The 72,089-nt window shown below is 39.5% G+C and overlaps 1 protein-coding gene across 1 annotated transcript; it reads right to left on the bottom strand.

The window, feature by feature from the left end:
* Positions 1 to 37,102: 37,102 nt before the first annotated feature.
* Positions 37,103 to 50,571, bottom strand: TM4SF18 (transmembrane 4 L six family member 18; the record flags this gene model as incomplete). The annotated part of the gene is made up of 5 exons (XM_079921253.1): positions 37,103 to 37,360; positions 38,118 to 38,298; positions 41,982 to 42,124; positions 47,601 to 47,690; positions 50,395 to 50,571. 5 exons carry the CDS (start codon positions 50,569 to 50,571, stop codon positions 37,346 to 37,348), a joined length of 606 nt encoding a protein of 201 aa, XP_079777379.1. The 3' UTR covers positions 37,103 to 37,345.
* Between the last annotated feature and the right edge of the window lie 21,518 nt (positions 50,572 to 72,089).

The raw sequence follows: 72,089 nt of genomic DNA, 5'->3' as shown, positions 1-72,089 counted from the left end.
TAAGGAACTGATGAAAATCTCGGTAACAAAGACACTATTTTCATACTGAAGTTGCTAATAAAATTTATTGGAGAAAGGGGAGATGGGAATGAGAGGAAATAAAATGTCACTTGAATGTGAAAATAAAATTATTAGAATCGTGATTTAGTTTCTTTCCAGAGCTGTGGAAACAGTATATAGTTCCACCAAAGTACGTGCATTGCACCCTCTCACCTCACTGTTATTGATACTATCACTGGGAAAAAAAAAAAAACTTTGCCAAATTGATGGCTTTCTCATTCAAAAAGTATCTTACTGTTGTTTAAATGCAATTTTAAGTGATTTGATTATGAGCAAGTTTAGATATCTTTATAGGTTCAATAGTCATTTGTATTTCATCTTCTATGAATTATCTGTTCAAATCCTCATGCATATATTGTAGGAATCTAGAAATTACATTTAATTCTAAAGTATCTTTTATCAGATCAGATATAGTTACCTAAATTTGGTAAAGAAAATAAAGCTAGATTATCTTGGTCCTGTCAAAACAGTAGTCTTTGAATGAATGAGTGGTGTGTCACATCATGTAAATGTCCAGTGGATCAGATATCCTTATATAAACACTGAGTTTATTTAAATATCATCACTTCTAATTAATTTGGCGTACCTTTTCACTCGATTACAGTGTAAGTGCTTCCCATTCCAGCCCCAATGTGAACACTGATAAGACAATGAAATAACCAGATTCCAACATCTCTTGGATACATTTTTACAGTTTGATAGATCCCAGGAGGAAGGTTGTAAACATCAGTGGTACTCTCCCGAATCCTCAACAAAAAGACAAAGCACAATTAAATAGCTTATAAGAGGTATCAGTCATTTACACACCTTACTGTTTGCGGTAACTCCTCATTTCTATGTACTTCATCAGATGACGATTAGAATGCATTAGGTATCACTGCACCTCTCCTCCGAATACAACTGAGAGTTTGGAGAAGGAAGTCCCAGAACTTCTTAGTGACAGGCCACAGGGAAAACATCTCGCTCTAACAGGATGCCTGTGTCCGTATCGGTGTTAGGTACCTTGTCAGCGTCTCACACAGAATGCTCTAGATTTCAGAGAACATCGGTTTCACAAATCCCAAAGGTTTTAACTGAAATATTTCTAACTAGGGATGTTGGTGATATGAAGATGATCATTTCTCTAGATGTAGCTATCAGGAAAACTCATGGTTACAGGAAGAAGTGGAGCTACCTCTGCATTCTGGGGTTGGGCCTGAGGGCTGAGGGCTTTAGTGGCCAATTTCTATCTCATCTGTGGGCTACTTTGATTTTGATAAATAAAGCCCAGGGCCTGGCTAGGTTAGATTAGAAAGAGAGTAAGAGGGAGATGAATTTCTCTGTATAATAATATGGGAGGTATTTGGAGGATGGGGGATGTGTTGGAGAGTGCAGCTCAAGATGGGGTCTAGAATAATGTGAGGAGAGGAGAGAAGCCAAGAGAATGTGGAGAGGAAGAATACAGAGAAAGAAGTCTTGAGGGTGAGAATAAAAAGCAGGAGAGCCAGAGGTTCTCAGCCATGCATAGCGGAGGGATAATTAAAGACAAGGGCATTTAATGTCAAATGGTAACAACAAATGGTGATGCTTTCACTGTGTAATAATAATAATAAAAACCCTCTTATTTACCCCCCAAATTTCACTTGAAGTCTATGACCCACAATGGCCTTGATTTTGCGCTTGGTTAGGTGAGTCCTAAGAAATGGGGGTGTGTTCCAATTTGGAGCTGCACAGAGACATGAGGAGATACCAGCCACAGGAGGTGAGAAGCCAGAAAACTGAGCAGAAACAGGAAATGAGAGTTGGAGATGGCTAGAAGAAACTTAGGCTCTCAAGACTCCCTGGAGATATTAGAAGGAAGGGGGAAGGCTGAGCCTTCTCCCACTTGAGTCATTGCTATTTAGGGAAATTAATTTTGCATCTAAAGTGACAATGATATGCATGACATAGATATTTCTAAGATGTCAGAAAATTTGGAGAACAATATGAAACAATTTTAACTAAGAACTGACAATGTCCAAGGTATTAGTAAATGTACCATATGTACCTGGAGCCCTGGCACCGAAGGAAACCACAGCCTTAGGGAATAGGAAGTGACTGGCTGGCTTGTCCCAAGACCCAGTTAGTAACCCCAGGGGGCTGCTCTGCTGTCCCTAGATGTTCCAGGGAATACAGACCAGCAGCTGCATCATTGCTGGAGTACTTAAGTTTAACCTCAAGGGGAGGGGAAGACTATTTGAGTCCATCTGTGATGGGTTTGGAGTGAGTGGCTAGAGTTGACAGCTGATGGTACCAGGTTCCATGGTACAAGTAGGATAAATCTTTTTTTTAAATAAATTTAATTATTTATTTATTTGTCTGTGTTGGGTCTTCGTTGCAGTGTGCAGGCTTCTCGTTGCGGTGGCTTCTCCTGTTGCGGAGAGCAGGCTCTAGGCATGCGGGTTTCAGTAGTTGTGGCACGTGGGCTCAGTAGCTGCGCCTCGTGGGCTCTAGAGCACAGGCTCAGTAGTTGTGGGGCACAGGCTTAGTTGCTCCACGGCATGTGGGATCTTCCCGGACCAGGGTTTGAACCTGTGTCCCCTGCATTAGCAGGCAGATTCTTAACCACTGCGCCACCAGGGAAGTCCCAAATAGGATCATTCTTAAGGGAAGCAACTTTCTGAAGAGGCTAAGAGTGAGGGGCTCTGGAGTCAGAGCCAGAGGTTCAAATCCTACGTTTAACACTTCCTGCTTGTTGGAAAGTTCTTTACCTTGTTAATCCTCCATTTCTCTATAAAATGGTGATAAAATAGTACCTCTTTCATAGGAAAGTTGTGTGGGTTCAATGAGAAAGCCATGCAAAATACTAAGCATAGCATCTGGCACATAAGGACTTAATAAAGGTTAGCTATAATCATCATTATAGAAATGTTACCATAAAGTCCACTTAATTTGACGCCTTATAATATTATCATTTATGTAGATGTAGCCCCTGAAAGATAACTTTGGTTTCTTTTCATCTCCACACAACACTTGGCGTGGTTCTAGGAATATCGTAGGCTTTTTTTTTTTTTTTTTTTTTTTTTTGCGGTACGCGGGCCTCTCACTGTTGTGGCCTCTCCCGTTGCGGAACACAGGCTCCGGACGCGCAGGCCCAGTGGCCATGGCCCACAGGCCCAGCCACTCCGCGGCATGTGGGATCCTCCCGGACTGGGGCACGAACCCGTGTCCCCTGCATCGGCAGGTGGACTCTCAACCACCGTGCCACCAGGGAAGCCCTAACTTTAGGTTTTGTTTGTAAATTGGAACAACCATTATGGAAAACAGTATGGAGGTTCCTCAAAAAGCTAAAAATAGAACTACCATATGATCCAGCAATTCCACTCATGGATATATATCCAAAGAAAGTGAAAATACTAATTTGAAAATATACATGGACCCTAAAGTTCATAGCAACATTATTTATAATAGCCAAGATAAGGAAGCAACCTAAATGTCCTTCAACAGATGAATAGATAAAGAAGATGTTATACACACACACACACACACACACACAATGGAATACTACTCGCTATAACAAAGAATGAAATTTTGCCATTTGCAACCACATGGATGGACCTGGAGGTTATTATGTTTAGTAAAATAGACAGAGAAAGACATATACTATAATATCACTTATATGTGAAATCTAAAAAATAAAGCAAACTAGTAAATATAACAAAAAAGAAACAAACTCATGGATATAGAGAACAAAATAGTGGTTACCAGTGAGGAGAGAGAAGTGGGGAGGGGCAAAATAAGAGCAGGGGATTAAGAGGTACAAACTACTATGTATAAGATAAATAAGCTATAATGATATATTGTATTGTACAGTACAGGGAATAAAGCCAGTATTTTATAACAACTATAAATGGAGTATAATCTATAAAAATTTTGAGTCACTATGTTGTGACTGAAACTAATATAATATTGTAAAATTAACTCAAAAATTTTGAGTCACTATGTTGTGACCTGAAACTAATATAATATTGTAAATCAACTGTACTTCAATTAAAAAAAAATATGGCATGGCATATAGTAGGTATTCCACAAAACCAACAAACAAACAAAAACAGGAAAAAAAAGAGCAAACATTAGCCTCACAGTCCTGCATGGAATCTTTGGGACTTTTCTTTCTCCCAAAGCAGTTACCTGGCTGTGTTGGAGCAACAGTGGAATAGTTTGTTTTCACCCCATGAGCATGAATAGAATACGGCCTTGAGGCATTGTTTTTAAAGACAGCATAGAGTTTCTCGCCAGGGCTAAGAAATATTATGGGACCTAGGAAATAGAAAAAGGAAAATGTGTGGATAGTTGTTATTTATTTTAAATTATGAGTCATCTGTCCCCTTAAGTATATACACAGTGACTTATTCTTTTCCTTAACATGCAGCCAAATGAAACGAAAACACATTTAACAAATGGGCCATTGCTGGTTTATGACACATGGTTTTTGCCTTTAAGTCATCTAGAATTTTATAAGCTCCAGTTCTAGAAAACTTACTTCGATGAGCATCAGTTAATGCCTATGAAAACACTCAATTTAGAAGTGGAACACTTTATTTTCTTTCTTGACCAACCTCATCATTTAAGCCTTTTATTCTTTTCCCCTTTAAGCCTAGTGGAGGATTGGGAGAAGCTGCAAGGCATCTTTATTGACCCAGGGCAATTATCTCTCTCACAAAGTAAAGACCGTTCATTTTACTCTCTCTCCCTTTCAACCCAAGCCAAGAACTGGAGGTATATAATTTGTTATAAAACTTCTTTCTATCTGGAGGCAGGTTGAATCTGTGGCTCTAAAAATTCTGAAACAGAGATGAACTAAGCAGAAAGAACTCTCCTTAAACTTGTGCTATAATTACTAAAATCAGAGCCTTGAAGAGACTTCGTGGACATTAGATGCTAGTGAAGTAAAGCGACTCTTTGCCTCCCGTGGCAATTCTACCTTCTCAAACACTATGCTTGTTTTTCCTTTGCTAAAAAGGGTGTTTTTTTTGTATAAATAATAAAGGAATCTAGAGGGTCCTATTTGGTTATTTATCTTAGTACATTTGGCCAGAATCCTAGAGAAAACAAAATAAAGATAAGAGCCCACTCAAAAGCACTGGGAACTGGATAGAATAGATCTCCCTCCAGGGGTTGCAAAGCCCAAGAGGTTGATGAGGAGCCAAGAAAAGTAAAAGTTTCTCCCCGTCAGCACGAACATCCATCTTCTCAGGGCTACAGTCAGTGATGAGAGATAAAATCTCTAAAACTGTAAACTGGCGAATATTCTTTTGATGGTACAGAATATGTATAAATGGCGTTTATAACCCCACAAGCTATAAAATAATTTTACCAAGGAGTCCGAGGTGATTTGCTTTTTCCTTCTGTGTTTGGAAGGAAGCATCTGTGCATTCAAAGTAAATTAGTTTTTTGTAAATTCCTCCAGTTCTGTTTGGGCCTTGTTCAAAATAGAGCTGGGATTCACTGTACAGAGAAAGTAGATACACAAAGAACATTTAAATTTACAGTGATCATGTGAAAAGAAAGCAAGAACCTACATGCATCTGTTTTAAAGTACTTGTAATTTATTTATAAAAACAATGCATACTCATTGTAGAAAATTTGGAAAATAAAGAAAAATATGACAAAGAAAGTTAAAATCTTCATAATCCCACCATCTCTATATAACCACTGTCAACATTTTCCATGGATATTTTTTCAGTCTTTTGTCTATACATGTGTATACAAGTGTCTGTCTGTATACTACCTACTAGTTTATCTACACATCTTCTTTTGGAATAAAATTTTAAAAACACTTGTCTGATTTTTTTTTAAGCCAGGTAGTAACCAACATTGCTTTTAAAACAACTGTGCTGAGATGCTATAGTATTGAGATGAGAGATGTCATTCTTGACTTTTTAATTCTATTATAATAACACAAAATGGAGTCCCCTGAGAAAAAGTGTTCCCTAGTAAGGAGTGATGGCTTGCAATGCTGAGACATCATCAAATTTCATAGTCAGGAGAATCATGCAAGCCAAAAGAATCTATTAATTCATACTTATTTTAGTCAATATAAAATGAGAGTTGAATCTAATTTTTGCTCTATGCCTAGATAGCCTTTTCACAATTAATACAAAATTTCCACTACATAGATTGAATTTACTGATGAGCTTAAAATGTAAGAAGAGAAAATATTCGCCTGATATAACATTCTTAGTTTTCTTAAATTTTCTGCGAGTAAATTAGAAAAAAAGTACTACGGGAAACATTATTTTTTGGTGGTTATAGAACTTGATATTTTCTGACATAAAACTTTCATTCAATAGACCAAAAGAATGAAAACGCCTGTAATCTTCAAACTGGTAAATATATTTAGCAGATGGGCCATCAGAAAAACTTTTTGTGCGCTTTTAAATGCCAATGTCACAGTAATGTATTTTAGTCTTAGTTTTTGGTTATTAAAGTTGGTAATATATCCTTAGGTGTTATTGAGTAAAAAATATTTATATAAAATTATTTAAGGATGTCATAAGAAATTATTAATTATACCCTCAGATCTTAGCAGGAAAGTACCAATTACACATGAGGAATATTTTTGAATTTTTGTAAAATTGCTCTTGCTATTGTACAAAAATTATTTTATAATTATGAGATAGTTAACAACACAGCTGATAACACCATCCACTGTGCTGTTAAATATCTCATAATTATAAAATAAATCCCTTTTAAAATTTAGCTCTAAGAAAAAGATAAGCAGTATGTTTTTCTTGGCAGTTGCTTCCAAGGCTTTTAGAGAAAAACTTTGTGTAGCAATGATCCTTAGGCTGAATATTTTCCAATAATTGTTATAATTATTTTCCTACCTTTATGTTATCGGTATCTTTTTATTATAGATACCTAAATCTTTTCAGGAGTAGTTAGGTTATGAAAAAGTCCAATTATCTTTATTTAACTATAAATATTTTAATTGCTGAATCATTACCTTCCAGCTGCTGCTAAATTATTTCCAGTGAAGAAATCTCTACCAGATGGAGCAGAGTTCCAAAAAATTTCATCAGCAGCAATATAATAACGTAAAACTTGTGTCCCAATAACATCTGTCGAAGGATTTTGGCAACTCCTTACATTGAAGAAGGTCTGCATACCCTCTGAAAAACAGTAAACCCAAGTAGAGAATGTTATGAAAATATTAAAACATTTTTCTTAGTCCATATGTATTTTAAAAATTGTAGCCAACAACATTGCAACTTCCCCTTCCTTTGAGAAATTTGAGGTATTTTCTTTATGGAATCTGTGTAAAAACCTGAAATGTATGAAGCAAGTATAAAACTCAGGAGGCCAAGATGAATGTTAGAGGAACATATATTAGTGGAGAATAATAACAAGCATTGGAACAGCTCCTACATGACTACGGCACCTGCCTACCAAGAGGAATTCGAGAGTCTGTTTAGCCAAAAGTATTTTCCCTTATGGGTCTGAAATTGTTACCATTAATTACTAATGAGTTAGTTGGTTTATTAGATTAACTAGTTGGCAGGCAGGAAGAAAATCAAGGCAGGTACATTTCCATGAGGGCATCAGTCCTGTGTTTTGATTTTAGAGTGACATTGATGGGAGAGTAAATTAACACAGACGTTTTAGAAGGCAATTAGGCAGCATTTGTTAAAATTAAAAACCCTTCCATTAAAAAATTTCACTTCTTCATAGTTAAGCAAGACACATATTTGCACGTACATAAAAAGATAGACATAAAAAGGGGTTAGCTATAACAGTTAGTGAACCAAGAAGGTGAGAGCTATTTAAATATCTATCAGTAGGCAAATGGTTAAATAAATTAGGCTATGTCTCAAATATGGAAAACTATACAACTGCTTAAAAGAGTAAGTTAGAGGTATAGGGAATATCATGGAAAAGATTTCAAGACATATGGATGAGTGAAGAAAGCAAGCAGCAGAATAAAGAAAAACCTATTATATAAAAATAATAGCCTATTTTTTAAAGTTATATAATTACATAAAACTTATATGCAGTGTGATCTACTTATGTAGAACAAAACACAAAACAACAGCTGTGCATTTTTTATTTCTACATGTTCATATATATTGTATGAAAATGCATGGTAAACAGGTTTACAGGTATTCACGCAAACTTGCTTACAGGGATTATTCTCTGGAGAGGGAACTGGGGTGGTAGTGGGGTAGGGTTAGACTAACGGTCTATTCTTAAACCATTTCTCTAAAGGTGAACACAAAATCTGATTCTTCTTTTTCTTTTTTTGATAATTTTGGTAGTGTAAATACTCCCCCTTGGCCAATTTGAAGCTACCACAAGTTTATCAGCTGGCTTTTTTAATTCTCAACTCTCTGGAGGTCCTATGAGGTGGCTCCCAGATACCATATTAGACTTTCACTCTTTCTGTCTGCTGCCGCCACCAAATTCTCCCTCCCTCCTTCGCTGCCCCCTGCCCTGGCTCCTTCCTCTTTCTTTTCTTCCTTTCTTTCCAACAAGTCTATTCATGTATTCTTGTAATTCCTAAAAACAAAACAAAACAAAAAACCAAAACCAAACAAACAAAAACACCCAAAACTGTAGGTCACAGGAAGAGAAGAAACACAGGGGAAGGCTATGGGGTCCATCAGCCAAACAACTTTCAGAAGCTTTCGCAACTGAGCCTAGGCTGACCCTATATTTTTCTGCAGAGTTGAGGAGGAAAGACCTGATTTAAAGGCAAGATCTGTAAACGAGGTAAATAGGAGGAGTGGGGCTGAGTGTACCTTTTAACCTTTAAAACGTATGTTAAAACAATATTCCTTTCTAAGTGAGAACCTTTTTATCATTAAACTCTGTCGAGTTATTATAGCTGTGTGTGGGTCTCCTTTTTCTCACAACTCTGGGAGGGACACAGCACTTAGGAAATCCCAATAAATACTTGTTGTTTAGTTGTTTAAATAATTAATTGAAGTATGATGCTAACCAACGTATGGGACTTAGAAAAAAGAAAGGTTTTTCTCAGAGAAGTAAACCCCATTTTTTTTTTTTTTTTTTTTTTTTTTTGTGGTACGCGGGCCTCTCACCGTTGTGGCCTCTCCCGTTGCGGAGCACAGGCTCCGGACGCGCAGGCTCAGCAGCCATGGCTCACGGGCCCAGCCCCTCCGCGGCATGTGGGATCTTCCCGGACCGGGGCATGTACCCGTGTCCCCTGCATCGGCAGGCGGACTCTCAACCACTGCGCCACCAGGGAAGCCCAGTAAACCCCATTTTTGTACAAAAAAAAAAAAAAGAAAAAAATTCTTCAGTTCTAGTAACAATCATGTTTACTGATTGAGAAATAAAACAAAACATTTACATGATTATATGTAGAATTTAGTCATATTTAAGAATAGAGAAGATCAATAACTTCATAACAGGCCTTCCTATCATTAAATGTGAAGTGTGATTGAACAGGGAAATAAACTAAAATAAGTAGGTTTACTGGGTACTGGATTAGAATTACTTTGTCCTACATAATTCCTGGCTCTCATAGGGTTTTGGGTAAGTGTTTTAACCTCTTGGAACTTGTTTTCTCAATTTAAAAAAAAGGTGTGGGCTTCCCTGGTGGTTGTTTAAAGATACAGATCTCTGGGCTTCCCTGGTGGCACAGTGGTTGAGAGTCTGCCTGCCGATGCAGGGGACACGGGTTCGTGCCCCAGTCCAGGAAGATCCCACATGCCGCAGAGCGGCTGGGCCCCTGAGCCACGGCCACTGAGCCTGCACGTCCGGAGCCTGTGCTCCGCAGCGGGAGAGGCCACGGCAGTGAGAGGCCCGCGTACCGCAAAAAAAATAAAATAAATAAATAAAAAATAATTTTAAAAAGGTGTAATAATACATGCTCTGTCTGACACTCAGGGTTTTCTTGTAAGGTTTACCAGCTAATGAATATAAACTTCTTTTTTATAAAAACAACAACAAAAATAGTCCCTATATACCTAAAAGTGTTTATTACCATAAAGTTAAAGGTGTCAGAGATGTGGGTTCTAATCCTAACTGTGTCACTGACTTTCCAAAAGGCCATCTTATAACCTCCCCAATGGCAGTTTCCCCCATTTGAAAGATGATGCATTTGTAATGGGTCGTAACCCTGGGAGTCCCCTGACCCTGTATTATGTAAAAGGAATAAATCCCTACCATGTATCTGACAGCCCAGCATCCACTCTCCAGCACCCTTGGCCACTAAGAAGGCATCTTGCATTGAGGCAGGGAAGACAGTAACGGTGTCTTTTCTGTGATTCCGAGAGATCAGAGTTTGTCCATGGGTAAAGATGGAGTGTGTGTCCAACACACCTCCCATGCCGATAAAATACTACTTGACCCTGTCCTCTGCACACATGGTGAGATTGGGCAGACTCCCATACATGTATCCATTTATTGCTGAAAACGGATGTAAATTAACCTATCAGGCATGTTAGATCAAGGCCACATGGTATACATTCTATGCATTTTCTCATCACATAAGCCTGGCAGTATCATCATTGTTCTCATGCATAATCTACGACAGGACTTGATTTGTTTTCCCAAAAAAGAGGCCATAAGCATTGTTTCTGATTAAAGCTGAGGAGCACACAAATTTAGAGGCAAGAGGAGGAAAAGTAAGCTAAAAAGTGGGAAACAGTGAAAAGGGGAAAAGAATAGAAAGAAGCTAAGTCCATGGAAGAAGAAAACAAGGACAAAGGTGACTGAGATAACAGGAGCATCTTTTCTGAAAGGTTCTACATAGAAACACATTTCCATAAGATATCTGGTCAGTTATGTCTTTGTTCTTCTATAATATTTTATTACCTTAAAATTACATCTTTGCTCTGCTGTCACCACCTAATTTTGATCAATATCAGATGTTAGAAACAAATGCATCTGTTTAACTTTACTTGCTATGAGACTTTGGAAACCGAGAGAATTTACTAGATGACTTGCCTATCAACCAGCATACCTGGGGTAAAAAACTGGGAAATAAAAACTCATTTAAACCAACTCAAACATAGGGAAATAGAATCATAGAAGTTAGAATTATAGGATATAATGAATGAGAAAGTTCTTTATAATCTTACAGCACATGAGATTTCTCTCCCAGAAGCTAGAAACTCTAGTATTAACTTGGCCAGATTCAGTATATATATTAATATTGTCATTCATATACCAGCTACGGTTTTCCAGTTATAGAAAACATCAGAACGTAAGACTCGTGGATATTTTTTTCCATGTCTCTATCCAGGGTTCCTGAAACAAAACAGCAAAACTTCCTCTTTGCAGAAATTCTTTTTGCTATGAAATAAACTGGTGATTCTAACTGATTCCACTCAAAATGTAAAAGGAAAATCTTGCACCTCCACAGACAGAAACCTAAGGAACTGAGCATGCAAGGAACAGGCAGACAGCCTCTCATCTCCCTGTTTCCTCCCATGCTGTGGTTTCAACACTTCTCTGTAGAAGGGTGACAGAGTTTTGTGTGAAGGTGACTAAGGTGACGATTACTGGGTTTGACTACCATCTAGTGTCCAACCTGCACTCCTGGACTTGAATGGAGGCATTGGACTCAAGATTGCCATCTAGAGCTCAGAGTTCCAGTGGCAACGTTACTTTCTTGACTGGAGAATCAAGGTCAAGCCAGGCAAAGAGAGGTCATTTGATAGCAAAATTCCACTGGAAGAGTGAGGGATACCCCACGTATCCCAGTTGGTTCTATTGCTACAATGAGATTTTTACAATGTAACCTCTTTTACAAGTCAGAATTGGTCCAAGAAGTCCTGAAGCCACATCTTTTGAGTTTCTACATGGGAGTGGTACATCCGTGTCATGCAGTTACTGTCATTGGGACAAGGCCCCTGAGTTTCTTCTGCAAACCACCAGTAAGTATACCCTGCCCCTGGTTCTAGCCGGTCATCTTCCTTTTGTGGGCCTGTAGTGTTATCAGGATAGAGAGCGCCTAGAAAACAACCTGCAGTGTGGTCACAGTAACCACCAGACGACACTGTTTTGCATGTGACCCACGCTTTCTCCATTAAGTCATGAATGGATGTTAATTTGTATTTTTAGAATAAAGTGTGCATCTCCACCTTCCTTTCTCCTGCCTCCTGTCTCCCTAGATCCCCCTTCCTTGGTTTCTACCTGAATGGCCAGCTTGGCCAGTTTCCAGACTAAATTGGAATGAGTCAGGCAGCATATTAACAGACTAGCATCACCTTTATTGATAGATTCCACAAATATTTACTGTGCACCTACTATGTGTTAGATCTTGGCTACAGAGAGCTAGGATCCTGAGTTGCCCTCCGTATTTTCTATGCTGCAAATCAGACTTTGGGACCCAGGGCCTCAAGAGCTTCCATGTCATCTACAAGCTGCCCACAGGCATCGGGAAGTGGCCTTCTGCATAGCTGATATTATACTGAGCTACTACCTTAGTCTGAAGCTGGCGTCTTGCTCTCTTTTTTTGCTTCCTCTCCCAGAATCTGGCTTCAGATCTCCACCTCCGGAAGCTGGAATCTGATAATTATAGGTAACATTCCTTCATTCAACAGAAGACTTTGAAGCGTGACCAACCTATCATTTATCATCTTTTGAGACGACCTTGCTCCATGTTGAACACAAAACCCTATTTGGTAGCTTTCTCTTCCCTTCCTTTTTCCAACACCATCAGGCAGCTGTGAGTGTGAATGTTTAGGGGAGAAGATACTTACTGTCTGGAAAATAGTGACTTCACCTGACAGTGGTGTTTTCCAAGACGCTAATCCTCATTCGCTAGGAAATGGAAATGAGATGAAGGCGGAACAATATTTCTGCCAACCTAACATTTAGCTCATGAGTGTCTCCTATCCATCCCCCAATTAGTTATTTATTTACATACGAGAAAAGTGTGTTTTCTTTTCCAGAAATTGCACTGGGTGCAGGGGGGAGGGTCCACTCATTTCAAATGAGAAATTACAGAACAATCTGGGATATAAAAATTAAAGACACCTGAAGTAAAAGTCTACATTCACCCCAAACTACTCCTAGTTCACGATTAACTTGCTTTTCCTGAGGTTTTGGTCTCATGCTCTTCACAAGCAAAAGCTCAGGAATCTAAGGAAAGGGGACCCACTTACCTTCGTTTTCTTTAGTGCAGTTGATTCCGTGAGGATGGAAACTATAGTTTCTTGAAGCAAAATTTTTCACATGTACACAAATGACGTCTCCAGTCTCTGCTTTCATGATTGGACCTAAAAATCCCAACCAGGATGGTTTTTCAATGATCGTTTGAAAGGTATCATCCATGTACTCAAAATACAAAGCCTTTTTATAAACAGGTCCTATCCTATCTTGGCTTTGTTTCAGATATGTTTGGGACTGAAACTCTCTGTAAACAAACAAACAAACAAGAACTTGAACAATGTTTGACTTGAAAGAAAACAGTGTTAAATCTACTGAAACTAGAAGTAAGAAGCGTTACAGCCTAATTTTATAGGGCAAACCCAGACACTGGTGAAAATCTAGAAGGAGTCAAAAACAGGGTAGTAGGCAAGGAGAAGTTTGGAAGTTCTGGTGAAGAGATCAAATGCAAATATAGCAAGTAATATACATGGTATTTCGGTTTAAATCACTTACCAAATTCTTTGTACTGAACCACGAAAGGTTTCTAACCCTACCCTGAGGTTATTTTAGCTCTCAAGCATCAGATCAATTCCTACAAGTTAAGATTGTTTACACATTTCAATGATTTGTGGATTTGTTGGTAGAATTGGGGGCAATTTGGCACACAAGCAGAGTAAATCAGAACCCGACTCATAACCTCTAGATTCCCTCGTCCCAATGATCTGAACAGAGAAATCAAGAAGAGAGCTGCAATTTTACAATCTCTGCCATAGACTCCATATGAGAAGGAAAAGTGTTGTTTTACATCTTAAGCACCACTCAAACAAAATCGATGATAAATACAGAATTAGAGATAATCCCTGAAGTATGCATCATGAGGGCAAGAGTGGCAATAATCCCAGGAAGGAGCAATTTCTGATTTATATTAATAGCTGTCTTCCATGTCATGCTTATACTAAAAATTCAAAGGAAGCGGTTCTAATAGCAAATGTGCCCTGAAACGGTCAATCATGGAAAATTCTTTAGCAGCATTTTATCAGTGAATAATAATTATCAACGTTTGCTTCTGATAGCAGCTTTTTCACTGTGAAGGTATTACTTACTGATCTTCTGAAATAGGCATTACATTGAGCATATATTTACCAGTAGGAGCATCATTCCAAGTAGTTTCTCTAATGCCTATGTAGTAGTGCCTCTTTATTGTCCAACCTGGAGAACTAATAAAAACCAGAAAGGTCAGTGGTAAAAGGATCTTCATTTTCAAACCTTGCTCCTGGATAGGCTAACTGAGTGATGTTTGTCTTCCTTTATTTGTGTTTGTTTACATAGATCAGGGTTGCAAAAGAGCTCATCAAACACTTCATCTACATATATGTCATTTCCATTCCAAATGCACTTAGTTTTCATTAGTCAGGCCAGGTGAAATGTTGCACAACACATAGAGAATACTGGTTCTTGACACGGTGTACGATGCCAATTAAGACCTTGTTGAATTACCGGGTAGATGGGCTACCCAGATCATTCATCAACCCCTAACGATTCTTATCTATTTCTGGATTATAGGAATCACCTCTAGTCTAGTCTAGTCTACAGACAGCCCCCGCTTTCTCAATTCATTATGTTACCGAATCAGGTTTATTTGCCCGATGGGCACCAAGTCAAATGCTGAGACACCAAGGTTTGCATCAAAGAAAAGGTTTCTTCGTGAAGCAGTCAAGCAAGAAGAGAGAAGAACAAGTTTCAAATCTGCCTCCTCAAAGGCGAGGGGCTTGGGATATTTAAGGGATAAAGAAACAGGGTGGTCTGAGACTTGGGGGAAGGTGATTGGAGGTAGGAAAAAGGTGAAGTAACTGTCGTTCTGCGCAGGTAAAAATGAGCTTCGTGTTTCTTCATGGGACACGTGTTCAGAAAATTGTGGCATTAGTATGTTCTGAGGGTGGAGTTTTTGGCCCTCTGATGTCAAAAGGTCACCTATCAGACACTTGAGCAGGCCCAGGTGAGGGTGGTCTCAACAGGTTTGAACTGGATGAGAGGTGACTCCTTGTTCCTGAAAAACAACTTGGGCGCACACCTTAAGGCTCGTATGCCAGAGGTACTATTTATGGGGGGTGGTGAAGTGAGTCTTGTGGTACCTTGTCTAAGCTACGTAAAGCTTGGTGGGTATGCAATTTTGCAAGAACAAGGTGAAGACAGATTACAATTTTCTAATACCTAGACAAGCTAGTTATTGTCTAATGGATCTAACTAATAACTCTCCTCAGTTTCAAGCAGCTGTATCAAAGCTGGCAATGAACCACATACTAGTTTGCATTGTTTAAATTTTTATGTGGTATTTTCTCTACCCCGAATAGATTATAACTCCAATAGATTAGGGACCACTTCTTTTTGTTCTGTATATCTCCCAGAGATGTCGAGAAATAAATGTTAAATTTTAGGGAGACAAATAACTAGAGTGCCTTGGCCAGGATTACAAAAGTGAGGAAAAGAGTAGGAGTCTTTATTTGCCATCGATCTGTGGATCGTCATCTATTGGGATATCTATTACTATGAGGTGTTGTTTGAGACTTGACAATTTGAAAGCCACAGTGGTTTCAACAGTCAGAGTGCCGCTCTGATTTAGGTCTAGAAACCCACACTTAGAAATACTAAGGCAGCAAATATGGCATGTATTGTTCTGCAGCTTGGTTTTTATTCCTGAACTACAAGTCTTAGAGACCTTTATATATCACTACCTAGATGTCTACATCTTTCATTTTAATTGCGGCATATTTTTTTCTATCATGAATGTACTTCATTTATTTTTTAAAACACAAAAGATCAAAGTATATTTTTTTCTGGGAGTTCATACAGATAAATATGCATACTTAAGGACATAAACTAAATACAGTTCTGAGAGGAAGAGAGAGGATTATCATATTTAAAATGTTTTTTTATGAGGAGAGCACATTTCCATTTACTTGATTTAAAAAATCAACAAAATATTTGTAATTTGTTTTCTTTTTTTGCATTAAAAAAAATGAGGCTATAAATATTTTCCTTATAAGCAACAGTTGCTAAATTCTACACAGGTCAAAACATGCAGGCTGGGGCTTCCCTGGTGACGCAATGGTTGAGAGTCCACCTGCCGATGCAGGGGACATGGGTTCGTGCCCTGGTCCGGGAAGATCCCACATGCCGTGGAGCGGCTGGGCCCGTGAGCCATGGCCGCTGAGCCTGTGCGTCTGGAGCCTGTGCTCCGCAATGGCAGAGGCCACAACAGTGAGAGGCCCGCGTACTGCAAAACAAACAAACAAACAAAAAAAAACATGCAGGCTGTCATATCACAACGTTTTTCACATTTGTGAATCCTTCGGAGGGTTGTAAGAGGAAGCTGGGGAAGCCGCCCACTGCTTCGGCAGATTTTTATGTCACCAGCAGATGTTGGGAGAAATTCAGAAAAGCTAGGCCTAGAGGGACCATGGTGGGTGGAGCAATCACCCACAAGAGAGCCATGAGGAAGGGATTCACATCTCTCACCCTTTGGGAAGCAGTTGAAAGGAGTGGGGAGAAGATGCATGTCAGGCATGATGCGTTTCACGAGAGAGGAGTTAGGGATGGGCTCTCTGACCTAAGTGAGGAGATCCAATCGGGCTGGAATTGTTGGATGCTACAGTCTCCCACATTTCGCTCTGGGTATGTAAGAACCTTATAACCTTCCCTGTCACTGTGACCTAGACCAGCTGCTGTAGAAGGATCCACCCATCAGGCAGAGGGACAGGATGCCTTAAATGGGTTTTCAGATGTCCCTTTATTGAAATTCTATAACTTCCTTCCTCTTTCTTTTAGGAACATTAATTTTACTTTGGAATGTAGACAATAGAAGAGCCATTCAGCTGGGATACTTTTCCCTCAGTAAGTACCCCAATAAGTTCAAAGAAGTCTAATGTATTCACTTCAAACAGATCTACCTCCAATTCTCACTCTGCCATTTACTAGGTGTGTGATTTGGGACGAGTTGCATAATCATTCTAAACTCCAGTCCCTTCCTACCTGTAACATGAAGGTAATAATAATGAAACCTCAGGGCTCCTGTGAGGACCTCTTCCAGCCTGACACAATGTAGGCATTCAAAGTTAGCATCCTCCCCTGAGACAATGAAAATGATGTTAGTAAATGTTCATTGTTCTTTTCTTTTCTTCTGAACAAATGACTAGGACTGGCTTCTGTTTTGGGGGGAGTGAGGGGGGCACTTTATCTTAGGTAATGTTGTATTTTATGGCTCATCCATAGGTAAATTATGTTTGCAGTCCTGTCCTTCCCTTCCTGCACAGCCCTCAGTAGATCAGTCTTTTGGTACAGCAGCATTTGAAGTTGGTCACCATTATTTGACTATATTCTTGGTTGGTAGCCCAAGAACATAAGGCAACTGATTTAGATACGCTTCGCTGAATCGGGTCCCAAGGTATGAGCTCAAATACCTTGGAGAGAAATTTGAATGCTTTCCTGGTTTTTCCATTCCATAACTGAAAATAAGTTTAAGGAATAAATTGAGCACATAAAAATATGCCTAAGGACCGAATGATAATAGAACTTTCTTTGTAAAAAGCTTTACAATATATAAAATACCTTACAAAACAAAAATATTACCCAAAGTCATCTTCAAAACACTCTCCCCTAGCTCCCACCCCTCATACTTGTTTAACAGATGAGGTATCTACAACTCAGAAGGTCAGGTAAGTTGCTGTAGGATGTAAACTTCCCAGTTATGAAGCCAGGAGTCAAATATAAATCATTGGATTCCAACTCAAATGTCTCTTTCATGTGATCTTACTAATTGGCTCCCATAATTGAAGAGTGTATACTTCTATATTATCAACAAATGTTAAGTTTTACTCAGAATGTATAATTCGAACCATATCTTCCAATAAGGCAAACCAATGCGATATAAATGGTGTGGGGACAAGATGGGGAGTTCAAAGACAAGGGGAAGATGCCATCAATTTTTACACCCATTTCTATTATTTCTGTTACTTCTACCAATAACCACCACTTGTTGAAATGTCCATCAGACTTTCCTTAGCCGCTTTCTAAACACTAGGTCTAATTGTGTCAGCCAATCCCGAAAGGGAAGTTTATTCAGCTCTTTTTCTAGAGGAAGAAACTGGAACTAGAGGGTTTTAAACAACTTGCTAAAGCAAGTAGGTATTATTGCTAGAATTTAAACACAGGCCTTAAAGGCTGGTGGATGCTCTTACTACTAAATGCTCTGCCATGTAATCTAGGCTACTCTGTGGAAAACTATTTAACCTCTTTGAACTCCTCTGGGTTAGAGGAGGTTAAATAAATAGAGCAACTAGTAGCTGGGACAGATGAGTGCAGATAAAGCCCTCTGTCCTTTTCAGGTTAAGACTATATAAATTACAAGCTTTCACAGTATGGGCTGGACTCCATGAAGGACCAGATGCCCACAAAACAAGGCATAGAAGGGCATAGAGGGAAGATATTGAGGACCGATGAGAAAGAGAAAAGCAACCCCTGACATCCAGAGCTGGCCTGGCACCCAAAGGTAGCCCTGGTGTTCTCCTGTTGGACATAAACAATTTCTAGAACACCAATATCAGACAACACCGCTGTGACCAGGATAGATCAAGACAAAAACAAGACCACTCCATAACAATGTCTGAACACACACGAAGAACATGAACATTGTCCAAACCCTTAGAATAACCAAACATTCCCGTATCCTGGCCATACTGATGGCTGCTTCTTTACCTATTACACCTTTAGCTTTAACCCTCCTACCTTACAGAAAAGATTTATGAAGACATCCAATCATACAATTACCCCTACTTCCTCACTGCGTTCAATCCAGAGCAAAGCCCTACTTCCTTACGCACCCCCATAAATCACCTAACGTTAGTCCTAATCCTTAACAAGTCCTTTCTAGCACACTTTTTCTGAGATACTCCAGGTTCTCCATGGTGTGGGTTCTCTCACCTTGCAACGAGGAATAAACACAACTTATTCAACTACAGATGCATTGACACTTGTTTTCCCTAGAAAAAGAAACCTATTTCATGGCTTAAAATACTAACGTCATGACAAAAATTCAGAAATTTATGTCTCCAGCCTGGACCTCTCTGCTTAACTCGAGACTCCAGTACATATGGTTGTCTCTTCCACATCTTCATTTCATTGCTAATACAGTATATCTGAAACATCTATGTGCAGATAAATCTCCAGAAAGATCTGTGGATCTTTTAAAGTACAAGTTCTGATTTTGTAGTTCTGGGGTGGGTCCTGAAAGTCTGCATTTCTGCACTGGCTCTCTGATAATGACAATGCTGCAGGTGCATAACCATGCCTGGAGTAGCAAGAATCCAACAGACACCTCAAAATCAACATGCCCAAATAACTCCTAAGAATTCTAGCTTTAACTCCAACTTGTAAAGAGCTTGGAAGCCATTACTGCCATTCTTATAACAAGAAACACTGGACAAGCCAGAATTCAACAACTTGTTTTGAACCCATCAGAGAATGGAATTTGTAGGGCAAACTGCTATCCTCACATCTGGAGAGTCAGGTGAATCTAGAAGACATCTGCTTACCGGGAGCAGAAGCCCCTGGAGTGTAATGTTAGGTACACTTGAAAGGTAATTTTAATGAACTGCTGGAGGCTGAGTATGGACTATCATGAGAGTGAGAAACTCCAGGAGGCCATAGCCTCAGGACCAGGCTGGGGGGTGGAGGATGGGCCATACTTTCATAGGTTTTATCTCCAGGAACCCCACGAGGTTCTCAAGGTGAAGATCTGAGAAAGATCCCCACATGGCTCTGGAAGGGGAAGGAGAAAAATAAAACCAGTGAAATAGGCCCAGAGACTTCTCCATAGCAAAGGCTTATTCTCCAGAGGGAAGACTTGATCAGAGGCTTTTCCCAGAGGCATAAGAGAAGGGTATGTCTCTCATTCCAGCCCTCTATAGCCTTCCTGTTCATCTAAGGGAGAGAAAGGTGCTATACCAGAAGAAACACCTGTGAAGGTCACAGGAGAGAAACAGAGGCTGACTGAGATTTAGGGACTTCCCTAGCAGTCCAGTGGTTAAAACTCCACGCTCCCAGTGCAGGGGGTGCTGGTTCAATCCCTGGTTGGTGAACTAAGATCCCACATGCTGTGTGGCGCAGCCAAGAAATTAAAAAAAAAAAAGAAAAAGACTATTGGAAGATTATAGAATGTTCTTCCTCTTTCATACCTTACCACTGTGCTCCAGTATAAAAAAAGCAGATTACAATTGAAAGAGCCACAAGACATGGTGTGTCCCTAAGAAGACATACTTAAGGTGGCCCAAAGTCAAGAGGGGAGACCAAAAAAAGAAAAAAAGGAGGCACTAGAAAAGTTTGAAGCCTCTGGCACCTAGAGCTACAGCAAACATTAAAAAACATTAAACCAAGCTCAGCTCCTAGCTGGATTATCATAAATCCTTATACAAAAGGCCTATTTACCTCAGTAGCCATAACCCAATACCACATCTTCCTCTTTAAACAAAAAATGACAAGCCATGACAAAAAGCAAGAAAAAAGTCTGAAGGGACAGAGCAGACTCAAATATGACAAAAATGTTGGAATTGTCAGACAGGGAATTTAAGATAACTATGATAAATATGTTAAGGGCTATGAAAAACATAAACAACATGCAAAAACAGATAAGTAATGTAAGTAGAGAAATAAAAATTCTAAGGAAGAATCAAAGGAAAATGCTAGAAATCAAAAACATTGTAACAGAAATGAAGAATGCTTTTGATGCTTTATTAGACTGGACACAGCCAAGGAGAGAATCAGTGAACTTAAAGATTAGTCAATAGAAACTTCCAAAACTGAAATGCAAAGAGGAAAAAAGAGTGAAAACAAACAAAGAAACAAACAAAAAACACATTATGTTGTACACCTGGAATTAATATAGTGTTATATGTCAATTATACCTCAATAAGACACACACATACAGACACACAAACAAAACAGAATATCCAAGAATTGTAGGAAAGTTTCAAAAGATGTAACATAGAGAAAATTGGAATGCCAGAAGGAGAAGAAAGAAATGGAGTAAAATAGATGTTTGAAGTCATAATGGTCAAGAACTTTCCACAATTAATGACAGACACAAACTACAGATCCAAGAGGAAGCTCAGAGAACACCAAAGACCAGAATAAATACCAAAGGAAAAAAAATACCAACACCAAAAATCCTATACCTAAACATATACTCAGACTGCAGAAAACCAAAGATAAAGAGAAAATCTTGGAAGAAGCCAGAAAGGGGAAATATCTTACCTATAGAGAAACAAGGATAAGAATTATGAAAACGAACTGATCTTGCTCATTCCCCCAAAAGCCATTCCAGTCATTTCCTTCTTCACCTCAGTTAGTGACACCTTCAGTATTCCAACATCCCAGACCAAAAATCTAGGATTCATTCATAGCTTCTTTCTTTCTCACATTTCACATCCTGTCTGTCACCTGTGCAAAATATATTTAAAATGTAGCCACTTCTCACCACCTCTACTGATATACTTCCCTGGTATATTCCCACCATTATGCCCCTCTGGGGTGCTCTAAAGTCTCCTAAATAGTTTCCCTACTTCAACTGTTTCCTCCCCTCAGTCTATTCTTAATACGGCAGCCTGAGTGATACTCTTCTTTTTAGGAGAACAAAGAAAATTTCATTTGAGCCAAACTGAGGATTATAACCCAGAAAGCAGAACCATGAGTGATCATTTAAAAATATAAATCCCATCAGGTCACTCCTCCACTCAAAGTCTTGCAATGGCTCCTTATTTCTTGCAGAGTAAAATCCATAGTCCTTTCTATGGCTCTCAAAACTTCTTAAGGATCTCAGCTCCCATTACCTCTTTTCTCTCACCTCTCCTTTCCTCTCCTTTGCTTACTATGCTCCAGCCAGGCTTACCTCCTTGTTGTTCCTTGAACATACCAGCCACTCTTAACATAAGGCCCTTGAGCTGTCTTCCCTCTGCCTGATTGCTCTTCCCTCAGATACCCTGATGGCTCCCTTATTTGCCTCCCTCCAGTCTTAAATGTCACACTCCAAGTGAGGTCTATCTTGACCACCTGATTTAATATCGCCACCTGCTCCACCTCTCCTCTCCCCAGTGCTTGGATCCCCCTACTTTTTTTTAATTTAATTTTTTAAATTAATTAATTAATTAATTTCTGGCTGCATTGGGTCTTCGTTGCTGCACATGGGCTTTCTCTAGTTGCAGCGAGTGGGGGTTACTCTTCATTGCGGTGCATGGGCTTCTCATTGCAGTGGCTTCTCTTGTTGTGGAGCATAGGCTCTAGGCGCACGGGCTTCAGTAGTTGTGGCACACAGGCTCAGTAGTTGTGGCTCGTGGGCTCTAGAGTGCAGGCTCAGTCACTGTGGCACATGGGCTTAGTTGCTCCACGGCATGTGGGATCTTCCCGGACCAGGGCTCTAACTCGTGTCCCCTGCATTGGCAGGCAGATTCTTAACCACTGCACCACCAGGGAAGCACCCCCCCCTTTTTTTTTGTCAATAGTACATATCATCTTCTAATTTACTGTAAAACTTTCCCCTTTACCAGGTATATAGGTTATTGCCTGTCTGTCCTTACTAAAATGAAAGCACCATAAGGGAAAGGTTTTTGTTGGTTTTGTTTGTTGATGTATCTACAGCACCTAAAACAGTGTTTGGAACAAAGCATGTGCCTAATAAATATTTATTGGATGAATGTGTTGTAGTATACCCTGAAACTGGCTTTGTGGCCTAGGAAAACAACAGCAGCAACAATAATGATAATAACAATTTGGGAGGTGCTTTCTTTGTGTTAAGCACTTTATGAGTTTAATACAGTTAATCTTGACAACCTCAAGAGTGAGGCAATTAAAACAGAAGGAAGGGAAGACTCAGCCCAGGTCACATAGCTGACTGGAGACAGAGCCAGGATTTGAACACCAAGACATTTCTGGCTCCAAAGCCCATGTTCTTAATCCACGTGCTGTGTTGGGAAAGCGGATTATTCTCTCTGCACCTCAGGCATTTTCCTCTTTATTATGAGTTTTTGGGCTGGATTACTTTTTTTTTTTTTAATTTTAGAATTTTATTTATTTATTTTTATACAGCAGGTTCTTATTAGTTATCCATTTTATACATATTAGTGTACATATGTCAATCCCAATCTCCCAATTCATCCCACCATCACCACCTCACCCTGCCACTTTGCCCCCTTGGTGTCCATATGTTTGTTCTCTATATCTGTGTCTCATTTCTGCCCTGCAAACCGGTTCATCTGTACCATTTTTCTAGGTTCCACATACATACATTAGTATACAATATTTGTTTCTCTCTTTCTGGCTTACTTCACTCTGCATGACAGTCTCTAGATCAATCCATGTCTCTACAAATGACCCAATTTCATTCCTTTTTATGGCTGAGTAATATTCCATTGTATATATGTGTACCACATCTTCTTTATCCATTCATCTGTCGATGGGCATTTAGATTGCTTCCATGTCCTGGCTATTGTAAATAGTGCTGCAATGAACATTGGGGTGCATGTGTCTTTTTGAATTATGGTTTTCTCTGGGTATACACCCAGTAGTGGGATTGATGTGTCATATGGTAATTCTATTTTTAGTTTTTTAAGGAACCTCCATACTGTTCTCCATAGTGGTTGTATCAATTCACATTCCCACCAACAGTGCAAGAGGGTTCCCTTTTCTCCACACCCTCTCCAGCATTTGTTGTTTTGGGCTGGATTACTTTTAAGGATTCTTTTGCATCCACAAAATTGTCACTCTGCTTCACTATTTTACTAACTTTGCTGATGGTTTTCAGATTATCAGTCAATGACTTGGTGGAACCAGGACCCAGTGGCTCTGTGGACATCATTTTGCAGATCCTTCCTAATGTTCCTACTTCCTATTTTCAAAAACAAATATGCACAACTCAGCATGAGAAATCTTTTTTTTTCCCCTCACAATACAGTGCTGACTAGTCCTGCCTATCCAGGTTCCCTGGACCTTTAAGGATGAGCAAACAGTGATTTTGCAAATCAATGTACTTCAAAGAAAACAGAACAATTTTAAACCACTAGATTAATCTAAACTAGCAGAGCCTTAACTCCTGCTGTTAGAAGTGGATCACGACTCTTGTGGGAGGGGAACTGGGGGAGCTTGATACAGCTCAGAGGTACTCAACTGCCCAGAAATACTGAGATATAAAACAGCAAGATCAATAAAGAAAACTGTACTGGAAAAAAAGTTTTTTGTCTTCTTTATTTACCAACTGTGAGCCATTTCTACTTCACTATGTATGTGAATGACATTCATATATAAGAAGTCATAGCTTCATTCATGTATTCAACATTCAGCAAATAGTTATGGAGAGTTTCTACATGCCTTGCCTTTCCCAGTTGCTCAGGGAGTAATGGCATTATAAAATCGGGCAGTATAATGACTGAAGAGGTCCTGTGGGTGACGGTACAGCCACAAGTAAAATATGGCCAGACAAGAACATAAACATTTCTTATGTGAGCCCTCAAATATATTGCCCAGTTTGTTTACTTATTGCATTACTAAAAAACCAACCCATCTTCAGTGGATGACTATTCACCATCTCGAAAGACAGTAAAAGGAATTATTGCCACAGAATTTCAGGCCGATTCCAGAGGATAAGACCACAGAACTGTTTGTAACCTTGACCCTATCATGAAAATGTCTGTGGAAGCTCCCATGGTGATGGCTTTGAAAATATCGACACTCACTTGGATATGCACATTTGGATGTGTATCTTATTAAAACAAAGTCACATTCATAATTCTTCAGCATGTTATCAGTTAAAAAATGGGTTGATTGCAAAAATTAGTTTTTAATTCATTATTTGGACCCCAGGATGACTTTTCTCCCACTGAAACAATGTTCCAAGCAGTGGGTGGATTCTACCTCTGCCCTCCAAATGCCACTGTAACCCCAAATGTAGATAAATAACCAGCGATAATTGTTACCAAAAATTCGCCGCTTAAAGTGAATTCATTTGGAACTGGAAACAAAATATTTTACTAGGATTTTATTGTTAGAAATGCAAACCAATTAATAAGCTTATTTTATCTTATATTAGTTTAAACCCTACTTTTTTTTTTTTTTTTTTTTTTTTTTTGCGGTACGCGGGCCTCTCACTGTTGTGGCCTCTCCCGTTGCGGAGCACAGGCTCCGGACGTGCAGGCTCAGTGGCCATGGCGCATGGGCCCAGTCGCTCCGCGGCATGTGGAGTCTTCCCAGACCGGGGCGCGAACTCACGTCCACTGCATCGGCAGGTGGACTCTCAACCACTGCGCCACCAGGGAAGCCCTAAACCCTACTTTTTTGATTTGTAAAAATGACAGTTCCACATGGTTCAATCTAATATTTAACACAATTTTAATTTGTCTTGTAAGGCCGCACCAAATCTTAGAATCAACCAAAAATAAATCAAGATGTTGTTTAGATCCAAATGCTGTCATTTTTATTGACAAAATTTTAAGAGAGCACAATATGGAGTCCTTCATTTCACTTTTGGTTTTTGCAGCACTTTCACAAGTAGGGTTATTTTGCCTGAATACTATAGGGCATCCTAAGGGAATCTCTTAATCTATAATAGTCAAATCATTCTTTAGATATCATAACCTGTTATCATACTTTTTGACTTTTTCTTTAAATGTTTCCTATCATAATTCTGTCAGATCCTTATTTGTCAGAACCTTGTGTGTGATTTGGGTAGTTCCCCATTACTTTTAGTGACTTTCAAATCCTGCATTATTTACATTTGAATGGCATTCTATTTATAGCACGGAGTAACAGATATACTGACACAATGGATTCGGAAAGATATTTGTGTCATATGGGAAGAAATGTTTAAATAGAAAGTGATATCATAAAAGGTCACTTTAAACAATCACTGGGTTCATACTTACAATTAAAATGGTAGAAGACAATGTTGGCTCTTTTATTAAAACGTTTAATTAGAGAAAAAGAAATAATGATTCTGAAAGAGCCCTTTCAAGGACTTTATATACAAGCTGGGTATCTGACTTCAGGGGTTAACAGAATCAATTCTTTCTTATAAATGACTCATTTGAAAAACATGGATTTATTCTCCTTGGAATTCATCTTTCAAGATACTTAAAACATATAAACCATAATAATAGCTGTTCTGGCACTTTTAACAGTCACATTTTCAAGCCCTTTGATACACATGTATTCTATTCACTTTTGTGTTTTACAGACTCTTTGTTTGCCCCCCTCCCACTTTTTAGTTTGAAATTTCAAACTACAGAAAAGTTGAAGGAGTAATTAATGCAATGAACACGTGTATTCCCTTTACCTGGATTCATCAATAGTTAACCTTTTGCTACATTTGTTTTATCTCTTTCTATAAATTTATTTTTTCTCTGAATCCTTTAAAAGTAATTTATCACTCCTAATACTTCAGCATGCATCTCCTAAGAACAAGGAATTCTCATATATCACCACAATATCATTATCACACCCAATTTAACATTGATACCAAAAACTTGACTAATATACTGTCCATAATCAAATTTCCCCAACTATTTCAATAATGTCCCTTATAGCTTCTTTTTTCTTCCTTTTCCTGACCCAGGAGCCAATCAAGGAACATATTTGCAATTGGTTGTCAGGTCTCTTAAGTCTTCACTATTTTAGAACAATTTCTTGACTTTTTTTGGCCCTTTATTATATTTACATTTTTGAAGATCACTAGGTAGCTGTTTTGTGGAATGTTCCACAATCTGGATTTGTCCGATTGTTTCCTCATTATTGGATTCAGGCTAACCATTTCTTGTTTTTCTTAAAACCATTTAAATTTCTTTCAACTTAAAATTAATAACTTAAAATTATATAAACATAATTTATTTTTAAACTTTTTTTGGCAAGAACATAGTGTAATATCATGTACTTACCGTTGTGTCAGTGTGCACTGTTATTGGTAATGTTACACACCTTAGTTTGGGCTCTCCTAAAAGTAGACCCTGAGGTAAGAATTTGGGTACAAGTAGTTTATTTGAGATGTGACCCCAGGAAGCACAATGAGAGAGTAAGGAAGTGAGACAGGGAAGGGAGGAAAAGCCAATAAGTGAGTGAGTTAATGCTCTAAGCAACTGGGGCTCATTCCAGCTGTGGATTTTTGAAAGACTGAACAATACACCCCCTCAGAATTATCCTAATGAAAGGCAAGGAAGTTATGGAATTTATCTACCAACTCTCACTGGTTGAAGGTCATTATGGGGTGTTAACCCCCAAGTACTTCTGGCCTGCCCTGTGCGCTGTGCAAGTGTGCTCCTTCACCTGGAGAACACCTTCCGGTAGAGAGATGCAGAAAGTCATCTGCCTGCCTGGAACTGTCTGCAGAAGCCCTACTGGGTGAACCGAGGGGACATGCAGGAGGCACTGACGTGTCTGCTCTACTCAATTTGGTCACTTGAAGAAGGTGATGCCTGCCAGATCTCTCCATTAGAAAGGTACCTTTCCCCTTTTTAATTAGTAGTTTCAAAGGTGATGCTTTGAGATTGAATACATATCTTACTCCCCAAACATACTTTCACTAGATGAGTTTAGTATTATTTACTCATCATTCATTAAAATAAGGGATCAAACCCTATTTCTGATCACTGAACTCCAAAAACCTATAAGTAGTGACAGTTAACCTCATCTGGGCCCCTGGACTCTTTTAGTCTGTCTCAGTCCTTCCCCCTGGCTATCTTCTTAGACATCCGGTCCAAAAGAACTCATCCTTAGGATTTTTTATGGTATTGCAGAAGCTGACCCAAGACACCAGGAACTGCCTCTAGGATTCTTGCAAATGTTTCCTGTCAATCTCTCTGCCCTTACTCTTAGGGCTGGGTCTATCTGCCTCTGCTAGAGTAGGTGAAGAGGAAGCCCAGAGCTCAGAAGCAGAGCAGAAACTTGCTCTGTCATATCCAAGAACACCAAAAGGAACCTCATTTTCCAGTTCAGAGAGGCTGATGAAAGACCCCTCGATGACAGGCAGCATCTGCACTTCTAGAGATTCCTACCATGGTAGACCTGATGGATTCCCTAGGGCTGCAGGGTCAGCCAGTGTACCTCACCCTGTTCCCTGAGGCAGAGAATCCCACATCTTGCTCATTTCCCAGGCTTATTTCTAGGGTCTTTTTTCTGGTCTGTCAGTAATACCTTTAGGATCCTTGAGGCCTCATGCCCTGATGCCAAGAGAGCTCAGTGGTACTCAATCAGCAGGGTTCTGTGTTCTTCATCTACAAAGGAATCCTCAGCTCCCAGCCTAACGGAGCTCCAACTTCCATTCAGTGTCTTCTGCTGTATCCCTACATTAGATGCAGTGGTTCTACAAGTAGAGAACCAGAGTCTCGTTGAAGATAAAAGGGTGGAGGGGGAGTCCAGAAGTTGCTTGCCCCCAAGATGATCTACAGATAAAAATAAGTTTCTCTAAACATCTTTAGCATTGCTCAGATATATTAACCTTAGTGCCTAGAGTGACAAGTTATGAACTTTACCTCCACCAGAGCTCAAACATCCGAAGCCACACGGAGGGAACTGCAGGACCAGATCTGGGTTACACAGAAGCTGGCTGACAAATTTTGGAGAATGAGATAAAGACCTCAATATTAATGTGAGTCTCTGGGTAGCTGTGCTTGGGGGTTTTCTTGAGCTAGAATTTCCCAAGACTTTCAATAAAACATTTTGTGTGAAATCCACAACTGATTGTTGAAGATCCAGGAACCAACCACCAGGGTGACACTAGAATCTACCTTGGTGAACACAGCTCATCCCCTGGAAAGTAAATTGTTTTATTCTGTTTCATTTTTAAGATTTTACCTGGGTATCTATCCCTAAAAAATATGCTGGGTTTTTAAAAAATTTTTTAAAGATTTTTTTTGATGTGGACCATTTTTAAAGTCTTGATTGAATTTGTTACAATATTACTTTTGTTTTATGTTTTGGGTTTGTGGCCGCAAGGCATGTGGGATCTTCGCTCCCCAACCAGGGATCGAACCTGCACCCCCTGCATTAGAAGAGGAAGTCTTAACCACTGGACCATCAGGGAAGTCCCTGTTGTTTATTTATTTTTTATTTTTTTAAGCTATTTTTTTGATGTGGACACCATTTTTAAAATCTTTATTGAATTTGTTACAGTATTGCTTCTGTTTTATGTTTTGGTTTTTTGGCCACAAGCCTTGTGGGATCTTAGCTCCCTGACCAGGGATTGAACCCACACCCCCTGCGTTGGAAGGCGAAGTCTTAACCACTGGACTGCCAAGTCCCCCCTGTTGTTTATTTTTGAAGAAAAAATAATAGTGAGCATAAACCAGTTTGTATTCAGAGAGGCGACTGTGCCACTCTTGGATGAACGTTCCTGGGAGAAGATAAGCTGAAAGTCTCCAGGTCACGGTCTGGCTCCATGGCCCCCCTCCAGCTCTCAGGAGTGAAGTGAGTGCCCTTAGGAGATCCAAACAGTGGAGAACAGAAAGGAGGGCAGGAACAGCTTCAGCACGTGGTTAAGTCAAACCAAATACAGATAAACATCGCAGCCAGGCTTGCTGTCCTGACATTCAAAGGATAGTACGTTGGCAGCAGGGCCCTTGCTGAAGACTGCCTTGGGCATTTCTGTCTGTCAAGTCACACTGCTCCAGTGAGCTGGTTGCTCTACACCTGGCGAACAGGTGTTGCTCTGGAACAGTCTTCCCTTCTTTCCGTGGATTCCGCTAACCTCTCTCCTGTGTTCTACATTCTGTTTCCTGAATTCTATTTCTTCCTCTTCTTGAAGGAAGAAGAATTCTTTCATTGCTGGAGTGCATTTTCCAGAAGCTTCTTGGAAGGGGGATTTTTTTGAGAACTGAATCATGAGAAAGTATCATGTATCATAGAAATAATTTCCTTCAGAATTTAAAAGGCATTGCTCCATAGTCTTTGTCCAATTTAGCTGTTCGGAAGCTTAAAGCCAATATACGATTCCCTATACTTTATATGTGACCTGTTCTTTCTTCTCTGGAAGCACATAGACGACCCTCTTTCAGCTGGAGGTTTTTAAACATCATTTGGTATAACCTTTCCATCCGGATTCTCATGCTCTGCCGTTTCATGAAATTTTCTTGAATTATAATGATTTCTGTCCTCCATTTTCTCTGTTATAGAAATTCCCGTTATTTAGTATTGGACTCCTCAGACTGACAGGTTCTTTATTTTTCTCAGTTTTAGCACCATTAAAAAAATATATCTTACTCTCTCTGCTCTAGTGTCTGAGTAACACCTTGACTTCATTTTCCAAATCTTCTACTGACTTTTTTGTTTATGCTATCTTTTTAATTCCCAAGAGTTCTCCTTTTGTTCTGTGAATGTTCCTTTTTATTATTTTTATTTATTTATTTATTTTTTGCGGTACGGGGGCCTCTCACTCTTGTGGCCTCTCCCGTTGCGGAGCACAGGCTCCGGACGCGCAGGCCCAGCGGCCATGGCTCACAGGCCCAGCTGCTCCGCTGCACGTGGGATCTTCCCGGACCGGGGCACGAACCTGTGTCCCCTGCATCGGCAGGCGGACTCTCAACCACTGCGTCACCAGGGAAGCCCTGAATGTTCCTTTTTAAATAGCATTCTCTTCTTTTTTCATGAACACAGAATCTTCTCTTATCTTTCTGAGGAATGAATTTTATATATATATATATATATATATATTTTAAGCTTTCTTTTCTCCAAGTTGGTTTCCTCCAAATTGGTCTTTATTTAAATTTGTTTTGGTCTCTAACTTCCCTGTAGGAGGCTTTCATCAGGCATCTGGGGATCTCTGTCTCTCTGGTGATGGCAATGAATGGAAGAAAGAGCTGATTGGAATTGAATGTGTGTGTGTGTGTGTGTGTGTGTGTGTGTGTGTGTGTGTGTGTGTGTAGGGCTTGTTGGGTCTGAACTTCACTGCTGCATGGTGAGCTGGGTGAGCCATTTATTGAGGAATTTAAATATCATTGAGGAATTTCAAATTATTTATAATAGTTTCCTATTGCTACTGTGACAAATAACCACAAACTTAGAGACATAAAGCACAAATTTCCCGTCTTAGAGTTTTGGAGAGCAGAAGTCCGAAATCAGTGGCGCTGGACTAAAATCAAGATTTCAGCAGTCCCGGATTCCTTCAGGGAGCTCTAGATAAGAATCCGTGTCCTTGACTCTTCCAGCTTCTACAGGCTGCCTGCATTCCTTGATTGATCCCCTCCCTCCATCCTCAAAGCCACCACTGTAGCAGCTCCTCTTCTCTCCGATTTCCGTTTCTGTTCTTACATCTTCTCTCTGAATCTGATACTCTTGCCTCCCTTGTGACTACACTGGACGTATCTGCATAATCCAGGATAATCTCCCCATTTTAATATTCTTAATTTAATCACATCTGCAAAGTCCATTTCGAGGTAACATATTCACAGGCGTAAGGATTAGGACATGGACCTTTGGGGAGGGGTATAATTCAGCCCACCACAGTAAGAATCTACATTTTTCCTCTTGCACTGGTCAGACTCCTTAGAAAGAGGCTCCAAGTTGGAAAGTAAAATTCTGGCTGCTAGCATTCCGAGAGCTGAGTGGGTTCAGAGGGCTTGGAGGTGGGAGTGCCTTAGCATTCATCGTTCAGGATATACCAGTCACTAAATCGCTTTGGTTCTGGTGTAGTAGACCTATCTTTGGTGAATCTGGGTCTCTCCAATTCAGAGACCCTCTATTTTACCTTTTCCAGAGAATAAACTTTCAGATGTCTGCCCCTTCCCGGTGGCATGGAGAGGAGAGGGGATACAGGGATGCACCCAATCCCTCTCATTTTAGAGGTCTTCCTTTACTTCCAGTTCCAGAGGAATCTGGTGTTATCCATTTGGGAGTCTTTTGAAGATTCCAAGGTGTAAATCAGGTTTTCTCAGTTTCCTCCAGTGATAACTTGGGATTTTCATGTTTCTTGAGTTGTTTTTGTCAGTTACATATCATCAGTATGCTTTGTAGCTTCCAAACTTTTATTGCTGTTGTCTCCTCCCCTAATTTCCCCATATTTGTTAGTTTATGTCTTTAAAAAACCAAAACACTTTATTGTAAATTTAATGTGATTTTAGGCAGGAATGAAATTGGAAGTATGTGTGTGTGCACGTGTGCCTACTTGCATGCATGTGTGTCTTTTTATATTAACCCAGAAAAATCATTTAATTTGTATTGCTTGTATTCCTTGGGTCAGGCATGGATCGGCTCTTACTTGAGTGGCCAGGTTTGCGAATCCTCCACACCTGCCCCATTACGCACCCTCAAGCTTGACTCCTTGCCTTGGTTTTCTGCAAGTACTGGAATCTTATCCCTAATTCCCATTTTCATCTCACAAAGCAGGAAGCAGAACTGGCAGGAGTCTTTCTGAATATACGTAGTGTTTTTCATAATAGTAACCTTGAATCGCCTCTATTCCTTGTAGCTTTTCAGTGGGATGGAAGTGTATTGGCCAGAGGCAGGGGTTTTAGGAACCTGAGTATGATGGTGATTATGTTCACAGTCTCAGAGCGTGTGATCAAAGGAAGTGCTGGTTTCTCCTTCACTCTATCTAGCCTAGCAACCTCTTACCTTTGCCTGTTTTCTCTCCCCAGATTCCTGAGCCTGTGCTGTCCCTGTGACCCTGTGACTTTCTTCCACCCTCTTTCCCTTCTGATGTGTTTGTGGCATTTCCAAGTCCAGCCATTTCAAATCTGCCCCAGCTGCACTTGGATTCAGATTTAAGTCACCATGGTTCTAAGACCTTTATATGTACTAACTCACTTAATCTCCACAGCAACTCTATTATTATTCCTGTTTTACAGATTCAGAAGCTGAGACACAGAGAGGTTAAGTAAACTTGACCAGGGTCAACCAGCTAATCAGTCAGAGCCCAGATGTGAATCTGAGCAATCTGACTCCAGAGTACATTTTAAACCACTATGTTCAGGCCACTTATATATCTTATCCATGCCAAACACTGCTTTATATATATAAAATATATAAACTTATATATAAATGTATATTATATGTTATATAAACATACATATATAATAGATAGATATTATAAGTTAGTGTACATAAATATAATCATTTAATCCTCATGAAACCCTAGATCAAGCAAACAACCAAAAAGAAAAGATACTGAACATATGAACAACAAAATTAACAGCTTGAAGTAATGGACACATGTAGAATCCTACACCCAATATTTGAAGAAAACATAATTTGTAAGTACATAGAACACTTATAAATATTGGCCATGAAACAAGTCTTAAAAATGTTCATAGTATCCGAATCATATATAACATATTCTGTGATCAAAATACATATAAAGTGGAAATCTAAAAAAATTTTTAAAAACTCATATATTTGGGAATTTTAAAGCACATTCATAGCTGGAAAAATAAATCATAAAGAAAAGTAGAAAATATTCATAACTGGATAACAAGTTAAATACAACATTTCAAAACTTGTGAGATGCAGCCAAAGCAGTACTTAAAGAAAAATGCATAGACTAGTCCCCACCTTGTCTGTGGTTTCACCTTCTGTGATTTCAACTGAGGTCTGAAAATATTAAATGGAAAATATTAAGTGGAAAATTCAAGATTCAATTAAATAAGTTTTAAATTGCATGCCTTCTGAGCAGTGTGATGAAATCTTATGCTGCCCTGCTCTGTCCTGCCTGGGATCCCCAGCCATTGACATCGTCCACTCCTGACATCCAATCATCATCAATATCGTCATGGCCCAATAATCCATGAGAACCGGAAGCAGATGATCCTTCTTCTGACATAGGGTCAGAAGGTCAATAGTAGCCTAACTCTACATCACAATCCCTTCATCATTCATCTCATTGCATCATGACATTTTATTATCTCATGTTATCATAAGCAGCAGCGGAAGAAGGGTGTGTACAGAACAATAAGATATTTTGAGAGAGAGATCATATTCGCAAACTTTTATTGCAATATATTGTTATAATTGTTCTATTTTATTATTAAGTATGGTTTTTATTCTCTTACTGTGCCTAATTTGTAAATTAAACTTTATCATAGGTTTATAGGTATAGGAAAAAAAATAGTATGTATAGGGTTCAGTACTACTGGTGGTTTCAGGCGTTCGATGGGACCCTTGGACCGTATCTCCAGCAGGTAAAAGGGAACCACTATAGTCGTAAATGCTTATTTTAAGAAAAGAAGAAAGGTTAAAAATTAATAAGCTAGGCTTTCAATTTAAGAAGTCACAGGGCGAGAGAGAGTCATGGACATATACACACTAACAAACGTAAGGTAGATAGCTAGTGGGAAGCAGCCGCATAGCGCAGGGAGATCAGCTCGGTGCTTTGTGACCACCTAGAGGGGTGGGATAGGGAGGGTGGGAGGGAGGGAGACGCAAGAGGGAAGAGATATGGGAACATATGTATATGTATAACTGATTCACTTTGTTATAAAGCAGAAACTAACAAAAAAAAAAGAAGTCAGGAAAAGTACAATGAGAAAGAAGCAAGGAAAATAGAGAGAGATAATAAATATAGGAGCATAAATGAACAAAATGGAAATCATTCTTAATTAGGATTAGTTGGCAATATTCAATATGAGACTTAAAAAATGGAAAGAGTATCTTCTAAAAAAGGTAAGGAAAAGGGCTATCACACACATAGCTTCATGTCCAGTTCTTTCCTATTTTAAGGTCCTTAAATGGATTTTACAGAAAGGATTAGAGGATACTTGCTTTTTAAATGACATTTTTTTTTTCTAATTCTTCAAGTAATGCAAGGAAAATTCGAAAATATAGAACAATGTAAAGACAAGAAATATAACTCATAGTCTCATCATTTGGTGATAATTATTAACATTTAGGTATTTTCCAGTCATTTTTCTACGTATCTGAACGTTTATACACATCTACATGTAATTGTATGCTTATTTTAAGATTTGGGTTCACACTGCGCACAAAGATTTATATACAGTTTTTACCTAAAATTGCATCATCAGCATATACTCTTTAAATATAAAATTTGGGTGGCTGTGTTGATATTTGATTTACTGATAGATACACTGTACTGAATTTGACTGTGCCCCTGTTGTTAGACATTGTTTCCAGTTCTGTGGTAGAGTCATTCAGCTGACATCTGTTCATGGTCCACTCAATGTATGGTACCATAATGAATCTAAACACAATGGAGACAGTCTTAGTGACAAACTGGTGGGGTTGACCTGCCAGAAGTTCATTTACAAGAGGACTGAGGAGCATTTTGGAGAAAGAGGATGCTGCATATGACAAGCTTGTGGGCTTGATAGAGTAATCAGATACTCTCTGGCTGGCTTTCTTCCTCATCCTTTGTTTTCCTGGCAGCAATGTCTGCGTGGCTTCATTTTTGGTTTCATAATTCAAATTTTCAAGCAAGAATAACCACCAATCTCATTTGGACAGTGTTTCACTTTAGGCTAAATCATTGGCCACTAGAGTGACAATAGGCTGCCCATGGCTTGGGTGCCGGTCCCAGTTCTGTCAGCTAAGTCCAGGTCATGGGGGTCATGTGGTACCCAACATGGCTTGCTTTCAAGATGCTCACTTCAGCAAAGGCTGTGGACAGGGCAGCTATCTTAAAGAAGGCTATAGGTTGAGCAGACATCAAGGAGAGAGGCATTCTCCAGACTACTGGCTACCACTGCCAGGCAGGCGTTGGTAGAGCAATGTTGACGGTGTCCATGGAGGAGGGCAATGGGGAAGTGGTGGAAGTGTTAAGGCCCAATGGGTCCATGATGGAGACAGGTACTCGGCAGAGCAGCCATGAGGAGCAGAAGAGCCTGGCATGAATGTCCAACATTGAGTGTCTCCTATGTCTGCTTTGGGCTAGGCCCTACGGATGATGGAAAAATATAAAACATGACAGCTGTCCTCCAGAAGGTCATGCCAAGTATAAGTAGAAAGTTCATAAATGTTTTACTTTAAAAATTTTTTTAAATAAATATTTAGCGGTAACTCTCCATGAAACAGGTATCAACTGGTCAGTGGTCACTTTCTATAACCCACTGAGCATGTCCTCAATTGCTCATTCATTTCAAGTCTACTTCTTGTAGCTCATCATACTCACCACCAGCAGTAAAAAAATAATGTCAATTAGTACAGGGAGATCAGCTTGGTGGTTTGTGACCACCTAGAGGGGTGGGATAGGGAGGGTGGGAGGGAGGGATTTGCAAGAGGGAAGAGATATGGGAACATATGTATATGTATAACTGATTCACTTTGTTCTAGAGCAGAAACTAACACACCATTGTAAAGCAATTATACTCCAATAAAGATGTTAAAAAATTTTTTTAAAATAACGCCAAGAGCTCAATTAGATTATATAAATTTGTGTACAACATTTTGTGGCTTATCTATCTCACTGCTTTCCCCACTGAACATTGATTGAAGTGTTATTCTGTGATGTTCACAGATAGTCCATGTTGGAAAACATTTGGAAAAAGTGTATTCCTTTAAAAGTTGGAAAAATAGCAAACCTTTTAATAGTAAAAATATGTTTTTTTAAAAAAAGTATTTTAATAGTAAAACATAATAAAGAAAACTTGGAAAATATAGACAAGTAGGAATGGTCACCTAGGACCCAAATCAACCACAGCTGACATTTTTGTGTAAATCCATCTAGATTTAGTTTTTATCCTGTATTTTGGTTATTTGGTTTTGTTTTGTTTGTTTTGGATAGTTACCCTTATACTGTAAATATCAATTTGTAATCTGCTTTTTCACATACTCATAATCTTTAAATCATCATTTTACATAATATTACAACTAACGTACCATGCTTTATTTAATCCTTCCCCTAAAGTTAGACTTTCTGGGTATTTCTAATTTTCCAGAATATTAAATAATTTTCAAATATATGTAGTTGCATAAAGTTTTATCTCGTATTCTTATTTATTTTCATAGGATAGGTTATAGAAATTGGATTTATTTGATCAAAGGGTATGAACATTTCTGAAGATCCTGACACATATAGCTTTAGAAAAAAATTCTAAATGGAAGGCACTTCCGGTGAGGACAATAAATACCAACTGGAGAAAAAAGCCATCATCTGAATATGGCCCTCAAGTCCAAACAATAGACACAAGGTAGATGACCATATCTTGATAAAGAAAAACATTCTTGTTCTTATTCAAATGATTCCAGGCTATAAAAAAGAAAGAAAGAAAGAAAAACAAAGTAAGTAAACTTGATTCATAATCCATAATCCAAGTAGCAACTTAAACTTATAGTTTATATGCAAAACATGATAGAATAGGAAAATATCTATTTGAAACTACTAGGAAAGGTATTATACATTATATGTTGTTAAACAAGATACAAGACGTCTCATTCGTGACTTCTCTTTACTCTGGACTTGATGGATAGGTTTAGCAGTTTCCACCATAATTAAATTAACGTTAATATTTTAGCAGATGAAGCAGAAGTGGTTTCAATAGGATAAAGACATATTTCTCTTCTTCAAAACCACTCACTAATGACTCAATATAAAAAAGGATTATTTGAATGTAGCAGCATTCAAAAGAGAAATTATATCCCTGGGATTAGGTTGTGAGCCTTCGACTATTTTATGAACAGGGACATTCTCAATAAATGGTAAGATTTCTTTGAGCTTTGAGTTATTTCTACATAGAAACATTGCTCATTTAAAACACCTGTGGTGTTTTCACCATACAACATGGAATGTGATTTTATAGTTATTCCATCGATTCAATCCATTTAGATAAGCCAACAGACACATTGGAATATTAGAAAAATTGAGGTATTAGAGGTTGAGTAAACATGAGGGCAGTAGGAATAGAAAGAAAATGATGGAATTCTAAAATCCTTCCAACAAGATCCATTGAGTCCTGGCCAGTGGGGGTAAAATGGAGGAGGTACAGGTGCCAGTGGGGTTCTGTTACCTGGATGATGACTGAATAGGTTCCACACAGTATCTTGGACAACTGGATGACTACTCTGATGAGGCAGACAATCACTTGAAGACCACTGAGAGCTATGAGAATAGAAAATAAGATGATGTTCCACTCCACTACATGTGCTGGTTCCAGGCACTGAATCCATACGCTAGAATCTGTAAGGAAACTGAGAGAGACGAAGGAAATGGTCAACATGATGCATGGCCACGCCTAAAGACTTGGTCCAAGGAAGAAGGCTACAAGTTTTCATATGTCTGGGAAATTAAGATACTGATATATGATTAAAAAACAATATTATTATATGTGAATGAATATATAAAATTATTCAGATACACAATTGAACACACAGTATGCACAGCACAGGGCTATGCTTATTAGGAACATGGTACCTGCCTCAGACAATTCTAATTCACTTAGGAGGCAAGATGCATACTGAAGAGTTCAACAGCAATGAAAGGCCTCACGTGTCAGTACCAAGAGAGGTAGAGATTGCCCATTTCCCAGGAGTCCAGAGTTAGCCTACGCTATCAGGGACAGGGCTGAGCTAGCGCTGGATATAAAATCACACAGGTGGTAAAAGAGCAAAGAGAAATGATGCTCTTATTCTTAGACTCTGTCCCAAAGCCTTTTAGAACAATGGTTCTCAAATTCGAGCACACATCAAGATTATCTGGAAAGCTTGTGAAAATGCAGATTGCTGGGTCCCAGCCTAGAGTTTCAGATTCAGAAGGTCTGGATGGGGTGGAGACTTTGGGTTTCTATGTTCCCAGGTGATGTTGATGCTGCTGGTCTGGGGTCCACTGTGTGTTCTGCAGCTCTTAAAAAGATTGAGATTATGAGGTGGAAAAGCAAAAGACTGAATGGTTTAATCAGTCTAGCGTAGCACAGGATTTTGAGAATTAAACCACCTCCACGTTTAAGATAGTCTTAAAACCATGCTGAATTATCCTGTCTTTTGCCCACTTCCAGGTCAGCTATGGCCATTAGCATTTCTCCAAGAGTGACACTCTCTTTGTTGAACTAAATCGAAATTAAAAACTGGTCTCCTCAAAAAAAAAAAAATCCCGCCCACAAAAACAATCAAGCCCAGTTACAGGGCAGAGCTGTTTGTAAATATCTTGTTGATAGCAAGATGTCTTTTTTCAAAACAGCGATTCAAGCAACCTTGGTGCCAGCCAAGTGGTCCTTAACTCTCTCTTTCCTCCCTTTCTTTATTTCTTATTCTCTATGCTCTGGGACATTCAGAGGCACTCTGAGAATTTCTTGGTATTGTTAATGGACCTTAGGTCTCAAGGGGTAAACAGCACTGAATATGGAGGCAGAACTCCTGGATCTGTAGGATCTTGGGCCAGGGATTTTACCTCTTTGATCTGGACAATGGGTATAAAATATCTAACCCTAGGGTTATTGTGAATATTTGATGAGACGTATGTAAAAATGCTTTGGAACCTATAAAGCACAATACAGATGTAATTTCCTGTTATCATTTCTCTGGACCCACTTCCTACACCCTCCTACTCCTAACTCAGTCTCTGACACCAGGGAAGCTAATCCCTTCAAGATCCTTACTCTAGACTGTTCCCAGTATATACTCTGCACAGATCATCCAACACTTTAAAGCAAGATGCCTTGCAGGATTTCTCTTTTTCTCCTAGGATACGGTCCTATTTATTCTTCTTGTATCAACGGAATGAGTCATAAATGCACTATCAGGGTCTGGAAGGAATAGAGAAATTTGCCCTGATACTCATTCTCGCCACAATTTCTATACACCGTTCTAACAAAACATGTACTTCGTTATGTTATAATTCTGTCTATAGCTGTATCTGTGTATCTAGTTCCTCACTACACAGTGTACTGTGAGAACTCTGTTGGGATTTATGCATCTCTAAATGGCCATGTCTAAGGCCTAAGGCAGTGCCTGGGGCATTGCAAAGATCAACAAATGCTCCTGGAATGAAACTGATGCAGGATCCTCGCTGGTCACCATGCCAGTGGGTGAACTTAATGGCTGAACTTGCTGTCAACTTGGCAGATGGAAGACCATCATGTGGTATAGAAGTTTATGCAAAGTAATGATTTTAATAATAAAATCTGGTATGTCGAGAATTTATTAAATCTAAGCTGTGCTTTACTTCTGTTTAATTTTCAGTTCTGTGAGGTAGGAATGATTATTATCTCCAGTGTACAGAGGCTCAGAGATATGCAGATATTTGTCTAAGGCCATACAGTTTGTAAGTAGGAGACGGGAGACTTCAACCCAGATCTACAAGCACTGAAGCTCTGTGCTCTAATGGCGATGTTCATTCTAAGGCTTCCATCTCAGCAGAACGTTCTGTCAAATCTGTGTGAGTTTCTAGAGGGAAGTGAACCTGTGTAATTTATCTTTGATTGGCTAGCACCTAATCCAAGGCAGGGACATAGTAGGCGCTTAATAAATATTTGTTGAATAAATGTACATATGAAGAGGTGATTTGGGCAATTTTCAGCTGATTTGTTCAACATTAACAGCTGTTCCACCTTGCGTTCACCAAGCCTTGGAAACTTCTTTAGGGGCCCAGAAACTTAGCTTCCCTTCATGGCCTCCAATTTTTCACCTCTAAACACTTTTATAGAGCTGGAATCAGGTGAATACAAATATCTAGGGCAACTTTAAAGGAGGAATGAAGAGGCATGTGGGCAGCCTGAGATTCCTGCATTGAAATTGGAGGCTTACTTGTTTTGGGGGTGGGGAAAAGTTCAGGGGCTGGTGGCATAAAGAACGACTCTTTGTACCCAGTGGGACTTTCTACATTAGGGTCCCCTTTCCTGAGCCCTCCTCCAAGTGTTCAGAAAGACCTGAAGTAATTTTCTAGGTTCTCCTGACCTGAGGGAGAGCTCTGCTCACAGCATGGGGTACCTCGTGGACACTTTAGAATAAAGGCAGCTATGGGCACAGAAGCAGATGTGCTGTGCAGGCTGAGGTGAGCAGGTAAAGCTCCAAATGGATGTGGGCTTTGAACAATAGAGCCAGCCATGGGGATTTGAGAAGAAAGTGTAACTTCCCCAGGGAATGGTACCGACACTCCCTCATTTTATTCCATTGGAATTGTCTGTGCAGTACAAGACAGGGAGAGATTGAGTAGATCTTCTTGTATCTCTGTCTGGGCCCTGCTCCCTCCCGAGCTGGTAGGGCCATGAGCCAGCACAATGCCAGTGTGAGGCATTCTGTGATCCAGGACTGGGTCCCTCAACGCTTGACTGAACTACCAGCCTTCGGAGCAAGGCTACCCCTAGGACTCTTGTTCAGTACATGCCCCATAAGCTCTTGGCTCCTTCCACAAACTCCTGCACCTACTCATGTCCCTGGATCTCACTTGGCTGCCCACCTTGCCTGATTCTACCTCCGTGTGGCCCCTAATGGTATAGCTCCGGATAGCACCATCCAACGGCACTGTGATTCTCTCCCAGCCAAGCCCTTTCACATCTGTAACAGACTCCATGTCCAGCCTGGCCACAAAACAAGACTGACTTCCCAGAGCCACCCAAGCCCCAAGCTCCAGCAATTACCAGACCCCGATAACGACGAAGCCCCGTTCTGCAGTACGGCAGAAACATGCCTTTCATTCAGAAATGTCCACGACAGCCTTAAAATAGTGAATGCATGTGACATTAAAAGACTGGAGGAAAAAAGATCTAAACAGAGTTCAGTGTAGGAACAAATTGGTCTGGACATTAGCAAACTATTAGGAACATTTTGGACTAAGGTAGACACAGAACCGCTAAGTGGTCATGGAAAATGAGTATGGGCATGCAGCCAGGTGTTTCTGACTTTCAGACCTCCTCCCAAATCAGGGAATTATTCCTTACCGTCCTGCAGTGCCTTCAAAGGCGTACTCCCAGCCATCAAGGGTGCGGCAGTAAGGGCCCTGAAGAAGGCCCAAAGCAGATATGACCAGGCAGTATCCAGAGAAAGCAATTCCAAGGGCAGAAAAGATCATCGACAGCAGTGTCTAAATTAAACATAGAAGGAGGTTAGTGCCATAGAATGAGACAAGGGGATATTGTGAATAAGGGATCAGATAGGTAACTTCCCCTAGTCATCCAAGCCTACTGCAGCCTGTGTAATAACAAATGTCCACAGAAAAAAGGGAAACATTTAATCCAAACCCACTTTATCTTAAAAATAAGTTTTTAAATGATTTTTTTCTTTGGCATTCCATAGAGAAAATTAGTTAATTTACTAAATTTCTCCCCTTTTCTTCTGGAGCTTTGATATCGAAATAATGATCAACTCATACATAAATGCAATGAAAGGATGTGATCAAACAATCTATACTTCTTTATTGAAGATGTTATTTTCTAGGTAGGGTGGATTCTCTAAGAATCAAAAGCTATGATCCTTGTTTTTCTCTTATGAAGATGATATTTGAATATGTTCGCACACAGGAATATGTGGAAAAATATCATGTGTTAGCCTAGATGGTCATGTTTATACTCAAGTGAGCATGGGATTGAAGGGGAGGTGGGTATTTTCATTTGAGTAGAAAGAATGAGCAATGTTCACCGACAGATCCATACAAGCTAAGTTGTGAGACTAAGTAGATTGATCTGATCTAAAAGGGATTCCTACAGATGAGTAGAGGGGAGAAGCTTGGCATGGTGCTAAAACTGAGAAGGCAGGGCTGATAAGACACAATCCAGCCCTTATATCACTTATAACGTGAGTGTAACTTGGGAGATCCAGGCAGAAGGTGGCCTTGGGTGCCGGATCAAGGAGACTGGACTTCATCCTTCAGAGTAAGTGGATTTTTCTCCCACAGCCTTTGATTAAAATTTTTTTTCATGTCTACAAAAAAGTTGAAAGTATAGTACCTCTTTCTTAGACTCAACTTTTGTGACTATGCTACCATTTTTGCTTGCTCTCTCTCCCTCTCTCTCGGTATGTATATGTACATTGACAAACACATATATTTATTTACATTTTTGTCGCTTAACCATTTGAAAGTAGGTTGCAGACATTGGGATATCTCACCCCTAAACGCACCAGCACTTACGTCCCAAGAATAAAGATATTCTATTATTCTGCAATGGTTTTTCTTTTTTTGTACAGGATCCAATGAAGGTTTAGGCACAAGGTTACATCTCTTTGGTTTCCTTTAATCTACACTAGTCTTGCTGCCTTTTTTCTTTCAGGATATTAAATTGTTTTTAAAGAATCCCAACCAGTGGTCTTGTAGAAAGTCCCACATTCAGGGCTTTTCTGATTGTTTCCTCACAATTGGACTTGGATTAAACACTTTGGCAAGAACATGTGATTGGCGTGGGTACATCATGGGCCTCTCACTGCTACTGATGATGCTAAATTTGATCTCTTGGTTAAAGTGGTGTCCTTCAGATCTATAAATGTCCATTTTCTACTTTGCTATTAGGAAGGCATTTGTGAGGTAATACTTTGAGACTGTGTCATATCTTGTTCCCTAAAGACATGTCAACAGGTGGATTTAGCATCTATTGATGACCCTCATGTTCACTGATCACCGATTATCACAATAAGCGGTTGTAATGTACTGCTTTTCTAATTTTTCATTTCTCCTGCATTTGTAAGTTATCATTTTTCTGTACAGAAGAAATTCTATTTCCCGTTTCTCTCCTCTGCCCCTCTCTTTCTGTAATATTGTGGATGCATGGATTTTCTAATTCATTATGTTATAACTCATAACTGTTATTATTCCTTTCAATGCTCAAATGGTCAAATATGACCAGTGGGAACATCCCTTCAAGTCAATTCCTGTACCCTTCAATATACCCCTATCATTCTTTGAACACTTCCTTGCTTCCTGGCACAAGATGTCCCAAGATCAGTTTGAATTTATGCTGCCTTAGACCTGGAATAGCTCTTTTTCTAACAAGCCATGGAATTAATTTTTGAGCAAGGAAGTGACATGAACCAATAAATGATTTTGGAAAATTACTCCGGCAGTGGGGCTCACCAGCCAGAAGTGAGAGAACCCCCAGATAAGAATTCCATGTGGAGAAAACATCAAGTTGTGGCAACAAAGACATGCACTGGACAAAAAGACATTGAGGAGGAAATGAGTAGCTGGAGATGGGCTGAAAAAAATTCCAGAGTTTGGGACTTGAGTGAAAAGGAGACAAAAATAGGGATGCCAAGAAAAGCAGTATTGCTTGGGAGAAAATTTAATTTAGTTTAAAAAATGTCGATTTCCAGTGAGAGTAGGACGGCCAAACAGAAACATGCAGTGGCCAGTTGATAAATTCAAAAGCTGAGACCAGAAAAAGAACAAAAAACCTGCAAGTTTTGGAACAAAGTTTATATCAAATTATATTTTTTTGCTTGGAGTTATTTTATAAATGTAACATCAATACATGATCATTATGGAAAATCAGAAAAAAAGTATTTTAAAAACACAAAGAAGTAAAGAACAATTATGCTTTTTTCCTATTTGATACTAGTAATCTCATTGGCAACTTCACATATGACGGAAAGCTCTTTCAAGTTATGTTTTCATATTGATTATTAATAGAGTTTTGCCTTGTCATGGGATGAGATAAATAGTTTTTTTTACAGTAGATTTCTGTTAGTTATACTTTGTAAAAAATATTTACCTATTCGCTAATGTCATCTTTGAAAAAGGAAGAAGGACGTTTTCAAAAGATTGAGCTCCTTATTTACCAAATGGCCTTAAGCAGTTTGCTGGAAAGATCAGTGAAGAATTTCTCCATTTGGTGAATTTACAACCATAGCATAATATATATATATGTATGTATACATGTATAAATTACAATCTAATGAGTGGATACAATTGCACAATCGAAGTAAGCCTCAAAATAAAGTGGGAATAAGAATCTCTCTGAGTCACAGTGTCATTGTCCGTAAAACGTAGATGATGTAGATGGTTACAGCGCCTACATAATAGGGCTGTTTCAAAAATTAAAGGATACAATGCATATAAAAATTATTTGAAAAGTGCAAAGCATAATCAAAATATTATCTATTATTTCAAGTGCCCTTATTTGGCCAGTATTTGTTTTCCAGTGCCCACAGAATGTTGGCAGAAGAGACGACACCACAGAGGAATGGGGTTCAGGTCGTGCTGCTCCAAAACATGGCATCTTGGCATATTAATATCTTAAGCCGAAGGAGTTTGTGGAAATGGCAGAAGCGGGAAGTTCACTCTAACCTCCCCGACCTTCTCACCCTTCTTCCCTGAAACAGGTCATAAAACGCCCAGGTGAAAGATACCCTCCCTGCACCTGGAGGAAGGAAGACATTCTTATTACCAGAGACTAAAATTTGGGGCCAAGAACTCTGTATAAATAAATGTTGTTTAACTAAACCTTATTTTCCTAGTTACTTCTTCACCTTTTTCTATCCCTAACCCAAATCTCTCTGTCTTGTTAATTCTTCACAAAGTTATTATTTCTTTATCTAAAAAGTTTAGATGCTTCCTGCTCTAGTCACATCTTCGGGGTCTTCATTCTCTTGTGAAATCACACATGTACATGTGAAAATTCAATAAAATTTGTTTGCTTTTCTCATGTTAACCTGTCATCAGATTAATTTTCAGACCCAACCAGGGACCCAAAGAGGGTTGAGGAAACTTTTTTCTCCTCTACAAAATGAATCTTAGATGACCTAAATTTCCATTCCAGAGCTTCAGAAGTTACAAACTGGTGCAGACTCAAATTTGGCCTGCAAGATGTGTTTTATTTAGTTTAAATGAGAATTAATTGCCAACATTTTATAGTTGTGAAGTTTTACTTAAAACTCCATATTTCTACTTCCTATTGAAAATTGAGAATTATTGCCCAATATTGTAGTGGTAGCAATTGGCTGGACCTGAGTAGCAGCTCCCTCTCTTCCTTAAATAGAAAATTTGCTCTAATGTCTACATATTTCACATATTTCACTGCCATCAGGTATTTGGCATCTGGGGGCATATCAGTTAGGACCCCTATCCTAGAGCATACTTTGAAAGAACCAAGCAGAAAATCCAGGGAATCCTCTCTCCCTTCCTCCTGCTCTTTCCACTGAGATGCCAGTCATCTCATCCAATGTTGACTATGACAGTGTCCAGACTCTACGTTATTCCTAGCATCCATTTGTGCTGGAGATGCTAATAATGAGTTAAGGTAAATTGAACACATGGATTTTTATTAGATACTTAAGGGTACAAACATTTCTTTTCTAGAAATTCCCTGAGTACGTAGGTTAAAATTTACCTGAATCCATTGCTTCACCTAGACCATTTTGAAAGCTTTTCTGTAGTATAATACCAACAGTTACTGGGGGATGTTTGATTCAATTGGTTAAGAAAGTAGACTCACACACACACACACACACACACACACACACACACACACACACAGAGGGAGAGTATTTTGGTCTTCTAATTCTTCCCCACTAGGGGCACAATGGTGAATTAAACAACGAATTTAATCTTCCAAAAGCAACAGTCAAATAAAGTAAGCCATACCATCTTGGCCGCATATTTAAATGTAATTGCACCTCGGACCAACTAAGTCAGAGTCTCTGGGGGTGGGATTCTAAGGCCAAGCTCCCAGATCATTGCAATGTGCAGACAACATGTGGAACCACTGCCGCAAAGAATGCCTCCCAGACCTCTGGCAAAGCTCCTCCTAGTTAATGAATCATATTCTCTTTGAGTCACAGGTGACTCATCTATAAAGCAGGAGTAGCAATGATATAATTCATTGGGTAAATGTGAAAAAACTATGAAGTGCTATGCAAATATGAATAAATGATGATGACAGGAGGAGGGGGAGGTGGATGATGGTGGAAATACAGGAACCCAGTGCCTATGTGTTGAGCATAGGCTTAGAAAATGTGGTTGTATTGTTCTCTCTTCACTCTATTTTAATTATCTTTAAAGTTCTAGCTTTAAAAATGTACATCATATATACCCAACTCTGAGATAAATCTAATGCTGTGTGAAAGAAGCCAGATACAGAAGACCAATACTGTATGATTCTATTTATATAAAATACAAACTAATCTATAATGACAAAAAGAGATCAACGATTATCTCTTGGGGGTGATGAAAATGTTCCATATCTTGACTATGATGCTAGTTTCATGGGTAGAGTTAACTGTCAAAACTCATGGAATTTTACACTTTTAATGGATGGCATCTATTATATGTAAATTAGTCTTCAATAAAGTTGATAAGGGAAAAAATAGACTCACAGAAACCCAGTTAGGAAAAGGTAATCTTATTTTCTAATTTCACGTATCTTTAAATATTGAATTGCTAGAAGAATATCAGTAGAACAAAAGTGGAGGAAAACGGTAGACAAAATAGATAATATTTGGAGGAAACTCTTGGGCTCTGAACTGAAAGGATGATGGAGAGGGTACAATAGTGTCAATATTTTCACGTCCCCAAGTGAGAGGAAAGAAAGCCAGAGCACACTCAACCATCCTCAAAACACTATTGTTCTTACCATGTATTTTTTGCTGCAGTTTTCACTCTGGCAACATTTATAGTTGTTATCATTCTCCAGTACAAGAAGAATTGCTGCTACTATAAGCATCTGTAGTAGGGAAGAGAAAAGATATCAGAAATGGAATACTAGTTTGCATTCATGCTCAGAATCAGAGCACAGTGCTTCAGAGCATAGACTCCGGGATCAGGTAACTCTGGGTTCAAATCCCGGTTCTGCCACTTAATAACTGTATGCACTCCAGAGTCCTTTCCTACAAAATGATGCTGAGAACTCACCTCTTTGGGTTGTTATGAGCTCTTGTACGTAAAATTTTGAATAGTGTGCTTGATTCATAACATGTGATTGATAAATGTTAGCTGTTATCATAGTTATCAGTTATCAAAAGTTAATGATTAAGGAGGGGCAAATGGTATGGACATGAGAATACCACCCTCTGCAGCAAGCGTGCACTTCTCACTGACTCAGTTGTGGAGGACAAAGGAAAACCATTCACCAGACTTTGCCATTTGCCAGCCTCTTTCTTTTTACTGCCCTCTGGGAATCCAGGTGAAAGGTATGGTTACTCTGAAACTAAATCTCTTAATCCAAAGTAAAGTAAATTCAATGTCCCCGAGTATTCAGATCATCTTAGATTCAGATTTTCCAGTGGGTTTTGTCTGTATGAAGCCAACAAACTGGGAGAATTCAGTGTATTCTACTTCCCTTTCTTGGTATCTTAGAGAAAGGGCTCAAGTTCCGGAAAGAACATGGATTTCTTTACTATTGGGTTGGCCAAAAAGTTCGTTCAGGTACAGAAAAACCCGAACTATCTTTTTGGTCAACCCAAGATTATAGTCCTTGGTTTGGGCAGGTATGGACTGTGAATTGCTTCTGGCAAATTCTCCACCTATCCTTTCCTTCTACTGTTCAGTACTGAATCTTGTAGTTGAGTTCATTGTTATTTTACTCCTTGTAGTGAATATTTCCAGTTTCCAAATTCCTTCAGCCATGATTTATTTATCTATCCATTTAATTATTTATCTATATTCCTCTCCTTTCTCCAAAAAGGATTTGATCTTGAAAGAATATTTTTCAAGAATTCCTAGATAGTGAAAACTAGAGAATAGGTTCTTTTTACAGTTTTAAATTTTACATGGAATATAAGCAAACAGTCCTACATTCTCCTCCTTTCAACACCATTAATTAACACAATTTTAAAGAGATTCTGGTTTAACTTTAGTAATGTCTTGCAAATCTTCCACTTAGTACAATTATATATTGAGAGAAACAATGACAAGATAAGCCACAATAAACCAGGTGCAGTAACCAGCCTCATTACAATATTGTTAGAAATAATTAGACCTAGATCCTAGAGTCCTGTGCCAAAGGAGAAACACAGGCATAGCCCGTGTTTAAAGAGAAACTTCTCTCCCTTTTTGTTGTAAAATATAGCTGCAATACAGAGGGCTCAAGAATAATGGAGGAAAATTACCCAAAATACCACTACTCTCACATGTTTTTAAGTATGTACTCCAACATGTGTATATTTTACATAATTTCAATCATAATGTATTCACAATTTTGTTATATCTTTTTTCACTTAATATAAAATAACATGTGTTTTCCATGTTACTACATGTTCATAACTACAATTTTCATCCTTTATAAAGTGAATGGACCATAATCTATTTTGCCATGCCTATGCTAGGATGCTTCTAGTTTTTTGCTATTATAAATAATGCTGCCACAAACATCTATGTATAAATTTCTTTCCTTATTCTGGATTATTTCCTCAGAATGTATGCTCAGGTTTAGGATTACCAAGTCAAAAGACATAAGCATTTTCATGGATCTTAATATATCATATGAAAAATGTCTCCCAAAGGCTTGCATTTATTTATAGTACCACCACCAACAGTCATTATGTACCTAGCACATAGCACCTTCAGCAGCACTGTGTATTCATATTTCAAAGTTTATTAATTTAACGTGCAAAATGACAAATAAATGAAACTGCTTTCCAACATATTTATTCAAATGTTATAATAATTAAACACCCACCCACAAAGATGTAGAGATAGATTATAATGGATTTTCTTTTTTTTTTTTTTTTTTGCATTCTTGTTGGTATAGAAAGCTTACCGTGCACAGTGTGTTTTTTTTTTTTTTTAGAAATGATATGATCAGGAAAAACTTCTTTTCCTCTGAGTTGCCAACATGATTTACTATCAGTTTGTTTTTAAAGAGCACAAAGTCATCGGAAAAACATCCATGGATTCTTACTGTGCATACTTTGATTTAGTTTTCATCAACACCCACCCAGAGACATTGAGTAACTTGCTTTAAAGTCTCATGACACAAATGACAGCGCTTAGACTGGAACTCAAGTTTGTCTGAATCTTCAAATCTCTGCTGTTCCCACTGTCTTAACACCACTCCAAGCTAGAGAAATCCTGAGTACAGACAGAAAATCCTTTCTAGGAAAGAGCAGCGCCACTGGAGATTAAATAGCATTAGTGGACACACAGCTTTCATGAGGATATAATATTTCTATAGGCCAGTGTCCCACCAACTTTCATTAGGACTAATTTCCTGCATTGCTGGAGCTACATAAATCAGCAGCTTACTGAAAACAAAGCTACCCTCCAAGTCCTCATGGACTACTTGCCTTTTCACTCCCCTCCATCTTCCAAACCCAAACCAAGGATTAGAAGAATGATTTTTCCATGATTCATCATTTTCACTAGGAACAAGTTCATGCTTAGTAAAAACTCCCCCTTCTGCAATCCCAAGTCTCCAAAGTCACACTTACCATAATACCTGAGAAACAGATTCCTTCAAAATACCAGACGTAGTTGGTGAGTTTATTGCTGGAGGCATAGGAAGCTTGCCCATTGGGGAAATACAATAATATGTTTACAATTATACTCCAAAGTGCAAGAGGAATCAGCAGACTACTCAGGCAGCTTCCACATTTCCAAGACCCCATGTTACCCTGCTCAGAACCTGCAGGAGATTTCAAGAGTGTAGAATTACATCAAGCCTGTTTTTCTTCCTTACCTGTCTCCCCCCTGCCCCCTCCCCGAGATTACCTACCACTTTCTGGGTCAGAGCCCTTCAGTTCATATTCATGAGGAGCCCAGGACTCGGACAGAACTGCAGCCTGCAATCTGTCGGTGTGGAAATAGTGGTTTACTGTTTGGAGAACAATAGACAAAGATCAACGGCTGAAAAGCTGAGCTGGTCTTCATCCTGTGCCAAAGGAATGTGGTGTTTTTACTGCTTTTTAAAATAAGTCATTTTCCTCTGGATTAGAGCACTCAAGACTGAATCCTGGGCATGTTTGCAGAAGGAAGTTGGAGGGGGGCGGTTGGAATGGAGTCTGGCAAATTTCACCCCACAGTGGACAGGGGGTTAAAGAGAAAACCACCAAGGAATCTTATATTGGCACCGGATGTGCGTTTTGCTCAAATATTCTGACTTTATGTATCTGTCTTTTATTCAGTGTTCTTTATTGTGTGCTCGCTACTCACCAAGCACTGTTTAAACTGCAGGGGGCACAAAAAGGACAAAGAAAGGGAAAGACTGGTGAGTTAGGAAAACAAGACATCACAGTTGATGAGTTTATTGTTATAAGACGGGTACTGCTTTCCTCTAAAGAGTTCACATCTATTATCTCTACCTCGCAATAAAATAATAACAGGAATAAATTCATATCTCTTACTGCCTAGGAAAAAGAGGTAAAAGAATTGGGGTAATTTGATTAAGACTTTATGAGTAATAAGTTTGAAGTGAATTTAGGAATTCTCTGTTCCAAATTATTATTATTTTTTAAACATCTTTATTGGAGTATAATTGCTTTACAATGGTGTGTTAGTTTCTGCTTTATAACAAAGTGAATCAGCTATACGTATACATATATCCCCATATCTCTTCCCTCTTGCGTCTCCCTCTCTCCCACCCTCCCTATCCCACCCCGCTAGGTGGTCACAAAGCACCGAGCTGATCTCCCTGTGCTATGCGGCTGCTTCCCACTAGCTATCTATTTTACATTTGGTAGTATATGTAAGTCCATGCCACTCTCTCACTTCGTCCCAGCTTACCCTTCCCCCTCCCCGTGTCCTCAAGTCCATTCTCTACTCCCTTCCAAGTTATTGCCCTAAATTTAAAGAACTACAGATCCCTGTAGTTCTGATGACATAAGGAGAAGATTATGGGAAGGAATCTTGGCACTAATATGTTAAAGATAATGTAGACAGTGGTGTAAAGAATTCAAGGCTTGGAAAGCAACTATATTCCAATAAAAATTAATTTAAAAAAAGAATTCAAGGGTTGGGAATTCCCCAGCGTTCCAGTGGTTAGGACTCTGTGATTTCACTGCCGAGGGCCCGGGTTCAGTCCCTGGTTGGGAACTAAGATCCCACAAGCTGCGTGCCACAGCCAAAAATGAAACAAAACAAAACAAAAGGATTCAAGGGTTGCCTGACCTCATTGCCACTGTCTGCTGGTAACCTCAGAACCCTGCTTAACTTAACTTTCTCAAGTCTCAACTTCCTAAGTTGTGAAAATGGGGATTAAAAAACAGTACCTTCCCCACAAAGTTAATGTGTGGGTTAACAGGATTATGTGTGCAAAACACAGTATCAGGTGATAGAGAAGGAGCAGGCAGTAAATGGGAGCCGTCATTAATAATAAAAAAGCAGTTATAGGAACATGATGGTCAAAATGGTACAGAGATCAGAAGTAAAGTCTGCTTATTTATTCCTCTCAATACCCAAAGAGTTTTGTATCATGAACCCTGAAAATCTTAACCCTAGAAGTATTTTTTTTAATAAATTTATTTATTTATTTAGACTGTGTTGGGTCTTCGTTTCTGTGCGAGGGCTTTCTCTAGTTGCGGCGAGCGGGGGCCACTCTTCATCGCGGTACGCAGGCCTCTCACTGTCGCGGCCTCTCTTGTTGCGGAGCACAGGCTCCAGACGCGCAGGCTCAGTAGTTGTGGCTCACGGGCCTAGTTGCTCCGCGGCATGTGGGATCTTCCCAGACCAGGCCTCGAACCCGTGTCCCCTGCATTGGCAGGCGGACTCTCAACCACTGCGCCACCAGGGAAGCCCCAGAAGTATTTATATTTAATTTGTATTATCCTCCAGAAAGTATTAACACTCCATAACATAACTGCTTTTAATTCAAGACAATAAAAATTTATTTTTCCATGAATACTTTTAAATTGTATTATACTTATATTTTTTAAAAAATGGAGCTACTTGGAGCCACACTGGGATTCAAATAAAACAAACTAGAAACTAGTAGTCAAACTATGGTGGGTTCCAAAGAGGTTTCGTGGCACCCCCTAATGGATGTGATTTTTTTTTCTTCCTCTAGTGTTTTTAGCAAAGTGCATCAACAAAGTCTGGTCACTAGATTCCGTACCCCCTCCCCCCAGGGCCATAGAAGCAACCTAAAATCACATTTACTAGAGCTTTGGGGATGATGGGGAAAGCAACAACGTCTTTGGTTGAATATTTATTGAGTACCTGCTATGTGTCAGGCACTGTTCTAAGAGTTGGGGAGAGAGATCAGTGAACAAGAAGGTCCAAAATCCTTGCCCTCATGCAGCTTACATTCTACCATAGTGGAGACTAACAATAAAAAGTATGTATAAGTAACACATATAACTTATCAGGTAGTGGTAAGTGTGGCTAAAATAAGTCAAGGAAGGACAAGCAAGAGTGCCAGAGAATGGGGCTGGGGATGACATTTCTGATGGGGTGGTCAGGGAAGATCTTGCTGAGAAGGTGACATGAGCAAAGAGCTGAAGGAAGCAGAGGGTGTGAGTCCTGTAGAGAACTTGGGGCAAAGCACTGTAGGCAGAGAAAATAGAAAGTGTGCAAAAGCACTGGGGTAGAATGAACCCCAGGGAGGAGACTACTGTCACTGCAGCCAAGAGAGGGAGGGGAAGAGCAGTAACATCTGAGATTAGTTTTGAGTAGAAAAATGACTTGACACGTTAAAAGGCTCACTCTGGCTGCGGTGTTGTGATTAGGCTGTGAAGGGTATGGGTGAAAGAAAGGAGATGAAGCCATTTCACCAATCCAGGCTTCCCATGGGAGATAGTGGCTCAGACCTTGACAGTAGTAGCAGAGATGGTGAGAAAAGGCTGGATTCTGTCTATAATTTGAAGATAGAGCCAACAGTATGTGGTGACAGCTTGAATGGAAGAGAAAGAGAGGAGTCAAAGATGGCCACGTGGTTTGGGGCCTGGGCAACGGGAAGAATGAAGTTGTCATTTACTGAAATGAGCAAAACAGCAGGTTGAGCAGGGTTGGAAGGGGAAGATGAGGTGGTCAGTTTCAGACATACCAAGTTCTGAGACACTTATTAGTAATCCAAGAGGAAATGCCAATTAGGCTGTTGGATACACAAATATGAAGCTCAGGGAAGAGGTCTGGGATGGAGTATGTGAGAGTTGTCAGTGTATACATGGTATTTAAAGACATGAAACACTATGCACGAGTGAGTGTAGTTAGGAAAGAGACCCAAGGACTAGGTCCTGGGAAGTCCAGTGAATTGAGTTTGGGGACAAGAGGGGGAGTCAGCAAAGGAGACTGAGAAGTGGCCAGTGAGTTAGAAGAACGAAGAGCTTATCCTGGAAGTCGAGTTCCTAGTTGAGAAAGAAGTGATCAATTAGAGTTAAGGCTGCCTATAGAGCGAGTAATGTGGGAGGACTGAGAAATGGCTATTGGACTTAGCCATGTGGAGGTCATCAATGAGCTTGATAGAAGGACCTTTAGTGGTGGGACAGACATGAGTCTAACGGGAATGTGTTCATGAGAGAATGAGAAAAGAGGAATTGGAAACAGAGAGAAGAGGTAACACTTTTGGAGAGTTTAGCTGGAGGGAAAGTGGGAGTCCAGGGAAAAAGTTTAAAGGAAAAAATTATAGCACATTCCTATACTGTTGGGAATATTCTTGTTGAGGGTTGGGGAGGGGAGGAGAGTGGAAGAGAGAAACTGGGGAGAATTGCTAGAGCTGTGTTCTTGAGTAAATGGGAAGCAGTGGGAGTGTGTGCACAGATGGAGGAGCTGGCCTGAGCTAGCAGCCTGGGCAGCTCTGTCTTAGGAACAGAAGGAAGACAGAGCATAAGGAATTGGAGAGGTGGGAACTTCTGATTGCTTCTGCTTTCTCAGTAAAACCAGAAGCAGGTTTATCAGCTGAGAATGAACACGGAGAGAGGATGTTACAGGTTTGGAGGGAGAGGAGAAGGTGTGAAACAGTTGCCTAGGAAAGCAGGATGGTGAAAGGTCTAGAGAGATGTGGCAGATGCTGGCAGGCACTGAGGGCCCTCTTGAGGTCATGAATTTACAGTGAGACTAGGCAGCACGGTCAAGTGCTTTTCCCAGTGCAGTTCAACTGCAGAGGTGTGGGCAGAGAGTAGTAAGAAAGCTGGAATCAACCAGGATTGGAAGTTTGCCAGGCAAGTATCATAAAGAGAGGGGAGGGGACAAAGGAATCAAGAATATATATAAGAGAGTGATTATAGTGATGGACTGTGGAAGGAAGGAGGGAAGTAAGGACAAAAGAATATGAGGGACAGTAAAAAAGGGGTTGGATTTGTAGATTGTGTGTCCCAGTATGGTTGAAGAATTACTGGTTTTGAGTAGCAGAGAGATAAAGAGCTGGAAAGATGCAGATGTAAGCTATTGCATATGGAATGGTTTAAGCTACAAGGTCCTACTGTATAGCACAGAGAACTATATTCAGCATTCTGTGATAAACCATAATGGAAAAGAATATAAAAAAAGAATATATATATATATATATAAAACTGAATCACTTTGCTATACAGCAGAAATTAACACAACATTGTAAATCAACTATACTTCAATTAAAAAATGGAAACAAAAGAGATCTGGAAAGATAGAAGGCAGTGATTGGGAAGAAGGGATGCTGGAATTAGAGATTAGGATATTTCAGTAATTGGTGGAGACAGTCTAGAGGTATATTTTGGGCTGAATTTTGCTCCCTTGAAATTCATATGTTGATGCCACATAACCTCAGAATGTGACTATATTTGGCGAGAGGGCCTTAGTTAGAACAAGGCTGGTAGAGTGGGCCCTAATCCAGTCTGACTGATGTTCTTGTAAGAAGAAGAAATTTGAACACACAGAGAGATACCAGACGTGCCTGTGCACAGAGACATAGGAGTTCACAGCAAGAGGACAGCCATCTGCAAGCCAAGGAGAGAGTTCTCAGGAGAAACCAAACCTGCCAACATCTTGATCTTGGACTTGTAGCTTCCATCGATGTGAGAAAACACATTTCTGTTGATTAAGTCACCTATTCTGTGGTATTTTGTCATGGCATCCCTAGCAGACTAGTAGGTGTGACCATGGGAGTGAGTGGCCTAAGTAGGGTGGAAAGCAGGAGGATTGGAAGAAAGCAACTGAGACGGCTGGATATTGGAATGGTTCCTTGCAATGAATATTAAAATCAACTATTATAACAATGGTAGTTTGGGAGAGAATGACTGCATTTGGAAAGCCAGCTGCAAAACTCTTCAAGGAACCAAAGGAAGTAACCTTGAGGGGGAATGAACTGAGGGTGGGAAATGATCACAGTATCATCCAGCATTGAAATTTACAGTCTCTCCAGTCAATATTGAACCACCCCTCTCCCATCAACTTTTAAGCAAAGATGTTAAAAAAAACTGAAACTGTTTAATTTGGCTTTAAATATTTCTCACCTTAAGACATCAGTCATAGAGATTCTAACAGGCAATGAAATAAGGTAAAAAGGAAGGGGGAGAACAGAATAATCCTGAAGAGGGTAACTGGCTACCAAGAAACCCAGAAAGAACAGTGTTTTACCGACTTATTTGCAAGGTTCTAAGAGGGTTTAGTTGAGACTTCATAAGTTTTTATTGTCAATATTTTGTACTTTGGAGAGGAGTGATTAGGAATACCTTTTGTTAATGGGACTTCCCTGGTGGCACAGTGGTTAAGAATCCGCCTGCCAGTGCAGGGGACACGGGTTCGAGCCCTGGTCCGGGAAGATCCCACATGCCGAGGAGAAACTAAGTCCGTGCGCCACAACTACTGAGCCTGCGCTCTAGAGCCCATGAGACACAGCTACTGAGCCCGCGTGCCAGAACTACTGAAGCCCACACACCTAGAGCCCGTGCTCCGCAACAAGAGAAGCCACCGCAATAAGAGGCCCGCACACCGCAATGAAGAGTAGCCCCTATTCGCTGCAACTAGAGAAAGCCCATGCACAGCAACGAAGACCCAACATAGCCATAAATAAATAAATAAGATACAAAAAAAAAGAATACCTTTTGTTAAAATTTATGGAGGGTAGAATCCTTGAGCAGTTCCCACCTATCAGTGCTGTGGCTTCTAGGAATTTTCAGTGTCAGTGAGGTGAGCTCCCAATCAGGGCCCCCTTCAAAATAATCATGATAAATTGACATCTCTTGAGTATCTTTGTGCTAGGCACTGTGCTAGAAGCTTTCACATACATTAAAAACAAACAAACAATAAATTTTCACCATGACTCTAAACTGAAGGCATTAACTCCATTTTGCATGTAAAACAATGGATCTAAGAAAACTTTTTTAAACTTCCAGGAACTAGAAGTTAAGCCCAAGATTTAAAACATATTCTTTGAACTCTTCCACCATGTTCACCCTGGCCTGACACACGTCTAGGCGTTAAGCCCCTCTTCTTCACTGCAAATAGGTTTCAAGTTTAGATATTTGGATTCTTTGGTAGTGGCTGCCTACATTGCTATTTTGAAGACACACTGGTTTCAGTGGGAGAAGCATACAGGCCAGATAAATGACTGATGTCTGCTGTGGAGACGGGGTCAGGGAAGGGAAACATGCATGACTAGTATATCCCAGTCTTGGTCAAGCCCCAAAAGATGTCTCTAATGATGCTTTCATGTCACAGATAGTTATGAAGATTTGGAGGGGGGTTGGTGCAGGACCAAACACCATTTGGAAGACTGTTCAGCAAGGGTGACAGAAGTGAATGAAGAGGATATGACTGGCTGAAAAACTTGATAAAATTGTGAAAAGGGGACATAAGCAATTTCCTTATCTTTGGTTATCCCATTAATCAGAGCATCTAATGAAGTCTCCCTGGACAATTTTAAAAATTACTTAATTTCTCTCCTAAGAAAACTCTTTCTTAACCTGCCTCCTGGAAAAAAAAAAAAAAAAAAGATGTGTACTCATAAAAAAAAAAAAAAAATCTTCCTGAAGCCATTTGTCTCCAGTGAACTCCCGATTTTCTTGTCAAGGAATTCTTCCTAAATCAGGATTTTCGTGCTGGTCCTCCAGGAACCGGGAAGAGTCACCGGGCTGCCGTGCTTATTGGCTGCTTTTGGCCTTGGCTTCCTGTTCTCAACAGCGGAGCTGAGGAAATCCGCAGGATGCCTGCTACCAAGGGACAAGGTGACTCAAGAGGAAACACTCCACCTAAAATAGTCCTTGTGTACAGTCTCAGAGTCACTCTGGAAACAGAATTAATATATCATCCCGGAATTAATTCCATAGGTGGTTGGAAGTGGAGAAGAAGGAGGTAACTGAAAGAAGTTTATCAAAGGAAAAGATTTGCCGCCAAGATAAAAGCTGAACTGCAGCAAAGGCTAATATTCAGAAAGAGAGTTCATCCTGGGAGTTCAGAGGGGATGCACTGTGATTTCCCCCATTCACCGTGGGCACAAAGCTCTGATCCCGGTCCAACCCAGGGACCCACTGGGAGTGGATGTTTCCTTCAAAACACAGTAGGAAAGCAGCAGCAGAATAGCTACGTAAACAAAAATGGACCATTGGGATGCAGTCTTCTTCGTTTTTGTGTTTATAATTCTTTCTCTAGAACTATCTGGCCCAGAATGTCTATAGCGCGGCTGGATTCTAGATTTGTTTCCAGCTAATGGTAAACATCTAGCATATTGCCTCCTGAGAGACGGGAAGTCATATACGATTCATACCCAAAGTTCCCTGAGCAATATTCTGCATCTGGAATGACCTCTCAGACTCTTGTCCTACCTGCCCTTTACCCTCTTCTCCCTGACTCCCAGCCCTCTAGAGTCCATTTATTCATTCCAGCTCTTCACAGTGAAGAGAAACCATATTCCACCATTTATTCTTTAAATAGGTATTGAGCAATTACTACGTAGTGGGGAGACTACTGAGGCGAAGAACACCCGTCCTTGCCCTCAAGATGCTCTGCTCAGAGTCTGATAGGGGAAATACAAAAGTTCAAGAGCTTTGGAATACAAAATATTGAATCTCCAATAGATTTAAGCATAGGCTTCTGGGAAGTACAAAAAGTCCCAGGAATTTTGAATGGAGCTGGGGTTTCACAGGAGATTCCTAGGAAGGGCAGGGACAGAACTGAGTCATTTAGCTTAACAGAAGCATGTAGCTGAGCAAACTGAGACTCAGTCAAAGATAAATATACACTGGGGGATAAATGCAGTGTATAAAGCTCGACTGGATCTTGGTCTGGAAGACAACACGATGAAATACATTTTGGGGACAGTTGGAAAAGTACCCATATAGATAGTGTTAGACTATATTAGAAGTTGTTTTATTTTGGGTGTAGAAGTGGTGTAGTTATGTAGCAGGTTGTTCTCATTTTTAGGAGATAGGTACACCTGAGATGGATTTAGCAAGTGGTTTAGCAGCAATATGAAATTTGAAATAGCTTTGCAGAAGAAGAAGGAGGCGGAGGAGGTGAAGGATGGATATATGGTAGATAAATGAAGCAAATGTAACAAAATGTTAACAATTGTTGAACTGAATTTGGATGTTCATTGCACTAGTTTTTCAACTTTCCTGAATTTTTGAAAATGTTCATAAAACATAGTTGAAGAAAAAAAAAAGTTCCCTGGTAGATAGTTGCATAAATGCCAACACTACCCAAAATTCAGAGGGTGCTTTCATCTTGGGAATACAAAGTAGAAAATAAATGCTCTGCCCAAACAAGTGCCTTAGGCTGCACAGAAGCACTGAGGCGGGACAGAGAGTGGTCCACTCTGCAACTCGGAGCAAGTAGAGCTCGGCTGTGTCCAGCTGCCCGAGTGGAACACAATGGATGGATGTTGTTGGGAGGGTGCGTGAGAAGGAGCTCAGAGCTCGAAGAGTCTGAGCTGTATGTCAGGCCGGAGAGTCTGGATCTTATCCTGAGGAAGTCAAAGCCACTTAAGAATGGAGGGCATTTTAGAGTCTTGGTCTGGTTTCAGTTTGAAGGATGGATCAGAGTTTGGAAGGCATGGAACGAAGAGGTCATTCCAGAGACTACTGCAGTAATTCCATCAGAATTAAAGAAGGCCAAAGGCAGAGCAACAGAAATTCTCATTTGTTGCTGGTGGGAATGCAAAATGGTACAGCCACTTTGGAAAACAGTTTGGCAGTGTCTTACAAAATTAAGTATACACATACCGTACAACCCAACAATCTCGCTCTGAGATATTTACCCAAGAAAAGTGAAAACATGTATAGGAATGTTTAGAGCAGCTTTTTCATAATCACGAAAACCTGGAAGCCTCAACTGGTAAATGGATGACTACATTTTACCTTCATGAATGAATACTATGCAATAAAAATGGAGTGAAGTACTGATACTACAACATCATGGATGAATCTCAAAAGCATTATGTTAAGTGAAAGAGGCCAGACTACATACTGTATGACTCTGAGAAAGACAAAGCTATTGGTATAGAAATAAGATCAGTGGTTACCAGGGGCTGGGGTGGGGGTAGGAGTTGACTATAAAGAGGCACGTAGAACTTTCTGGGGTGATGGAAATACTTTATATAGTATTTTTATTGTGGTGGAGTTGACATAGTCATATACGTTTATCAAAATCGTATACCTATAAAGTGTGAACTTCATTATATAGAAATTATATCTCAATATGCCTCACTTTCAAAAAAGGAAAAGAAAAAGAATAATATGACCTGAGGACTGACTGGATAGAGAATAGGGGAAAGAAGAGCAAAATATGTTTCAATGGTCCAGAAAACAGACGTATTAATAAAAGAAGTGGTACCTGATACAGTCAGTTAACTGCTGCAAGAATGAAATGCTGAATAAAGTTATATTGAGGAGTATTTCAGAATATATTAAAATATTTTCAGCCATTTTTATATTACTTTAGCGGCCAATTTGGCACAAGTGTGAGGAAAATGTTACTAACTTTTAAAAGCATGTAATGGATTCTCAAGAAGAAATTTATGCTCTGGGAACACATAAAGTTTCTCTGTGTGTATATATGCATGCCCATGCCTGTCTCAAAGCATCTGATGATACTCTTCCTTGGAATATGTTTTTCACGGATTTTACATGTTCTTTAAACAATTAAAATGTATACAAAATGCTTTCTTAGTTCTAATTAATGAAAATTACTAAATATTAATTTTTTAAAAAGAAAAATGCCTATAATACAGTGGCAGAAGTGGACATAGAAATAGTTTGGAGAGAATTTAAGAAGGTAGAGTTTTTCCAGGAAGTGATTTTTCAGATAAGGTATGTTTGCACATAGGGATACGGACCTATCAAGTAAGAATACTACTATATTATTTGTGAAGAAAAAGACTGGAAATAATCTCACTCCTTATTAATAGGAAACTGGTTAAATAAATTATGGCATAATTTATTCCATATAATGGCAGTCTATAATAATGGAATACTATACAACTGTTAAAAATGAGATAAATCTATATGCAACGTTGGCTGAGTTAGACAAACACTGTATATAATATTGCTATTTATATAACAAAAAGGTATGATCTATCTCTCTGTCTATCTATCTTTACACACACATTATATAGGCATAGAATGTCTCTACTACAAGGAACTGTTTTATCTGTCAGGATCCATTCAGGAGACAGAAATTACACAATAATTTGAATAGTGAAGGTTTAATATGGAAAATGATTAATAATTTACTAAATGGGAATAAGAGAATTCTGAATAATACCCTAGGGCTTCCGACCCTGAGAACACTTAGCTGGTTTGAAAAGCAGTGGAGTTTAACTTAGGGCTGTGAGAAACCAAGAGTCCACTCTTGAAAACTGTGCTCACAGCATGAAGGCAGCAGACAGAGAACTGCCTGGTGATCAGGCTTGGCTTGCCAGGATCACCCCAGCAATGTTTTTTTTTTGGATGTGTCACATCAGGCAAGGGAAACAAAAGAAAAAATAAGCAAATGGGACTTTATTAAATTTAAAAACTTTTGCAGAGTGAAGGAAACTACCAACAAAATAAAAAGACAACCTACCGAATGGGAGAAGATATTTGCAAATGTTATGTCTGATAAGGGGTTAATATCCAAAATATATAAACAGCTCATACAACTCAAAATACCGAATAACCCAATTAAAAAATGGGCAGAAGACCTGAGTAGACATTTTTGTAAAGAAGACATACAGATGGCCAATAGGCACATGAAAGGATGCTCAACATCACTAATTATCAGAGAAATGCAAATAAAATCCACAATGAGATATCACCTCACACCTGACGTAATGGCTATCATCACAAAGACCACAAAACAACAAATGCTGGAGAGGGTGTGGAGAAAAGGGAACCCTTGTTTACTGTTGGTGGGAATGTAAAGTGGTACAGCCACTATGGAGAATAGTATAGAAGTTCCTCAAAAAATTAAAAACAGAGCTACCATTTGATCCAGGAATTCCATTCCTGGGTATATATCCAAAGAAAATGAAAACACTAATTTGAAAAGATGTATGTACCCCAGTGTTCATAGCAGTATTATATACAACAGCCAAGCTATGGAAGCAACGTAAGTGTTCATCAACAGATGAATAAACATATATATATGTGTATGTATATATATATAAAATATTAATGAAATATTACTGTCATAAAAAAGAGTGCAATTTTGATCTTTGCAGCAATGTGGATGGAACTGGAGTGTATTATGCCTAGGGAAGTAAGTCAGAGAAAGACAGATATTTTATATTTCACTTACACGTGGCATCTAAAACAAATGAATGAATATAGCAAATAATAAACAGACTCATAGGTATAGAGAACAAACTAGTGGTTACCAGTGTCGGGGGGCAAGATAGGGAGAAGGGATTAAGAGGTACAAACTACTATGTATAAAATAAATAAGGGGCTTCCTTGGTGGCACAGTGGTTGAGAGTCCGCCTGCCGATGCAGGGGACACGGGTTCGTGCCCCGGCCCGGGAAGATCCCACATGCCGCGGAGAGGCTGGGCCCGTGAGCCATGGCCACTGAGCCTGCACGTCCGGAGCCTGTGCTCCGCAACGGGAGAGGCCACGGCAGTGAGAGGCCCAAGTACCGCAAAAAAAAAAATAAATAAATATAAATAAATAAACAAATAAGATACAAGGATGAAAGTACAGCACAGGGAATATAACCAATATTTCATAATAACTTTAAATGGAGTATAATCTATAAAAATATGGAGTCAACTATGTTGTACACCTGAAACTAATATAACATTGTAAATCAACTATATACTCCAATAAAAAATAATGATAATAATAAAAAAGAATACACTAGGTCTGAGAAAGAGTACCCAATAAAGGAATGAACCTGGAAGAGTGAGATCCTCAAGGTTGGACACAGAGGGGGCAGCCCCTCTGATGGTGTAGTATTTTGCTGGGTTGCCTCAGGTCGGAGCTGGTCCACGGTTGACAAACTATAAGTCACAGGGCAGGCTGACAAGCTGAAAATTCCTCTACTGGGGAAACTGTAGGCTGAGGCTGCTGGGAAAGAAATCACTAGCTGGGAGGTGCTGATGAAACTCAACGGGAAACTGCCTCATGGGAAGAGCTGTGGAACTTGTGGGAAGCTGGCTGGGCCATGACTGGACTCACTGGAAAGCTGCCAGGAAGCTGCTTCACAGGCTTGTCGCTGAGCTGACCCTGGGGAACCGGCGGGGGCACCCACGGAACTTGCTGGGGTGAGATCCATCGTTGGGTCTCCCACACACCAGCGCAGCACCACAGGAGCAAGAAGAACGCAAAGCCCACTAAATCCAGGAAGAGAAGCCCATTTTTCCTCCAGAGTCCCTTCAGCGTCCCCTACTGGCCAACTTTAACATCGTGTCAGCCGGAAAATGAAAGATGTGTGATTATCACAAGCAGAGAAATGAAGGGGGGATTTGGGTCTAAAGGGCAATAAATTCATAAATGCCACGGCTGGTAACAATTGTATCTGGGGAGAAAAACTGGTTGATCAGGCTCAGATGTGAGAGAAATTTACTTTTCACTGCACATCTTTCTCCTGTTTGATTTGCGGGAGGGGCATCACAAATTTTCTTTAATGCATTATGCTGAATTTCATACCGTAAAATAAGAATGCTGTTGATGATGGTAGTATGCCAGTCATTATTTCAAATGCTTTTACTGTATTAAATCACCTAATGTTTCCCCAAAGCAGTTACTCTTATTAGACCTAATTTTTATACTGGAAGAAACTGAGGCAAAAAAGAGATTAAATAATTTGTCCAAGATTAGCTGGCAAGCGATTGAACTGTGATTGATAATCTCGCTGCAGAATCTGTGCTCTTAATGACTAAGTCCTACGTCTGTCAGTGTTTACTTTGGCATAAAACATAATGAACGAGTTATGAGTCCCTTATACTACTCATCAGATATTCCCCTACCTCCCATCTCTGACTCCCCTTAGGGGGGTGGGGTGGGTCACGTGATTAATGAGTTGTGTGTGTTCATTTCGTTATTTGTGAGAGAGCCCCAGTAACTCCCATTCTCCTTTTGCACAGATCCTCTGTGTTAACTGTAATGGTTAGAGAGCATGAGCAAGAAATAAACTTTTGATTTTCTAAGCCCTTGATACTTTGATGCTGCTTCTCACTGAAGCAAAATCTAGCTTACTTTTACTGATATAAATGATGTGTTTCTGATTAGAGTTAAATAGCAAACTGTGTTTTATAAAATGCCAAATAAGATATATTACTTATCCTAAACATTTTTATCTTGAAATATTTTGAACTTAGAAAAATTGAAAAAATTAGAATTATACAAAGGTCACTGTTTATCCTTCAACTAGATTCACAGTTGCTTATGTTTCGCTCCCTTTGCTTTATGTTTATCATTGTACTTCTTTTTTTCTCTCTCTCTCAATCATTTAAAAGAAAGTTGCAGACATCATGAAGCTTCATTGGAAAAACTTCCACAGGCATCTTCTAAGACCAAAAACATTCTACATGACTGCACTGAAAATCTTAGTTCCTAACAGCATTAGCATACTTACTTTTTTGCTTTATTCTACAATATATAAAAAACAACTTTAGAATTACAATTCTGATATTACTACCAAACATAAATCTATGAAGTAGAGTTTAAATATTTTGCAATCCTTCTTTTCTTTAGAATATAAGACCCTCAAGGATGTGTAATTGGGGTACTGTGTTTAGTACAGAGCAGAGTAATTCAAGTAACTTTGAACACAGCCCTCTGTAAATCCTTAGTGAGACATGTTCTGGGGTCAAAAGGGACTGCAAAAAAAAAAATCTTGATAATAATTTGGTACAGAGATTCATTTGCTTCTTTTTATAGTCAATTTTAGGGTTTGCTTTTTAAAATCTTTTTATTACATTTTTTTAATGAACAACTTTTACTTGGTTCCAAAGTCAGAGCAATATAAAAAAGTATACTCAAAGAAGTGTTACTCTCATCCTTCCTCCACGCTGACCTCTCCAGCTTCATAAACAGATGTTTTCCTTAGTCTCTGTTTTATCCTTCCTGTGTTCCTTTCTTTCTTTCTTTTTGAAAAAACAAGCAAATATATATACATATCCTTATGTTCCCTTAGTTTTTATATGGTAATGTACCATATGCACCTCATTTTCTTTTCGCTTAACAATACATCCTGGAAATCACTCCATATCAGTTTATAGAAATCTTTCACATTTTTTTGTTATGACTGCATAAGGCTCCGTCATGTAGCTGTACCACAGTTTGATTTATTAGTGGCTGCTTGGATTGTTTTCAGTATCTTACTATTACAGACAATATTGTAATGAAGAACATTGTACATGCATTCTTTCATATTTGTCGAGGTTTACTATCAAGATAGTTTCCTAGAAGGGGTTTTTTGGGTAAATACATAATTATTATTGTTAGATATTGCCCAATTCACTTCACCAGGGGTTTTACCATTTTGCATTATCACTCGCATTGTCTGACAGTGCTTGTTTCCCCACAGCTTGCTGGCAGAGTGCATTGTCAAATTTTTGAATTATTGTCAATCTGGCAGGTGAGAAATAATATCTCTGTATAGTTTTAATTTGCATTTATCTAATGATGAGTGAATTTCAACATCTTTTTATATGTTTGAGTCATCTATGATACACCTGAAACTAACTCAATATTTTAAATCAACTATACTTCAATTTAAGAGTTTCCTCTGTGCTCCACGTCAGCAGCTGGGTTCGTGCAGAACTAATTTGACTGTTCAAAGACGGGTGACATTACTTCAGACTACTCATCTTGCTGATGCCATTGGGAGAATTGGAACCAAAATGGCGAGGTAGAAGGACGTGCTCTCACTCCCTCTTGCAAGAACACCAGAATCAGAACTAGCTGCAGGACAATCATCGACAGGAAGACATTGGAACTCACCAAAAAATATACCCCACATCCAAAGACAAAGGAGAAGCCACATGAAATGGTAGGAGGGACACAATCACAGTAAAATCAAATCCCATAACTGCTCGGTGGGTGACTCACAGACTGGAGAACAATTATACCACAGAAGTCCACCACTAGAGTGAAGATTCTGAGCCTCACGTCAGGCTTCCCAACCTGGGGGTCCGGCAACGGAAGGAGGAATGGCTAGAGAATCAGACGTTGAAGGCTACTGGGATTTGGTTGCAGGACTTCAACAGAACTGGGGGAAACAGAGACTCCACTCTTGAAGGGCACACACAAAGTAGTGTGCGCATTGGGACCCAGGGGAAGGAGCAGTGATCCCAGGGCAGACTGAACCAGACCTACCTGCTAGTGTTGGAGGGTCACCTGCAGAGGGGTGAGGTGACCATGGCTCACCAATGGGACAAGGGCACTGGCAGTAGAAGTTCTGGGATGTACTCATTGGCGTGAGCCCTCCCAGAGTCCACCATTAGCGCCACCAAAGAGCCCAGGTTGGCTCCAGTGTTGGTTTGCCTCAGGTCAAACAACCAACAGGGAGGGAACCCAGCCCCACCCATCAGCAGTCTAGCGGATTAAAGTTTTACTGAGCTCTGCCCACCAGAGCAACAGTCAGCTCTACCCACCACCAGTCCCTCCCATCAGGAGACTTGCACAAGCCTCTTAGATAGCCTCATCCACCAGAGGGAAGACAGCAGAAGAAAGAAGAACTATAATCCTGCAGCCTGTGGAAAAAAAATCACATTCACAGAAAGATAGACAAGATGAAAAGGCAGAGGGCTATGTACCAGATGAAGGAACAAGATAAAACCCCAGAAAAACAACTAAATGAAGTGGAGATAGGCAACTTTCCAGGAAAAGAATTCAGAATAATGATAGTGAAGATGATCCAGGACCTCGGAAAAAGAATGGAGGCAAAGATCGAGAAGATGCAAGAAATGTTTAACAAAGACTTAGAAGAATTAAAGAACAAACAAACAGAGATAAACAATACAATAACTGAAATGAAACTACACTGGAAGGAATCAATAACAGAATAACTGAGGCAGAAGAACGGATAAGTGACCTGGAAGACAGAATGGTGGAATTCATAGCTGCAAAACAGAATAAAGAAAAAAGAATGGAAGGAAATGAAGACAGACTAAGAGACCTCTGGGACAACATTAAACACAACAACATTCGCATTATAGGGGTCCCAGAAGGAGAAGAGAGAGAGAAAGGACCAGAGAAAATATTTGAAGAGTTTATAGTCGAAAGCTTCCCTAACATGCAAAAGGAAATAGCCACCCAGGTCCAGGAAGCACAGAGAGTCCCATACAGGATAAACCTAAGGAGAAACACGCCGAGACACATAGTAATCAAATTGGCAAAAAGTAAAGACAAAGAAAAATTATTGAAAGCAGCAAGGGAAAAATGACAAATAACATACAAGGGAACTCCCATAAGGTTAACAGCTGATTTCTCAGCAGAAACTCTGCAAGCCAGAAGGGAGTGGCATGATATACTTAAAGTGAGGAAAGGAAAGAACCTACAACCAAGATTACTCTACCCAGCAAGGATCTCATTCAGATTCGATGGAGAAATCAAAAGCTTTACAGACAAGCAAAAGCTAAGAGAATTCAGCACCACCAAACCAGCTCTACAACAAATGCTAAAGGAACTTCTCTAAGTGGGAAACACAAGAGAAGAAAAGGACTTACAAAAACAAACCCAAAATAATTAAGAAATGGTAATAGGAACATACATGTCGATAATTACCTTAAATGTGAAGGGATTAAAGGCTCCAACCAAAAGACACAGGCTTGCTGAATGGATACAAAAAGAAGACCCATATATATGCTGTTTGCAACAGACCCACCTCAGACCTAGGGACACATTCAGACTGAAAGTGAGGGGATGGAAAAAGATATTCCATTGGGATGGAAAAATATATTCCATGCAAATGGAAAACAAAAGAAAGCTGGAGTAGCAATACTCATATCAGATAAAATAGACTTTAAAATAAAGAATGCTACAAGAGACAAGGAAGGACACTACATAATGATCAAGGGATCAATCCAAGAAGAAGATATAACAATTATAAATATATATGCACCCAACACAGGAGCACCTCAATACATAAGGCAACTGCTAACAGCTCTAAAAGAGGAAATCGACAGTAACACAATAATAGTGGGGGACTTCAACACCTCACTTACACCAATGGACAGATCATCCAAAATGAAAATAAATAAGGAAACAGAAGCTTTAAATGACACAATAGACCAGATAGATTTAACTGATATTTATAGGACATTCCATCCAAAAACAGCAGATTACACAACATTCTCAAGTGTGCATGGAACATTCTCCAGGATAGATCACATCTTGGGTCACAAATCAAGCCTCAGTAAATTTAAGAAAATTGAAATCATATCAAGCATCTTTTCTGACCACAACGCTATGAGATTAGAAATCAATTACAGGGAAAAAAACATAAAAAACACAAACACATGGAGGCTAAACAATACGTTACTAAATAACCAAGAGATCACTGAAAAAATCAAAGAGGAAATCAAAAATACCTAGAGACAAATGACAATGAAAACACGATGATCCAAAACCTATGGGATGCAGCAAAAGCAGTTCTAAGAGGGAAGTTTATAGCTCTACAAGCCTACCTCAAGAAGCAAGAAAAATCTCAAATAAATGATCTAATCTTACACCTAAAGGAACTAGAGAAGGAAGAACAAACAAAACCCAAAGTTAGCAGAAGGAAAGAAATCATAAAGATCAGAGCAGATAAATGAAATAGAAACAAAGAAAACAGTAGCAAAGATCAATACAATTAAAAGCTGGTTCTTTGAGAAGACAAACAAAATTGATAAACAATTAGCCAGACTCATCAAGAAAAAGAGGGAGAGGACTCAAATCAATAAAATTAGAAATGAAAAAGGAGAAGATACAACAGACATCGCAGAAATTCAAAGCAACCTAAGAGACTAGTATGAGTTTCTGAGGCAGAATCTGTTCCATGCTGATCTCCCAGCTTTGGTGGTTGCTGCCAATCGTTGGCAATCCTTGGTTTGAGCTGCATCACTCTAATCTCTGCTTCTGTCATCACATGGCCTTCATCTCTCTGTGTGTCTTCACACGGACTTCTTATAAGAATACTAATCATTGGATTAGGGCCTATCCTAATCCATCTAACTAACCATCTTAACTAATTACATCTGCAAAGATCCTATTTCCAAATAAGGTCACATTCTGAGGTTCTAGGTAAACATGAATTTGGGGTGGTAGGGGGGACACTATTCAATCCACCTAAGCTGGGAGAAAACCAAGGAGTAGATGCAACATGGAAATCAAGAGGAGACAATTTCAAGGTTCAGTAGGTCCAGTGCCTTGGAGAGGTCAAGTGAAACGTGCCCAGAGGAGCATCCCTTGCTGGCCATCCTCTTGCCTTCCACTATCCAACCACCCAAACTGCCTTCCAGTTGCCCCAAACTGCAGAGTGTGTCCTGCCCCCAGGTCCTGTCCTTGCTGTTCCTACTGCCTGGAACTCTGTCCTCACCTGTCCTGGCTCATGGGCACCATCCCATCCTTCAGGTCTCACCTTAGAGCCCACTGTGCAGGCTTCCCGTCCATCTTAGACAAATGTTATATATCCAGTACCTTTCCCTGTGCTTGGCACATAGTTGATTCTTAATAAATATTTTTTGAATGAATGAATGTATTAAGTAAATGACATTGTACAAAGCACATTATTCAATAAGTTGCTTGTTTGCTGTTGTCATCATTTGCTATTTTTTTCTTCTTAACACTAAATCAAACAGCTTACCTCCTGGTACTGATTTACATAATGAAGTTCTGCTCTAACCTCCCTTGGAGTGTGGACTCTCAAATTGGATATTTCATTGTTCATTTCTCACCACTAAGCTGTCAGTTAAAGTTAAGTTAACTCATGGAGTCTGCCTATACTGACGCATCTTAAAGTAAATTACAGATGATATGATAGTGGGTTAAAAAGTATATTTTATTTAGCACTTATAGGATGCTTACAATGTTCCAGCTGTTTTAAGCATTTTATCAATATTAACTCATTTAATTCTCATAAAAATTTAATGAGTTTTAGGTACTTTTATTATCTCTATTTGATGGAAGAGGAAACTGAGGCACAGAGAGGCTAAATTATTTGCCCGAAGTCACACAGCAGGTAAGAATTAAAACGGGATTCAAACAAGGTAATGTGACACTAGAAGGAGCCTGTGCTCTAGCCTGCCTCTCAATATATCTTTGACCTTTCCTTAGATGGGCAGCTGCCTTTTTCATATAACCTTTTTCCTGCAGCATGAGATGGAGATCAGCCTGCAGGTTTCCCCTATGGTCCCTAACAACAAACTCCACCTCTACATCCAGCTGTTCAGCACAACACGCGTAACCCCATAAGAACACACAATAACACGCAAACGCTAGACAGTCCCAGTCAGACTTAGGAAAGTGTTAAAGTAGCCAGACTGGGTCCAAGATGGAGTTTGCTTCCATGTCAGCAAACCAAAACTTTAGCTAAGTTTCTATGCTGGGCTCTCCCAGAAAAGGAAGGTCTACATCAACCAATCACTGCTCACCTGCTCGGCATGAGGTACCTGGCCCTGCTCTGAGGCTTCCCTTTGCTCTCTGTAAGGAAATAGCCTTGCAATAACCAATCTGCTTTTGCCCAGTGTAACCTCCTTGTTCCTGCTCACATTGGTCTATAAAACCCCCTTGAACTGTACAACGAATTGGAGCTCCTTTCTATCTGCTAGATAGCATACTGCCAGATTCATGAATCGCTGAAAAAAGCCAATAAGATCTTTAAAATGTAGTCAGTTACATGTTGTTCTTTAACGAAATGTTTTCTAAAATCACCATAAACTGGAAGGAAATAATTCTGCTAAAAAAAACCCTAAAAACTCAAAACCAAAACAAAACAAAAACCCCACTCGATTTACATAACAAATTAGACCCCTTAATTTGAATGCTGGTTACTTTTCATCCTCAGTAAAATTGCATGGACCCTTGTGCTTTATAATTGCATAACAGAAACTCATTACAGTAATTATTTTTCTGCACAAAAAGGAGTCATTTTACCAGGCAGGTCCACTCCCTAGATAGTGTTTTGCAAAAGGTTTATCATGATAAGTTACTGATTAGGATAGAAAATAGAGTGCACTGCAGTATTGCTTTTGTGAAATCCTGCATATAGAATTGCTTTGTAAAATGGTCTCAATGATCACAACTTTGCTACAGTGTGGTGGAAAACTTAGCTCAGGACAGCAGAAACCATAATATACAATTTTTTTACAGTCTCATAAAATGCAATGTCTAATCTCTACTGGCTATTTGATTTCATTCCTATAGTATTTTATGATTCACAAAGTATTTTCTCAACATCATCTCAGTGACCTAAGAACAGCTCTGTGGGGTTTGCAGAAGAACATTTTCATCTCGTAAACACACAGATAACCAAGTCAAGATGGCACAGGCATACTGACTTGCCCATACTCTCTTGGCCGGGCTAGGGCAGAGCTGCCCCCGGAATCCATCTTTCTAACTACAGCTGTTCCACGCATCCCAGAGCTGCTGGCTGAGGAACGTGCCCTGGTACCAAAAGGACTCACAAAAACCTCATGGGGATAGAATTATTTGGTACTTCAGTCAATTTTTAGTGCCAGTTTTTTAGCACCCTCTCCCACTGCTTGTTTCCAAGACAACTCCTAGTTCAGAATGTGGATATATAAGGAGAAAGACATCAACAACTTCCCTGGTTGCCTGTAACCCAAGGACAGATCTGCTCACTCTTCATATTCG

Source organism: Stenella coeruleoalba (genome assembly GCF_951394435.1).
Source record: "Stenella coeruleoalba genome assembly, chromosome: 5".
NCBI classification, from domain to species: Eukaryota; Metazoa; Chordata; class Mammalia; order Artiodactyla; family Delphinidae; genus Stenella; species Stenella coeruleoalba.
This window is presented reverse-complemented; position numbering and strand designations above follow the sequence as displayed.